The sequence below is a fragment of the Scyliorhinus canicula genome, chromosome 15, assembly GCF_902713615.1.
Source record: "Scyliorhinus canicula chromosome 15, sScyCan1.1, whole genome shotgun sequence".
Classification (NCBI taxonomy): Eukaryota; Metazoa; Chordata; class Chondrichthyes; order Carcharhiniformes; family Scyliorhinidae; genus Scyliorhinus; species Scyliorhinus canicula.
In genome coordinates, this window is record NC_052160.1 from 112086456 (window position 1) to 112147403 (window position 60948).

General features: G+C 42.6%; 2 protein-coding genes across 3 annotated transcripts; both read left to right on the forward strand.

Annotated features, from left to right (window-relative positions):
- The first annotated feature begins 580 nt into the window (after positions 1-580).
- Positions 581-16562, forward strand: LOC119978300 (green-sensitive opsin-like). Its single transcript, XM_038819825.1, is given in 6 exon segments — positions 581-753; positions 755-939; positions 2187-2355; positions 7095-7260; positions 12182-12421; positions 16434-16562. Coding segments are annotated over 6 exon segments (1062 nt in total).
- A 10096-nt stretch (positions 16563-26658) lies between these two features.
- c15h6orf89 (chromosome 15 C6orf89 homolog) lies at positions 26659-59809 on the forward strand. Of its 2 annotated transcripts, none has more exons than XM_038819912.1 (7): positions 26659-26883; positions 36778-36946; positions 48964-49109; positions 50217-50380; positions 51194-51329; positions 56521-56653; positions 59074-59809. In XM_038819912.1, exons 1-7 carry the CDS (start codon positions 26692-26694, stop codon positions 59154-59156), a joined length of 1023 nt encoding a protein of 340 aa, XP_038675840.1. In that variant the 5' UTR covers positions 26659-26691; the 3' UTR covers positions 59157-59809. The 2 variants fall into 2 exon arrangements, with proteins under 2 accessions (XP_038675840.1, XP_038675839.1); XM_038819911.1 differs by lacking the exon at positions 59074-59809 and adding an exon at positions 56865-58178.
- Positions 59810-60948: the final 1139 nt, after the last annotated feature.

The following is a 60948-nucleotide window of genomic DNA, read 5'->3' on the forward strand; positions in this document are numbered from 1 at the left end:
GCAAGTTCTCCCCGTGTCTGCGTGGGTTTCCTCTGGGTGCTCCGGTTTCCTCCCACAGTCCAAAGATGTGCAGGTTAGATGGATTGGCCATGCTAAATTGCCCTTAATGCCAAAAAGGTTAGGTGGGTTTACTGGGTTACGGGGATAGTGTGGGCTCGAGTAGGATGCTCTTTCCAAGGGCAGGTGCAGACACGATGGGCCGAATGGCCTTCTTCTCCACTGTAAAATCTATGAAATCAAACATCTGATGCTGAAAAATCTAAGCTTTAGTCACAAAACCTATCTCAATGTGTTAATTAGAACTTCACATGCACATCAATTGAAATCCACAGTGATGAAAAGTCTTAAAGAGCTTTGCAACAGGTTTTGGAAAATGACTCTATCTTCTTTAATCATGCTTAAGGTTGTCAATTCCATTAAATCTTTATGCCCTTGCCCCCAATCCTTGGCACTATTTAAAAAGCATATAAAGGGGTGAATTTGTGGAAGTGCTGAGAGTGCTGCTTTTCCCTGCCAACGCTCCCAACAACTGAGAACTTCTATAATTGTAAAAATCTTTTGTTCGTAATTTCCATTTAAGATGAACGGCACAGAAGGAGAAAATTTTTATGTCCCGCTCTCCAACAAGACTGGAGTGGTTCGCAGTCCTTACGAGTTCTCCCAGTATTACCTGGCTGTACCCTGGGAGTTCTCTGTCATCGCAGCTTACGTGTTTCTGCTGATGGTCATCGGCTTGCCCATCAATTGTTTGACTGGCGGTCACTTTCAAGCACAAGAAACTAAGGTAGCCTCTCAATTACATTTTAGTGAACCTGGCGGTGGCCAACCTGTTCATGATTCTCTTTGGGTTTGTGGTCACATTTTACACAGCCTTGCATGGCTACTTTGTCTTTGGGCCCGTCGGCTGTGCGATTGAGGGCTTCTTCGCTACTCTACGTGGTGAGTGCAATGTGGCTATGCCCAAAATTGGGATCAGATTTTAAAAATTTAATCTAAGGGATGTGGATGTCGTTGGCTAGGCTAGTATTCATTGTTCATTCCTAGTTGCTCTTGGGCAGGTGGTGGTGAGCTGCCTTCTTGAACCACTGTAATTCCTGGGTGTATGCACACACATAGTGCTGTTAGGGAGAGAGTTCCAAGATTTTGACCCAGCGACAGTGAAGAAAGGACAATATATTTCCAAGACAGTATGGTGAGTGATTTGGAAGGGAACTTCCAGGTTTTGCTGTTCCCACGTATCTGTTGCCCTTGTAATTATATATTATGACATAATTAATACGTAATTGAACACGCCCAGCATAAATTAAAAATGCTAACTTCTGGGCGGCACAGCAGCACAGTGATTAGACTGTTGCTTCATAGCACCAGGGATCTGGGTTCGATTCCTGGCTTGGGTCACAGTCTGTGCGGGGTCTGCATATTTTCCCCATGTCTGCATGGGATTCCTCCGGGTGCTCCGGTTTCCTCCCACAAATCCCGAAAGACGTGCTGTTAAGTTATTTGCACATTCTGAATTCTCCCTTTGTGCACCCGAACAGGCGCCAGAGTCTGACGACTAGGGGCTTTTCACGGTAACTTCATTGCAGTGTTAATGTAAGCCTATTTGTGACAATAAAGATTATTATTAGTATTATAACTTCAGTTACCCGGTATCCTGAAAATACAAATTAACACATGCAGGTACTGAGTCTACTGAGTTTAAATGAATTAACTGGCACCATACTTGGTGGAATTATTTTCAATTTGAGAAACTCCCTCAGGAATTCCTGGTAGCTTGACTCCAGCTGCTTGCTAATGCAATTTTTCCGGGGGGGGGGGGGGGGGGGCATTGTGGCACAGTGGTTAGCACTGCTGCCTCACAGCACCAGGGACCCGGGTTCAATTCCTGCCTTGGGTCACTGTCTGTGTGGAGTTTGTATGTTTTCCCTGTGTCTGGGTGGGTTACCTCCAGATGCTCCGGTTTCCTCCTACAGTCAAAGATGTGCAGGTTAGGTGGATATGGCCATGATAAATTACCCCTTAGTTTTCAAAACGTTAGGTGGGGGTTATTGGGTTACGGGGATAGGGTGGGTTGTGGGTTTAGGTAGGGTGTTCCTTGGGAGACGGTCAGTCCAGACTCGATGGGTCGAATGGCCTCCTTCTGCACTGTAGTGATTCTACAATTCTGCATTGCTTTTTTTCTTCAGGCGAAGTTGCTCTTTGGTCCTTGGTGATCTTGGCTATAGAACGATACACCGTGGTCTGCAAACCGATGGGGAATTTCAGGTTTGGAGTGACTCATGCCTTTATTGGAATCGACAGCACTTGGACCCTGGCTTTGGCCGCTGCCGGTCCTCCTCTGGTAGGTTGGTCCAGGTAAGAAAAAAAACTAAAATCAATCAAACAGTTTTTCACGTACAACCAGGGTTTAGGAATTAAGATCACCTCACAAGTTCCCTTCCACTGCTAAGGCTATATTGTAGCCCAAGGACCAGATGCTGGATTCTCTGATTCTGCGGCTATGACCCACGCCGGCGTGGGATTGGCCAGAAAATTTGGCGTGAAATGGCCACCGATTCCCCGTTTTGCTGGTGGCTAGCATGCCAGCAGCGTAGAGCATCCGGCTCTAGCTGCCGATATGGCTTGGAGAATTGTCGGGTCCATGGCCGCGCATGAGCACAGCAGCGGCCTGGAGCAGCCGGCGCCATGCTACATGGTGGAGGCTGCTCACGGACCCTGCCCACGTAATAGTGCCCCTGCTTTGGCTGGCTCGAGCACCCCGGACCAGCCCCCCACAGTGCTCCCAATAAAGCCCCTAATAAAGTCACTGTGACGGCGATGGACTGAGTCCGCAGCCGCCACGGCGAGTTCCCAACAGATGAGACCACACGAGACCGACGCTGTTGGGAACTCGGCCGGTCAGGGGTGGAGCATCGGAGGCAGGTCTCAGGCAAGTCCTGAGGCCATTGATGCGTGGCACGGTGTACTCGGAGAGTACGCCACTTTGGAGGGAGCGGAGAATCACGGAAGCGGCACCGCCCCCGATTTGGTCGGGAACTGTGATTCTCCGGCCGATCGCCAAACCCGATTTCGAACTTCAATTATCCTGTTATAGGAGAGAGCTGAGTGCACTTTCTAATCTTGGATTGACACCACATTCCATGGGATGTCAACACCAAGAAATACCAAATGAGCCCCTCCAGGGAACCTCATTCCACTTTATTTGAGGTCCAGTCTCGGATTCTGTATTTTCACTGTAAATGTACAATTGGAAGTAAGCAGCAATTATCCAACTGCAGTCCTACATTTGTGGTGTGGATGATCCTATATTGTTAGGAATTTGTACATTTTTCCCTGTTACAATAAGGGTGAAGCTAATGATGCTTGCGGTTTTTCATGCACAAATGGTATAGCAACTTCAGGTGTGAGACAAATGCACCTTGAAGTCAAACATCCAAAACTTACATTACCCTTCTGTGAGCTTAGTGCAAATGCTATCTCATAGGTTAGTTCATCATAGGAATGCATTGAATCACAAGTTTTTTTTGCAGTATGAACTTAACACCACTGAAGGTTAAGCATTGCTCATTCTGGTCTAAGCATTCTATTAATATGAAGTTAATTACTTGCCAAGCACTCTAGCACTGAAAATTAACTATCAAGAACGTGGAGTCTATTTCCTTCAAGTTTTAATTGCTGAAGATTTGCTTTCACTCTCTTTATCTCTCTTTCTGTACCTTGTTTAATATTGAAGTCACAAGTTAATTTACACTTCTTTCTCCATCCTCGCACTGTTACTTTCAGAATCTCTGAATCTGATTAGTTACAGAGATGCACAGTTACTTTCTCAATTCACTCATGTCCCAAATGCCCACTCTCCTTTGATGGGATGTTATCAGCTTGCATACATAGAACATAGAACATACAGTGTAGAAGGAGGCCATTTGGCCCATCGAATCTGCACCGACCCACTTAAGCCCTCACTTCCACCCTACCCACGTAACCCAATAACCCCTCTTAACCTTTTATATGGTCACTCAGGGCAAGTTATCATGGCCAATCCACCTAACCTGCACGTCTTCAGACTGTGGGAGGAAACCAGGGCACTTGGAGGAAACCCACGCATACATGGGGAGAATGTGCAGACTCCGCACAGACTGTGACCCAGCAGGGAATCGAACCTGGGACCCTGGCGCTGTGAAGCCACAGTGCTATCCACTTGTGCTACCGCGCTGCACTTTCAGTAACTTGCTGTGCAAAAACTTAAAAAATCTAAATGTGGAAAGACAGGTTTATTTAACATCAGATGTCATTCGATATCCTGTGTCACAATCCCCAACAGGGCAATTATAAACAGAAATAACCAAATTTACCAAATGACCACCAGCCCCGAATAAATTACCAACAAAATTACACTTTCTGCAACTTTTACTTTAACATGAATCCAAATTGAGATAAATTAAACCTGAATTAACAGCCAAATAGTACCTTAAATGGAAAAGTAAATTTCACTTTAAATAATTCCCACAACAAAGATGTGTCTTATGCAACCACAAACTCCCTTAACCCCCCACAAATATGAGGCACTGAATTCCGAGAATTTCAAATTCACACAGAGTAGGTGAGGAGTTTTCACCTTTGAATTTCACAGATACGATGATCGTCAGCAATGTACACTTCCATGAACCCTGTCTCCCTCAGATCACCCAGTCCTCCTGGTGTAGCTTCCCAGAGTTCTTTTTCAACCGACCGACCAGTTGTATACCAGTTCATGGTTTTGCCACTTCTTGGAAAATATCCAGCTCTTAACCATCTCTGAGCTAGTTATTCAGCTCTCCAGGTTTTAGACCTTTTTTTTTTGGACAACTCATATACTGTTTCCAAGAGCTGTCTCCTTTTCTACCAAACCGAAAAACTTCCTGAGAGTTATTTGATTCTTCACCTCACAAGAATTATCTGAGATCTGTTTCTGTCTGTGTCTGTTTTCTCATTGTGTCTGCATCTGTGTGCTCATGGCCTTCACTCTCCAGCTCCTCTGCTTGTAGCTCTCCCTGTGTGTCTGCAACTCCCCTTTGTGTCTGGCCACAAAATATCTGTATCTTAACTTCCTTCCTGTTGGTACTGTTTCTTAATCAAGGTTCACCAGGTCATATGGACCAGTATTTCTTATTATCTAAGAAAGGTGGAGTTGATCCCTTCACAATTAATGCAAATTCTTAAGTTCTTTCCTGACATTCTTAAAAATTATTACTGATTCCACTGGTATTTTAAAGAAAATACAAATTTTCCTCAGTGCACTGCTACCAGATCAAAGATCCTCAAACCCTACTGGAGGTAAATATGGCCTAACATTGATTCTGCAGACTGAAATTTCCTCATGGGTATAATAAGGAAATCAGATTTAAACATATATCTGTTCCCATTCCCAATTACCAAGATGCAATCAAATTTCCTGTGAATCTCATTAGAAGGGGGAGGCAATAGCCTAGTCGTATTGTTACCAGACCAGTAGTGCAGAGCCCCAGGTAATGCTCTGGGGACCCGAATCCCACCAAGGCAAATGGTGACATTTGAATTCAGAATCAAAAGCTGGAATGATGACCTAATGATGACCATGAAAGCATTGACCATGATGCCCACCAGGTTCACTCATGTCATTTCAGGAAGGAAATCTGCCATCCTTACCAGGTCTGGCCTACATGTACTCCAGATCCATTGCAATGGTTGACTCTTAACTGCCTCTGAAATGCCAAGCAAGTTGCTCAGTTCAAGTGCAATTAGAGGAATTAGTGCAATAAATCCTGGCCTATCCAACAATGCCCATATCCCATGATGAATAAAACAAATGTATACATTAATATAAACAATTGGGATCCAAAGACAGTGCTTGATTTACATCATCCTTTTTTTCATTTAACAATCATTTGTGCACATTAGATACAAACTCTGCAATTGAGAAAAGCTTTAATATGACTTGAACCAATGAATCAAAAAGTGCATGGCAGGTCTCCTTGTAGAAAATGTTTTAAAATGTTCAAACTATTACAACAAAACAATATAAAAATGATTTTGTTTCCTCCTGTGTCTGAAAATATGGTTGTAATTTAAAGAGATCCTCTGAGCTAGCGCAATTGCTAGAAGCTCATATATGAGAATCTTGGGGTGAGGCCCATTATGGATGGAGTTGCATTGGGACAGAGGGATTGATCGATATTCCTAAAAGAATAAGGATATGTAAGGCACGATTCTACCACCTCATTGAGCCCAGTGCGGATCCGGACATGACGTGTGCATCACCAGATAGGTCCAAATTGAGCTTCACGCCAGGTGCAAAATCTCGTTAGAGTCACCCGACTCGCGGCATCTGGTGTGATCTGGATCAGTCCCTCGCTGGACGTGATCCAATGTGTGGTCATCTTCATGCCATATTCACATGGCGCCTGGGAGTCAGCAGCCGCACCAAAAAGGCCTCAACCGAGCGCCAATTAGTACTGGTCTCGACAAGCAGAGGCCAGTTGTGACCCTCAGGGGTCTTGGATGCCTGAAGCCTCCCCGGTGGTCAGGGACTGGGCAGGGCAGTACCTTGGCACTCCCCCGGGGAACTGGGCACCCTGGCAGTGCCAACCTGACACTGCCAGGGTGCCCAGTTGGCATCGCCAGGGTGCCAGGCCTACAGTGCGATTGGTGCAATTCCAGTGCATTTTTGGTGTGCCGGAGTTTAAACTGCCACAATGATCTGCCTCCACTCTGGACAATTTTCAGGGGTCATCGTAATTTAGATACCATTGGTAGGCCTCTAGCAGCATCTCTAATCAGAGAGGAAGGGTCATTAATGTGACAGGTCTTAGGCACCTGCCACAGAGTGCCTGGAATAGCTGATAATCTGCAATTTTGTAAAGTTAATAGTTTGTGGAGCTACGGAACTAATATAACATCAGATGAAAATATTGCCCACCGCATTTCTTTCTACTCCTAAGCAGAGGAAAATGGGCCCCCTAAAAATTGACTAATGTACAAGAAATCTAAGAGAGCTAGAAGATAGGGAAAGATTAATGTTCTGGCTTCAATTAGATATGGTTTGCAATTTCAATATTTGTTATTTTTTTAAATTTCAGGTACATACCAGAAGGCTATCAGTGCTCATGTGGTCCGGATTACTACACCATGAATCCACGTTACAACAATAAGTCTTATGTCATATATTTGTTTGTCTTTTACTTTCTGATTCCAGTTGCCCTCATATTCTTTTCGTACGGAAGATTGATATGTAAAGTACAAGAGGCAAGTGTAACATTTCTACATGCTGTAAAATTTACTTGAGTTTATTTATCGCATACCAGGAAGCAGGTTTGAAAAAGCACCTAATAATATATGTAAATTGGTAAAATCTCAGGCATATCTATTGAACAGCAAATATGCAAGTATAATGCATGAAATTAGTAAAATGGTCAGTACATTTCTGTACAGGGTACATCCAAGCATGGATGGAATTTACCGAGCAATCTGCCAAGGCGGGATCTTCTGGTCTCTGCGTTGTCAATAGGGTTTCCTGTTGAATGCATTCTTTGCCACTGGGAAACCCATGATGGATGAATGGCCGGCAAATCATGCACCAAATGTCCAAACATTTTCCCCAGCAGCACTGTGGGTGTACTTACAACACATGGACTGCAGCAGTTCAAGAACGCAGTGCACCACCTTCTCAAGAGCAGTTAAGGATGGGCAATAAATACTGGCCTAGCCAGCACACCCATATCCTAAAAAATTAAATTTTGAAAAATAGATAAAGTGAAGCCAGGCAAAGAAATAAAATATGGGTGACAAGTATTTGTTTATGTTAAATATTTGAGAGTGTTTATCACAGTCACAGAATTGTTACAACACAGAAGGAGGCCATTCAATACATCTTGTCAGCACCGGTTTTCCAAATGGCAATTTGATGCCATTCCCTCTGCCTTCTCCCCATAGGCCTGCACATTCTTCCTTTTCAGATAATAATCCAATTTCCTTCTGAATGCTTCAACTGAACCTGCCTCCACATCATCATCAAGCAGTGCACTCCATTCATAACCACTTGCTGTGTGAAAAACCTACTCCTCATGTCTCCACTGCTTATTTTGACAATTACTTTCAATCTGTGCCCACTTGTTCTTGATCCTGCCACCATATAATCCCTGCAGTGCAGAAGGAGGCCACTAGGCTCTTTGAGTCTGCACCGATCCCCAAAAGAGAATTGAACCTAAGACCATTCCCCACCCTATCCCCATAAACCCACACATTGATCAATGCCAATCCACCTAACATGCACATCTTTGGACACTAAGAGGCAATTTAGCATGGCCAATCCACCTAATCTGCATATCCTTGGACTGTGGGAGGAAACCGGAGTACCTGGAGCAAACCCACACAGACACAGGGAGAACATGCATGCTCCACACAGACAGTCACCCAAGGCCGGAATCAAACCCGAGTGCCTGGTGTGGTGAGGCAGCAGTGCTAACCACTGTGCCACCGTGCCGCCAGTGAGAAGAAGGTTTTCCTGTCTAATCTGTCGAGACCTCTCATTATTTTGATCACCTCCATCAAATCTCTGGTCAACCTTCTCCAAGGAATACAGTCCCAACCTCTCTAATCTATCTCTGTAGCTCATGGTCCTCACCGTGGAACCATTCTCATGAATCTTTTCTTTACATTCTCTCATGCCTTCTCATCTTTCCTAAAGTGACACCCAGAATTGGAAGCAATAAATCAGATGAGGCCGAACCAGTGTTTAATAAAAGTTTAACACAACTTCCTTGCTCCTAAATCTTATGGGCTGGATTTTTGTGGATTTGGAGAGTCAAGAACCTTGAGAAGTGGTGGGCAGGACCAAATTCTTGAATTCCTGGCCCCATTACTGATGCCCCCAATTCTCCTTTTTTAAAATTTAGAGTGCCCAATTTTTTTCAAACTAAGGGGCAATTTAGCGTGGCCAATTTGCATACCCTGCGCATCTTTGGGTTGTGGGGGTGAGACCCAAGCAGACAGGGGCAGAATGTGCAAACTCCACATGGACAGTGACCGGCGGTTGGGGTTGAACCCGGGTCCTCGGCACTGTGAGGCACTGTGCTGCCTTGCCCAATTCTCATCAGTGCAGAATATGGGCACAAGCTGGTGCATCTCACAAACTTGCTCACTGCATTCCTGACCTGGCCGGGTCCATTGTGGAAATAGGCATCTCGTAGTTCCCCAACATTTTCATGGGGGCAGGGCATCTTCTCATTGTCCTGTGGCTTATGACCCCTCTGAGTTGTCATGAACCACAGTATGGATGAGGGAACCTGTTGGAATGTAAGTTCAAAAGGTCTTACCCGTGGCCCACATGCCACCCACATGCTCCGACACTCACCCCAATGGCCCCTGATACATTCTATGCCAAATTAAACCCCTCCACTCCCTCAGTGGTCCCTCATATCCTCCATGCTAACCCATGGCTGCTCCATGCCCATTCACCCAGTATACACTCAGTACAGAACCAATGAACTCTAAAATAACAATGGGATGTGTGGAAAAGCTTTTAAGAAACTATCATTCATAACTTTCTTTAAAATATATGCTTTTATGATAGTCCTGTGAAAGTGTCAATCATCCAGACCTTTAAAGTATCAATAGCAAAACTGCAAGCACTTACTGCCTAGGAACAGGATTAGAACTATTCATCCCTTCAAGCTTGCCCCTCCATTCAATTAAATCATGGTTGATCAGTGGCTTAAGTCTATAGACCTGCTTTTGCCCATATTCCTTAATACCTTTGCTTACCAAAAAATTATCTATCACAGATTTAGCATTAATTATGTTTTGTAAATAAACATTGTACATTTGACAAAATAGATCTAAGAGATAAATCTATCAATCAAGCAGTATTTTCCTTTGTTATAGCTGTTTCAACAGACTAATAGATGTCTGGGCTCTCAGCCAAGCTTCATCGTGCATTCTTGGCTGCAAGCCCAGACAATCATCAGCCTGTTCGAACAGCTGCACCCTTAAGCCTAGGATACTCTGGGCGAAATTCTCCCAAAACGGGAAAAATCGTCAAACCGCCGTAAAACCCGGGCGGGTTTTACGGCATCGCGCCCCTTCCCGACGGGGGACCGATTCTGGTCCCCCGTCGGGGCTAGCAGCCCGACGTCGGAGGCTCCGACAAGTCGGGCTTAACGAAAATCGTTAAACCCGCTTGTCGGACTTAGCGCCGGCTGACGCGTCATATGACGTCAGCCGCGCATGCGCAGGTGGGAAGACGCCACCCGCGCATGCGCGGGTGACGTCACCGCGTTTTTGCGCGAAACCCGCGCATGCGCGGTCCGGGTTGCCCCTCAGCCGCCCCGCGTATTGATACTGCGGGGCGGCGGAAGGACAAATAGTGCGCGGGCATCGGGCCCGCTGCCCGTGATCGGTGGGCACCGATCGCGGGCCCATGGCACCCTTGGCACGGCCGTGGTACTGCCGTGCCAATCGGTGCCATGGTTATTTTTTTCCAGGTAGTCACGACGTTTTTACGAACGGCAGGACCAGGTGTGTTTGCCGTTCGTAAAAAGGTCGTAAAGGGCTGGGACTTCGGCCCTTCTAACAGCTGTGAATCGCTGCCGGCCGTAAAAAAACGGCGGCAGCGATTCGTGTCGGGATTTCGGCGGGGGGGTGGGAGAATAGCGGGAGGGCGTCAAAAAAGTCGGGAAGGCCCTCCCGCTATTCTCCCACCCGTCGTGGGGGGCGGAGAATTTCGCCCTCTATGCTTGAAGAACAACTCTTTCAACCTGCCCTACCATCTTCAGTGACTTTTTCACATTTACACCCAGGTCCCACTGCTCCTGCATTCTCTTTGGAATTGTATCCTTTATTCAATACTGTATCAATACTGTATCTTCATGTTCCCTCCATTTATAGCATAATGCTGCATATTTCAACATAATTTATTGCAAAGTGCAATAACCTAGAACATAGATTTTCTCTGGTTTGCAGTTCCTTTTGGGCTGTCAATTCATTTGTTCAATGCAGACAACATAGTATAATGTTTTTTTAGGTGCAGGCAAGAATCAACTAAGAATCAAGAATCAGTACATTATTTAAGCAGCAATTTACATGACTCAATTCAGAATTATCATACAATCCCTACAGTGCAGAAGGAGATCATTCAACCCATCAAGTCTGCACTGATCCTCTCAATCATAGAATCCCTACAGTGTAGTAGTAGGAGGCCATTAGGCCCACCGAGTCTGCACCAAACCTCTGAAAGAGCACCCTACCCACACCCCTATCGTATCCCAGCTTAACATTTTGGACACTAAAGGGCAATTTAGCATGGCAAATCCACCTAGCCTGCAGAGGAAAGTACCCGGAGGAAACCAACGCAGACATGGGGCGCAAGTGCAAACTCCACACAAACAGTCACCCGAGGCCGGAATTGAATCCAGGTCCCTATGAGGCAGCAGTGCCAACCACTGTGCCACCATGCCAACCTAAATTATATTAATTATATTAGCTAATTTTCCTTAACCAGAGGTTATGACTTAATTTCACACCAATTTAACAGTTAAATCCTTTATCTTGAGAGACTTAAGTACCTGAATAATTCCCCAAAATGGGAAATTGGGAAAATTCATTCAATTACGTTTACTCCAATATTTTCTCATTCTACCCAAACATACATGTCCAGACCCAGATAATGTCTTATCACCCCTTATCTCTGTTTTACATTTTAGTGCAAAACCTCTTTATTCTTGGGGTTAATTTCTCATACTGTAGACCTTGAAAATAATAACAATTCCAGCAGGAAAGAAATTTTAGTGTAAGTATCATTTTCTTTATGAATTACAATAAAGGAATAAATGTAACCCTAATTCCAGAAAACTTAACAGTAAAATGCATTCTAGCAAAGCTTAGTATTAAAAATGATTAAAAGGAATTATAATTTGATAACTCATAAGAGCTTTTTTTAATACGCAAGACTACAGCTAGGGAATGAATAACAAGATGGCCAGTTTTATATCTCAAGGTTCCTTCTTTGGTTTGCAACAACCAGTTCCTCTGCTCCAGACATTAGTCTAAAAAAATTAAGCAGTTCAATAGCTTAAATAACTATCTCTCCAAAGCTTAGTTACTTTACCCTGGCAAGACTAGATTCCCCTCAGTTCCCTTCTAACGCTTCTAAACCTATATTTTCTCATAGGCTGCAGCTCAGCAACAGGAGTCTGCTACCAGACAGAAGGCTGAAAAGGAAGTCACCCGCATGGTAATTTTAATGGCCATTGGATTTTTGACTGCTTGGTTACCATATGCCACTGTTGCACTTTGGATTTTCATGAATCAAGGAGCAGAATTTTCCGCTGAGTTCATGACAGTTCCTGCATTCTTCTCCAAAAGTTCAGCAATATATAATCCAATAATCTATGTGTTAATGAACACGCAGGTATAATTTTTAATCTGTTTACATATAAGAATGGAGCACTAACATTATTTAATCGGAGGAAAAATAACTTGAGTATTACGATCGTCTTTCTTAATGGTTCTGTCTTAGCATTCTGTTGGCATAATCCATTGTATACCTTAGCAGGAGATGGTTTAAAAGATATTCGCATTGACTGGGTTTCTGCAAAAAGTGAAAATTTTTAGTCGTTAACACAATTACATTGGAAGTTTGAATGTTGCTTTAGGATTATTTGATGGAGTTGCCATTAGACATCTGTGTATTACACTGATGCCAATCTAAGACAAGCAACTGGAGTGTAATACAGCCTCAGCCATAAAGATAGGCACCACATGCAAAAACAAAACTTGAATTCTACAATTATATTACATTTTGGAGTGGAATTGACGATTTGGGTGCACGTGGCAATTCAGATGCAAGTGATGCTCAAAACTGCGTTCGTTTTCAAAATTGAAATCTGTGCTCAATTTTCCACTCAAACCTGTTTGGATAAACCAATACAAAAAGTTGTGGCAACTCGGTTTAAACCAGGTATCAGAGATTTCAAGATTCCTTGATGTTTTGTGCTAGCTTGATCAATTTCCGGTGAGTTGCAGTGCTTCAAGGAATCTTTATGTTTAATATGTCCTGGATGGTGTTGAGTTTCTTGAGTGTTGCTTGACCTGTACTCGTCCAGGTAAGTGGACAGTCTTCCATCACACTCCTGATTTGTGCCATGCGAATAATGGAAAGGCTTTGGGGTATCAGGAGCTGAGAGACCTGCACAAAATTCCCAGCCTCTGATCTGTTCTTGCAGCCAAGATTTATTTTAATTATTTTTCTGGTCCAAGATGACCACCAGGATGTTGTTGGTGTGTGGTAATACTATTGGCTGTCAGAGGAAGGTGAAAGATTCTCTCTATTTGGAGCTGACCATTGCCTGACACCTGTGTGTCATGAATATTACTTGCCAATTATCAGCCCAAGCTTGAATGTTGTCCAAATCTTTCTGCATGTGTTCTGTGTCATTACCTGAGGAGTTGCGAATGAAACTGAAGACTTCAGTCATCAGTGAACATTTCCACTTTTGATGGAGGGAAGGCCATTGATGAAGCAGCTGAAGATGGTTGGACCTAGGGTACTGTCCTGAGGAACTCCTGCAGTGAAACCCTGTGGCTGGATGATTAATCTTCAATAACCACAACCATCTTCCTTTGTGCTAACCACGCACCCTATCTTTCTCCCAGGCAACTGTCCGACACTGACACAGAGTACTTGCAAACATGGGGGGTGAATTTTACACCACCCACCCTCTTTCCCACTGGTATATTTAAAGTTGGGAGGGGCAGATAAAATAAAGTAGGTGGCCATCCACCACCTCACATACGTCCCCGACTTATATCCCACATTACAGCGACGGGTACGGCATCAGGCAGCTCTTGTTGCCTGCAGCCTACTAAGGCCCTAAATTGGCCAATTTTTGGCCACTTAAGGACCCCTTTCCACCTCTGTCGCAATAATACGTGCGGCTGGAGAAGTCAGGGAAAAGTTGAGTAGCCAAGCAGAGTTCACTTCACAAACTAAAGGTGGGCAGGAAGGGGGTATCTCCTTTGGAGGGCCACACTGTACTCATTGGGGCTCTACCCTCTGAAGTCCATACCTTGCTTTTGTGCCTCCTTTCCATGCCCCCCCCCCCCCCCCCCCACAGCATCACAGGGGTCACAAGAACATCTCTGACCGATGCCCAGACTGAGCTGACACCCGGTATTCATCTTCAGATCTTCTCTGAATTCCTTGGAGTCCCAAAAGTGGCCATTACTGTGACTACAGTGCTGCCGGCCAGTTAGATTGTCTGGTAGCTCTTGAGGGCAGGACGTCCTGTCCCTGAGGGGTGCGAGTCCCACTCTAAACTCAATAAGGCCACTCCTACCATATTATTGTTACGGGGCAGCCAGATTTAAAGTCAGTGTGGCGCCAACTAACATTTTGACCCAGGGGTACGAGGGATATATCCCCCTGTAAAATTAATTCCTCAATATCATATTTGAACCAGAGATGAACTTCCAACCACTTATCCCTGCCATCACAAGGACTGCCTATTTCTGCTTCTGTGACATTGGCTGATGCCACTCCTGCCTCAGCTCAGCTGCTGCTGAAATTCCCGTTCACGTCTTGGTTACCTCTAGATTAGCCTATCCCAATGTGCTCCTGTTCGGCCTGCCACATTCTGCCTTCTGTAAACTCGGGGTCATACAAAACTGGGTTGCCCATCTCCTAATATGCACCAAGTTCCCTTCATCCATCGCCTCTTTGCTTGTTGACCTATATTGGATCCCAGGTAAGTAACACCTCAAGTTTAAAATTCTTGTCCTTGCTTTATAATCCCTCACCCGTCCCCATCTCTGTAATATCTTTATGCCCACAAATGTCTGAGATATCTGTTACTATTTTACTATTTTAATTGCACCACCATTGGTGGTTGTGCCTTCAACCTGTGATGAATGTAGGGATTTTGAGTATATATATGTATATATATATGTATTTGGTGCAGTAAGGGTTAAAAGCCTGGGTTAGAGGGCAGCACAGTGGCGCAGTGGGTTAGCCCTGTTGCCTCATGGCGCCGAGGTCCCAGGTTCGATTCCAGCTCTGGGTCACTGTCCGTGTGAGTTTGCACATTTTCCCCGTGTTTGCGTGGGTTTCGCCCCCACAACCCAAAGATGTGCAGGATAGGTGGATTGGCCTCGATCAATTGTCCCTTAATTGGAAAAAATGAATTGGGTACTCTTAAATTTATTTTTTTTTAAAGCCTGGGTTAGGAGTGTTTTTAAAGAATCCTGGTTTAGTAAGGAGACGGGGAGTCCACAATGAGTAAAATAAAGAAACATAGTTTTATTTACAACACGATATATACACTGCCCGGCAGATCCCTATCGAGTTCCTGTTCTGCTCGGTGCCATACAGGCTGACCTTTTATATAAAGGTTAATAGAGATCTCCCTCCCCGAGCGGGAGAGCTCGTACTCAGCAAGGACAACAGGGAAGATAATCATTCCCACCCCATTGGCCCCATGCGGATATTACACCTGGGTTGAAAGAATTTGGGAGCCAGGGGTGCAAATAAAGCACCGCAAAAAGCTTGGGCTAGTGGAATGTTGTTTAGATTAAGGGGATTCCCTGTGGAGTTAATTACATTTCAGCTTGGTAAGATGATGTCATTACTGGGAAGAGCCAAGGTATCAGGCATTTAGCATAAGGGCAGTGTTAGTTGAATGTTAGTTGGAGATGTGAGCAGAAGTCAAGCGTGTGAGCAGAAGTCAAGCATCTCAGTTCAGTAAAAAGATATGTCTCTAATAATTGGGTAGCACTGTTGCTTCACAGATCCAGAGTCCCAGGTTCGATTCCCGGCTTGGGTCACTGTTTGTGTGGTGTCTGCACGTTCACCCTGTGTCTGTGTGGGTTTCCTCCGGGTGCTCCGGTTTCCTCCCACAAGTCCCGAAAGGCGTGCTGTTAGGTTAGGTAATTTGGACAATCTGAATTCACCCTCCGTGTACCCGAACAGGCACTGGAATGTGACAAATAGGGGCTTTTCACAGTAACTTAATTGCAGTGTTAATGTAAGCCTACTGGTGACATTAAAGATTATTATTATTTCAAAAAGCTTTCTCTCTATTGGTCAGAGTTCACGTGCTCCCACGCGATTGGTCCTTAGCTGGTCATGTGGAACGCAAAGCCCGCCCCTTTAGAAGGCCCGCACTACCACAGTAGCCGACCATTTTGCTCCAGTTTTGACTCTATAACCGCCTCCTACCAAGCGTGCACAGAATCAGGAAAAATCAGTTTTGTTACAGGCTCCCCATTTCATTACTCCACTCTCAGGCTTTCCCTTTTCACTGTGCTAATTTGCTTCATAAATGTAGTTTATTTGCATTTAAAGTTTATTCAATTAAAATTAATCCATTATAGATATTTAGATATATAACTAAACAAACTAATTTCTTTTGAAACTTTGTTTCTAGTTCCGGAATTGTATGATTACCACCTTATGCTGTGGAAAGAATCCACTTGGAGATGATGAATCTTCTCTCACACCGCAGAGCAAGACAGAGATTTCTTCAGTGCCATCTAATCAGGTTTCCCCCGCATAGAGACTTAATGAGTCATGTTAAAATGACAACCTTTAATATGTTGACAACTGCCAGTATTCATACTCAAAAAAAACAAAGAACAAAGAACAATGCAGCACAGGAACAGGCCCTTCGGCCCTCCAAGCCTGTACCGGTCATGATACCAACCTTGGCCAAAACCCTCAGCACTTCCTTGTGCCGTGTCCCTCTAAAGAACATTTTGTGCTTTGGTTTCCTTGAACCAGTTAAATGAATTGAAGCAGGAGATGAACTTCATGAGGCTACTGGATCTGGAACCCAACAAGATGTAAAATTGAATTCAATAAATTGAATAACCTGCAAGCTGCACAAGAAAGATGACCATGGAAATGGACGATTATTGGCTAAAACCCAACAAGTTTATTGACATCTCCGGGAAGGAAATCTGCCACCTTTACTGGTCTGGCCTACCTGTCCTGAGTCTTAAACTATGCGGTTGAGTCTTCTGGCCCGAATTTAACAAGTGATAGGTTTTTGAATGTTCAAAGCTTGTTCCTGAATTAACGTCCTCTAAAGTGATCTCGGAAGGCAATCATTTCTTAAATAAGCATTCTTATCAACGAGACCCACCACTAATAATTGCACCTGTGACAAAGTCAACCATGTTCCAAGAACAAATAAAGCATTACTGAATTTGAATGAATTTTCGTGCTCATTACTCACCCAACATTTTGCAATAGGAACTTCTGAGATTTTAATAACTCACAAAAAATTATAGTAAATCAAATTTTATATTTTATCAAATAAATTCTGTCCAATGATTTTTGCCTTTACTATTTCTACTGTAATGAAAAGGGAACAATACCCAGCAATACCCAGGGTGGCGTGGTAGCACAGTGATTAGCACTGTTGCTTCAAAGCGCTAGGGACCTGGGTTTGATTCCCGGCTTGGGTCACTGTCCGTGCCGAGTCTGCACGTTCTCCCGTGTCGGTGTGGGTTTCCTCCCACAGTACAAAGTCCAAAGATGTGTGGGTTAGGTGGATTGGTCATGCTAAATTGCCCTGTAGTGTCCAAAAGTTGGTGGGGTTGCTGGGTTACGGGGATAGGGTGGAGGTGTGGGCTTAGGTAGAGTGCTCTTTCAAGGGCCGGTGTAGACTTGATGGGCCGATGGCCTCCTGTACTATAAATTCTATGACATTATCATGGAGCACAATGGATTTTGGAGAACAATTGCACAATGTATATCCAAGAACAAGAACCTGAAACAATTGAACAAGCCTTTTGGTTGTGAAAGTGTCTATCATGTGGATTGTATGTACCTCCTCTTACTACCATATAGCAATAGACTTTCCAGTTTGGAAGTTATGCAGCCCTGTTTTCACCTTTTCAACATTTATGCAAATATGTCAGTGATTTAAAACATGCCTTACATGTGCATGGCATGATCACTGGCATATACAATGTGAAAAGGGATTGTATGGTGAACTAGCATCAGAAATAAACATAAGCATCACTTGTTTACATGCTCCATAATTTGTTATATCTATGCATAATTTTGAAGATTTGATCCCACTCTTTAATTTCAAAAAATAGTATTTTTCCTTTCAACACTGCATACATCTCTTTCATACTCCTGTAAATATTGAAGGGTTGGAAGTTACCACTCAAAAATGAATTTGCTTGTACTAATTAAAATGAAGTGAGAGGGTGGAAGAGGGATATGAGATGCATCCAACAAAGCCAACAGCTGACAAAACATCTCACCTCTATATTTATGTGTTGTGGTGCCAGCTGACACTTGACCTTGCAACCTTAACATTATGATGTAAGCATCATCATGACAGTAGTTAAAGAATTAGATTGAAACTATCATTTGTTTTTAATGCTCACTCCAATTAATTTCATAAATTCACATTGGATCAAGTCAAAATGCAAAGCATGGTGCCCCAGATGTTTTGTGTGTACCACTTCTGTTTTTTTTCTTATAAATTTAGAGTACCCAATTCATTTTTCCAATTAAGGGGCCATTTTAGCGTGGCCAATCCAACTACCCTGCACATCTTTGGCTTGTGGGGGGGCGAATGTGCAAACTTCACACAGTCAGTGACCCAGAGCTGGGATCGAACCTGGGACCTTGGCGCCGTGAGGCTGCACTGCTACCCACTGCGCCTCCATGCTGCCTTGCGTTGCCCACTTCTGTGAGGTGAATATGGTTGATGTCAACCCTGAAACCCTACCACCACCACCATATGATAAAGTGGCAGTATCTAACTGGCGTATTATTCCCACAATTTCCATAAGTGGTTAACTGTTTGAACTGTCAGTGAGACTGGAGGATGTGTATGTTTTGGGTTTAGTAGGTTCCTCATTGAACTAAAACTAGGAACAGGAGTAAGCCTTTTAATCTATTGAGCCTGCTCCATCATTCTGTAAGATAATGGCTGATCTTCTACTTCAATTCCACACCCCATCCTATTCACATACCCTTTCATTCCTTTACTTTTTCAATCATTTGATCCTTCCAGTACTCCCAATTGTTTATCTCATCCAGTCCATGGAGATGTGAGTGCTATCTCCAAAAAGACCAGCTGACCACTTCTGAGCAAACAAATTGACAGCCCCTTAAAGGACACTGTAATTAAAGGCAAAAACCTCAACAGAAACTTATTCAAACTAAATTAAAACTACAATTTTGGTGGCTGATGATGCCCTGTGGCATTCACCAGTCACAGAAGGTGCTGACCACCTATGTTACCACCCACCCTCCAGACACTTTACTGTAAAGATTTCTTATTGAATGATTAGAATGCCATTTTACCTTAATTTGCCACTTGGACTAACGAGAGCTGGTATGTAAAAATGAATAATGAACCACTGGAGAAACTAATCCGGCCTGAAATTATTGATGGACAAAAAAGAAAATGAAATAATTCAGAAAATAATCAAGTGTGATCAGTTGCTTGGTTATTTCTCCTAGAGCTTCACTCCACCTCAAAAAGGGAATTCATAGCTCTTAATATCCCATTGAAAATCAAGAAGGTTTGTAAAAAATAGGTATTTTGGGACAGCATTTGTTTGCTGGGTGCTTTCCATTATATTAGGTGAATACAGTCTCATGACAGTTTCTTACTCCATTTCATAGAATCAGAAATGTAACAATAGGAGAATAATGGAGAGAGAAATTGTCTTCCTGCCCAATAATATATTTTCATATTCGGCTCAGATATGTTGGAAAGCCAGAAGGCACTCCTCAGATGTGGGAGCAGTGTTCAAGTCTTTAGCCAGCTTGGCAGCTAGCTGGGGGATGAGGGTGGAGAGGCATATTTCACATGAAACTGAGTCTGGAGGTAATGTTAACAATGGATATGTGAGTGTTCTATTTGAGGTCAGGATGTTTAGTGACGCCAAGAATATCAACAGATGAAGCATTGATGTTGGAGCTGGCAAAGCTAGGAGATGGGAGCTGTGAACAGCACGAAAAGACTCCTGCCCTTGATAAATTGATAAGACTATTTTCACTAACCTACTGACGGGTAGGAAAAAGGCTTAGTTGGACACCATAATCGGACTTGTAGTTGTAAGTGAGCAGTAAGTGAAGAAAGGTAAGTAAATTGTTCGGCCTGAATGACAGGTATAACCTGTGTTATATATTTCTCTACCGTTTTAAGACCAAACACTAACAAAGCAGAAAATACCTTTCCCAACTGGATAATTACTTGGTCATTGCTGACATTAAATATATCACGGTGGTCTCCCACCGCCCTAACCTTTTCCACCCCCCCAACCTCTCCCCCCCCCCCCCTCCCATCTTCCCCCCCCTCCCATCTCTCCCCCCCACCCCCACCCCCATCTTAACCTCCGCTGCAACCTGGTCACCTACCGACCCCCACACACAAAGCATCCAATTGGTTCTAAAATTGTGGGGATTTCACTGATCATTTTTCAAGCAAGGACACTCTCCTGATAGTTGATATGCTGCTTTTGACCGTCAGGCAGCTTTGTGGTATGGTGGCAGACTTTAAAAACAAAATTTGAACCACAAAGCTGTCCAAAGGTTGGAAGAGGCAGCGCTGCAACTCAGGGATATTGGCACTGACAGACTGGCTTTAAAAAGATCGGAACCCTCAGCCTGATAATTCTGATTATTTTTAAAAGCCGATCTGTCAGGTCTGCAGCTCACAAAACCTAACCACACCCCCAAGTCACTATGTTAGGCACCATCTGCATCTCCTCTTCTGGACCGTGTCTGCCTCCCTCTTGTTCTACGTATTCTTTCTTCTTTTCTTGTCTTGATGGGTTGGTCTAGTTTGTCTCATTTCCACCCATGTTGCATTCAGATAGTTTTTATGGAATCATTTGTGCTGAGCCATTATTTCCTCACTAAATCCATTACCATTCCCTTCAGCTGTTGCTCAATGATGCAGATGCTGCCTGACCTGCTGAGTTTTTCCAGCACTTTCTGTTCTTGTTTTAGATTTCCAGCATCCGCAGTATTTTGCTTTTTCATATTTGTCCATTCGAAGTTGATACCATATTGAAAAAGAGCATTGCAGTCACAGTTGTGGACTTTGAGTTTAAATCTGAAGACTGTGGCCCCTGCAAACCTGGCTATGTTTTTGATTCAACCCCATCTTAGTTTAGCAATGTTAAGAAAATCAGGAAAATACATTCCTTGCTGCTTGAACTTGTAGTTTCACCAGTTGGGACTGCACTGGGTGCCAACATTGACTCTTACAGTAAAAAGTGTTGCCAAGCCAGAAGAACAAGGGGTTTTGATGATGAAGTAGCTTATTATCCTTCTCCGTGCATGAGCATTTCAGCCCAAATAAAGTAAATTCCACAATAATTCATCATTGTAGATTCAATGGTACAAGGAGTTCTGAATGGAAAAAAACCTCTAGCCGCAATGTACTGTTTAGTTTAATTCTGGGGGTCATTTCATAAACAAAATTGCATCTCTACTCTAAAGATGTTCCATTCTGTTATATTGAAATGAATCTTTGGATTGGTTTTGCAGCCTCATGGATGATTCCATAAGAATTCCCTTCATTGATAATTAAATGGCAATGGCAGTAATGCAAGGACCATTACACACTGCCATTATTGTTATAATATGTTTTTGTGCCAGCTGAATATTCGATCACTATTGTCACACACTTAGAAGCAACGACAGTTGTGTATTCACAGGGAGATAAGATTTTTTAAAATGCAAAACAATAATTGTTGAATCAAACTGTATTTGCCACAATGAAATAAGGACATGATTTTCTAAACATTGTGACAAATCCACGATAGCACAGTGGTTAGCACTGTTGCTTCACAGCGCTAGGGTCCCAGGTTCGATTCCTGGCTTTGGTCACTGTCTGTGCAAAATCTGCACATTCTCCCTGCGTCTGTTTGGGTTTCCTCCGGTTTCCCCCCACAAGTCCCGAAAGACGTGCTGTTCGGTGGATTGGACATTCTGAATTCTCCCTCAGTGTACCCAAACAGGTGCCGGAGTGTGGCGACTAGTGGATTTTCATAGTAACTTCATTGCAGTGTTGATGAAAGCCTGCTTGTGACACTAATAAAGATTATTATTATAATCCCGAATGCCAGGGGAAAAATAACAATGAACTCAGGGGCAACTCCCACATAGAGGCTGCAGAAGAATGCAGCCTTTTAGATGAAGATTGGTTTCTGCTTTTCTGAAACTTTGATGCTGAGGTTTTTAGATATAGTTGTGGGTGATTTCCTTGTATTTCAGACTTGGTATTGTTTCCTGGTGTACTTAATCCTTGTAGTCACAATTTTTGTTGTATTTAGTGATGTCCGTTCACTGTAGTCGTGTGTTGATATAATTTTGTGGTGTTATTTTCAGGCTGTCGTAGTGAATGAATTAATTAGTGATGCTTCTCTGCAGCCCCAGTGTATACACAGTGCTATTTGGGGATGTTATTTTCCTTCTGTCCCAGTGTTATTATTTGTTGTTATTTCTCTGCAGTCCTAAGACAAAGGCAGAATTTATTGACAGCATAGGAATCCTTGTGGCATGGTGGTAGTGTCTCTACTGCTGGACTGGAAGCTTCAGGTTTGAGCCCAACGCCAGGACTTGTTAGCCACAGAAAGAGCATTCAATAGGCTGATAATGAGCTCAGGAATCCTCCCCCCACGACTCCACAAAGGGTAACAAACAGCATAGGTATGAGGTACACTAAAAGAAATGGGCAACACGAACACTAGATGGCGCACTACCCACACATGTGCAAATACAGTATCATTCCCTGGAAGGTCATAGTCAGCAATGTCTCAGACTGCTGACTCGAATAAAAATGGTGCTCTTCAATCACACACAGAGAAACAAAGAACAAAGAACAAAGAGAAGTACTGCACAAGAAAAGGCCCTTCGGCCCTCCAAGCCTGTGCCGACCATGCTGCCCGTCCAAACTAAAATCTTCTACACTTCCGGGGTCCGTATCCCTTTATTCCCATCCTATTCATGTCTTTGTCAAGATGCCCCTTAAACATATAAACTCTGCAATGACAAATTCCACTTGTGCGTATAGTATTCTGAAAGTCAGTCCAAAAAGCACAATCATCCCTCCCCTGCTGTTTCCTGGCTGGACTTGTCGCTTCTCCCCTGCTCAATAATAATTTTTCAACTATTCCCTGCTCCGTTCCGCTGCCCCCACTTCCTTCCTCCACCCCTGGGCTCACCATTTCTCAACTAGCCCATTCTCCCCTTGAGGTGCACCTTAATCAATGGGAAGCAGGGAGGTTCCATCTGTTAAGAATGTGGAAAGTTAATGAGATTAATAGTGAATTTGGGATGAAAATAAAATAGCAGACAAGTAACAAGACTAGCAGGCATAAAGGAATAATAAGATGCAATTTGCCCAGTAACAAGATTAGCAGGAGTCTAGAGACATTGAGGTGCAAATGGCCACATTAGAAACATTGTTCACCAGAGATCAGTGGGGCTATACAAATGATAACTTCTAAACGTAAGGCATTTGAATGAGGTAGGCAGCAGAATCCACAGAGGGAAATATTAGAGAGATTTAACAAGATAACGATGGGCCATTAATTGGGGAAGCAGGCTCGTTCCCATCGAAGGGCCAAACATGCGAGTTCCATCTGTAATCCGAGCCATGGAGGCCTGTTCCAGTTAAAATGTAGAGCCACAGCAGATTGCAGATATTCTCCTCCAAAAGATGCAGTTTCGTGCCTTCGTTGAACCAGGAAGAGACGTTCCCCAGACTTGATCACCTAAGCAGTATGGTGTGATAACTATTAACTAGGATTTAACCTATAGAGTTACTAAAATTGGATGTTGTTTAGAAAAGTGGTGTTCTCAATTGGGTTTAGGGAACGTGGGCATATTTTGGGGAAAAGGTAACTCCAGATAAATCGGGGTGTTTACTTTTTCATATACTTCAGTGTCATAGTGTATATTAGTCTTTTGTTGGGTGTTTTTTCTCTTCTTTTATTTTAATAAATATTCTTTATTAATTGTTTACACAACTGGACTGGTTTCTCACTGGGTTATACATGGTCCCTCACATTGATTCCAAACAAATATGCACCACTAAGAACCATTATCTCAGGTCATCATAGAATCCCTACAGTGTAGGAGGCATTCTGCCCATTGAGTTTGCACGACCCTGAAAGAGCATCCACCCAGGCCCTAGTCCTGTAATTTCACCTAACATCCCTGGACACTAAAGAGCAATTTTAGCATTGTTTTTTCCACCTGCACATCTTTGGACTTATCCTTTGGGGTTTTCAGACACTCTCGCAGGTAACATCAGCAGGGTTCCCAACATATCTCACACTGAGAGGTCAGTAAAGCTGAAGTCTGACACACTTGAGGGTTCTTCTCAAGGCACTCCAAGTTCTGTCAGGATCTCCACAGCCACTCAAACTCCTTCAGTAGCAGGAGCCATATAAAAGGCTCTTGCACTGACATAGCAGACCATTAGTTTCCCTTATCCATCCTGGCCTGTGGCTGCCTGTCATGCTCATCAAAGGCTACAGGATAAGGAGAACAACAGCCTGCCCCCACCACATCTGCAGGTTCTGGGGATGCACACATGCAGTACTGGAAATGTTTCAAAAATGCCACGTTGACACACAACGGGGTTGCATTGGTGCTTATATCAGTGTGGATCTGGGAAGTGCATTAATCTCACATTAATAATAATCTTTATTGTCACAAGTAGGCTTGCACTGCAATGAAGTTACTGTGAAAAGCCCCCAATCACGACATTCCGGCGCCTGTTCGGATGCACAGAGGGAGAATTCAGAATGTCCAAATTACCCAATAGCACGTCTTTCGGGACTTGTGGGAGGAAACCGGAACACCCAGAGGAAACTCACACAGACACGGGGAGAAGGTGCAGACTCCGCGCAGTGTCCCAAGCAGGGAATTCAACCGGAGACCCTGGTGCTGTGAAGCTATAGTGCTAACCACTAACGGTGCTGCATTAAACTGCTGTTAGACTTTAATTGGTATGTAATCAGGCGGAAAAGGGACATTGATAGTTTTCTCGTCAATTGTGATGTGGGCATCAATGCAATGGGGAGACGAGAACTAAGGGACAGTTTAAAAATAAAATGTTTCCCTTTTAAGATAGAGATGAGGGCATTTTCTTTCTCTGAGCGTTGGCAGTGTGTGGAATTCTCTTCCCCAGAAAACAGTGGAGGCTGGTTCATTGAATTTATTAAAGGCAGAGTTAGAGATATGGTCAAGGAAGTCAAAGATTATGAGGGACAGACAGGAACATGAAGTTGAGACCACAGCCAAATCAACCATGATGTTGTCCAATGGTGCAGCAGACTTGAAGGATCAAATGGTCTATTCCTGCTCCTAAGTCCTATGGCAATGGAATGATGTGAGGCTTTTATTACAAGCATGTGCATTCCATGGCCATACAGTAAGGCTGGTGAATGCATGACCCTTATTGCTGATGAAGTCTTTGGGAGTTGGTCAGGATGAGGTGTTCCCTTGCCTCCATTGCATCCACCTCGAGATATGGCATTGGCAACTGCAGATGCTGTGGTCCCCTTTCAATTGCAATCTTAACATTCATGTTCTCTTGATTAGATTAGGTTTGTGCCTCTTCCGCTGGGCTGATGTTCTACCCTGTCTACATAGCAACATGTAATGCATAGCACGCCATGACTATCTGGGACACTCTCACTGGGACATGCTGCAGGACACGCCAGAATGGAAGCACATATTCAGAAGACCAATAGTTTGCTCTATTATGACCCTCAATGTGCCGTGACTAGCAATATCCCTCTCTTCTGCCTCACTGCAACGGTTTCTGATGGGCATTATCAGCTAGGTCTGAAGAGGCTATCTCATGTCACTGAGTATCCATCCATGTCTTGGCTCAAACAGGTGCAGCACATAGGCATTGTGACTGCTGACTGGATATTGTCCACAAATCTGCATTATTTGCTTTCTCTGATCACAGACCACCAGAACATTGTGCAAGTAGAAGCCCCTTTCTGTTGATGAATGTCACCAGCTACTCTGAGAGTTCCTTGATGGCGACATGGGTGCAGCATGGTAGCATAGTGGTTAGCACAGTTGCTTCACAGCTCCAGCATCCCAGGTTCGATTCCTGCCTTGGGTCACTGTCTGTGCGGAGTCTGCACGTTCTCCGGTATCTGCGTGGGTTTTCTCCGGGTGCTCCGGTTTCCTCCCACAGTCCAAAGACGTGCAGGTTAGGTGGATTGGCCATGCTAAATTTCCCTTCGTGTCCAAAAAGATTAAGCGGGGTTACAGGGATAGGGTGGAGGTGTGGGCTTCGGTAGGGTGCTCTTTCCAAGGGCCAGTGTGGATTCGATGGGCTCGATGGGCCGGATGGCGTCCTTCAGCACTGAAATTCTATGATTCATTCTATTACCCCCTGAAACCATGGCCATGGCTGCGAACGCCATTATCCTGACAGCCTAGCTGCCCTCGGCCGTTCTGAATCTTATGTACCCTGACATAATACAAGGCAGCGCAGGCGCAGTGATGATGCCCGGCAGCGCAGGCGCAGTGATGATGCCCGGCAGCGCAGGCGCAGTGATGATGCCCGGCAGCGCAGGCGCAGTGGTGATGTCAGGCAGCGCAGGCGCAGTGATGATGCCCGGTAGCGCAGGCGCGGTTCCCTCCGTGGGCTCCAGTGATGGCGGATGATGGGGGCCGCCCTCAGTGAGCCGTGTATCTATGAGAAGCTGGCCGACAGCGTGGAGGTGCTGCGGCAGTCCGGGGAGCGCTATGGCATGTCCGAGCGCGACATCGAGAGGTTCATCGCCCAAATCCTGGAGACCAACGAACCCCAGAGGGAAGCGGTCAGACACCCGCGGCTCCTGACGGCGGCTAAGGTGAGGGAGAAGGGGTTGGTGCCCGGCCAGTCAGTCGGGCATCATCGGTCCCGGTCGGTGCCAGCAACCCGGGGCCTTAGGCAGAGAGGCCCGGGATTCGCAGGCCGTCCACGACAGTTCACGCAGTTTCCCCCCTGGTCTGGGATTTCTGGTTTTGCTTCTCATTTCCTCTTTGCTGCTGACTCAGTCTGTCCCGGACCTGCCCCCACATTGAGCAATTCATCCAAAAATAGGAAGTTGGTGCAAAGTAACCCGCTGGGTGGGTCACTGGCTGCAGGGGCCGCTCTGTTTCCCCGACTTACTGTTTCCTGACTTTGCAGCCATGAGCAACTGATCTCTCTCGGGACTTGGTTGACCCAAGGGGAAGTGTCACCAAGTTACTAAGTGCATTTTCCCTCGCACCTGATTCGGTCGATGGATTTTCAACAGGTTAGGAAAAGATGCATAGCAGAGGATCTGACCACAATCTTTAAATCCTTCCTAGATTTTAAAATAGTGCTGGAGGACTGAAAGCTTGCTGATGTAACACTCGAGTGTACACTAAACGGGGTAACTCTGGGGCAGCCAGTCAATATTTCGAAATGGCTGTCTGGTCATCAGAGTCATGCAGCAAATTAGTTTTTTGAAGAGCTGACTGGATAAATGCAATGCAGTAGGTGTTGAATTGGGGAGGGGCTGGATGAAGTGTAAGGTACCTAATGGAGGCCACTATATGTGACTGTGTATGATATATTTGATTTACATTTGGTCATCTGAGATTTGCTGACAACACAAAAATAGGAGATCTGGCCACATGATTGTAAAAGACATCAGGAGGGCACAAGGTAGGCTTGTGAAACTAGCTGACAAGATAGTATTTAGCCTTGGTAATAATTAAAAGGAATTACATTAAATGGAATAGAAAAATGCTCAAGGATGTGGCTGAACAGAGAGAAATTATGCATTGTCTAATTTCCTGAAAGCATATTTGTAAGTAGATAAAGCTATTTGAAAAAGGCCAGCATCCAGTGATCAAACGACGCAGACAAGATGGGATGAAAAGCCTCTTTCTGTGCTGTAAGACTCAATGACTGTACCACCAAGAACAATAGTAAAATAATAATGGTTAGGTTGCAGTTAGAACATCATCTGTACTTTTAGATAGCCAATTAATAGAAAAGGCATGAACGCAACAAAAACATGGCTCCTGTGTGCATTGTTGTGAAAGAAGAGCCAAGCCTTCAGATGCCACATAACCATGATATGTACTCATTTCCTTCTCTGTGAAACATAATTAATATGATCACTTGATAAATGTTCCCTGATCATGTGATGATAAATGTTTCCAATGTATCAGTCTTCAATTTGGGTGCCATCCTTCATCAACTTGTTGGAACTTGTGCATTTCACACTTTCATAACATGTGAATGCAGAGTGGTAATACTTCTTAAAATGTTTGTATTGGTTCTAAAAGCTTTAAGATTTTCTTCTGGCAGATCTATTTTGATTTTCAATAAGATTAATACTTGGAAATTTTTTTTCATAGATTATCAGAGAGGGGGCAGCATGGTGGCGCAGTGGGTAACAGTGCTGCCCACAACGCCAAGGTCCCAGGTCGATCCCGGCTCTGGGTCACTGTCCGTGTGGTTTGTACATTCTCCCCGTTTGTGTAGGTTTTACCCCCACAACCCAAAGTTGTGCAGGCTAGGTGGATTGGCCACGCTTAATTACCCCCTTCATTGGAAAAAATGAATTGTGTACTCTAAATATATAAGAAAAAGATTATCATTGAATTTACAGTGCAGAAGGAGGCCATTGGGCCCATCGAGTCTGCACCGGCCCTCGGAGAGAGCACTCTACTTATGCCCACACCTCCACCGTATCCCAGTAACCCCACCTAACCTTTTTATTTGGACACTAAGGGCAATTTCGCATGGCCAATCCACCTAAGCTGCACATCTGTGGGAGGAAACTGGCGCACCCGGAGGAAACCCACGCCGACACAGGGAGAAATGCAGACTCTGCACAGACAGTGAACCAAGCAGGAATCTAACCTGAGACCCTGGAGCTGTGCAACAACAGTGCTAACCACTGTGCTACCATGCCACCCATAAGGACATTCAATAGTTTGTATTAATATGAAACCGAGTTTCGAAGTATTGATTGATAATTGTTCATTCGGGAGGCATAGGTGGTCATAGATGAAGCTTCAGGGATGTAGTTACTCCGAAGAATGAAGATAGATGGGTGACGGTGAGAGGGGCTGGGAGGAAGCAGTCAGTACAGGGATCCTCTGTGGCCGTTCCCCTTAGTAACAAGTATACCGCTTTGGATACTGGTGGGGGGATGACTTACCAGGGGTAAGCCATGGGGTACAGATCTCTGGCACAGAGTCTGTCCCTGTTGCTCAGAAGGGAAGGGGGGAGAGGAGTAGAGCATTAGTCATTGGAGACTCCATAGTTAGAGGGATAGACAGGAGATTCTGTGGGAATGCGGTTGGTGTGTTGCCACCCAGGTTCCAGGGTACGTGATGCCTCGGGTCTTGTTTTCGGGATCCTTAAGGGGGATGGGGAGCAGCCCCAAGTCGTGGTCCACATAAGCACCAATGACATAGGCAGGAAAAGGGATAGGGATGTAAGGCAGGAATTCAGGGAGCTAGGGTGGAAACTTAGAGCTAGAACAAACACAGTTATTATCTCTGGGTTGTTACCCGTGTCACGTGCTAGCGAGACGAGGAATAGGGAGCGAGAGCAGTTGAACACGTGGCTACAGGGATGGTGCAGGAGGGAGGGTTTCAGATACCTGGATAATTGGGGCTCATTCTGGGGTAGGTGGGACCTCTACAAACAGGATGGTCTACACCTGGACCAGAGGGGTACCAATATCCTGGGGGGGGAATTTGCTAATGCTCTTCGGGAGGGTTTAAACTAATTCAGCAGGGAGTTGGGAACCTGAATTGTAGCTCCAGTATACAGGCAGGCAGACGGGAAGGTGGTTTAAAGTGTGTACTTCAATGCCAGGAGCATCCGGAATAAGGTGGGTGAACTTGCAGCATGGGTTGGGACCACAGGGCAGGAGTTACAACCTGGGGAAAGGTAATTATGATGCGATGAGGCAAGACTTGGGATGCATAAGATGGGAAGGAAACTGCAGGGGATGGGCACAATTGAAATGTGGAGCTCATTCAAGGAACAGCTACTATGTGTCCTTGATAAGTATGTACCTGTCAGGCAGGGAGGAAGTGGTCAAGCGAGGGAACCATGGTTTACTAAAGTAGTTGAATCACTTGTCAAGAGGAAGAAGGAGGCTTATGTAAAGATGAGACGTGAAGGTTCAGTTAGGACGATCGGGAGTTACAAGTTAGCTAGGAAGGTCCTAAAGAGATCTCAGAAGAGCCAGGAGGGGACATGAGAAGTCCTTGGCAGGTAGGATCAAGGATAACCCTAAAGCTTTCTGTAGGTATGTCAGGAATAAAAGATTGACGAGGGTAAGAGTAGGGCCAGTCAAGGACAATAGTGGGAAGTTGTGCGTGGAGTCTGAGGAGATGGGAGAGATACTAAATGAATATTTTTCGTCAGTATTCACGCAGGAAAAAGACAACGTTGTCGAGGAGAATACTGAGTTACAGGCTACTATACTAGAAGGGCTTGAGATTCAAAAGGAGGAGGTGTTAGCAATTCTGGAAAGTGTGAAAATAGATAAGTCCCCTGGGCCGGATGGGATTTATCCTAGGATTCTTTGGGAAACTAGGGAGGAGATTGCTGAGCCTTTGGCTTTGATCTTTATGTCGTCATTGTCTACAGGAATAGTGCCAGAAGACTGGAGGATAGCAAATGTTGTCCCCTTGTTCAAGAAGGGGAGTAGAGACAACCCCGATAACTATAGACCAGTGAGCCTTACTTCTGTTGTGGATAAAGTCTTGGAAAGGTTTATAAGAGATAGGATTTATAATCATATATAAAGGAATAGTTTGATTAGGGATAGTCAACACGGTTTTGCAAAGGGTAAGTCATGCATCACAAACCTTATTGAGTTCTTTGAGAAGGTGACCAAACAGGTGGAAGAGAGTAAAGCAGTTGATGTGGTGTATGGATTTCAATAAAGCTTTTGATAAGGTTCCCCACGGTAGGCTATTGCAGAAAATACGGAGGCATGGGATTCAGGATGATTTAGCAGTTTGGATCAGAAATTGGCTCGCTGTAAGAAAACGGAGGTTTGTGGTTGATGGGAAATGTTCAGCTTGGAATTCAGTTACTAGTGGTGTACCACAAGGATCTGTTTTGGGGCCACTGCTGTTTGTCATTTTTATAAATGACCTGGAGGAGGGCGTAGATGGATGGGTGAGTAAATTTGCAGATGACACTAAGGTCGGTGGAGTTGTGGACAGTGCGGAAGGATGTTGCAGGTTAGAGAGGGACATAGATAAGCTGCAGAGCTGGGCTGACAGGTGGCAAATGGAGTTTAATGCAGAAAAGTGTGAGGTGATTAATTTTGGAAGGAGTAACAGGAAGATAGAGTACTGGGCTAATGGTAAGATTCTTGGTAGTGTGGATGAGCAGAGAGATCTCGGTGTCCATGTACATAGATCCCTGAAAGTTTCCACCCAGGTTGATAGGGTTGTTCAGAAAGCGCAAGGGGTGTTCGCTTTTATTGGTAGAGGGATTGAGTTTCGGAGACATGAGTTAAATGTTGCAGCTATACAAAACTCTGGTGCGGCCGCATTTGGAGTATTGCGTGCTGTTCTGGTCACCGCATTATAGGAAGGATGTGGAAGCATTGAAAAGGGTGCAGAGGAGATTTACCAGGATGTTGCCTGGTATGGAGGGAAGATCTTATGAGGAAAGGCTGAGGGACTTGAGGCTGTTTTCATTAGAGAGAAGAAGGTTAAGAGGTGACTTCATTGAGGCATAAAAGATGATCAGAGGATTAGATAGCGTGGACAATGAGAGCCTTTTTCCTCGGATGATGAGGCACCATAGCTTTAAATTGAGGGGAGATAGATATAGGACAGATGTCAGAGGTAGGTTCTTTACTCAGAGAGTAGTAAGGGTGTGGAATGCCCTGCCTACAACAGTAGTGGACTCGCCAACATTAAGGGCATTTAAATGGTCATTGGATAAACATATGGATGATAAGGGAATAGTGTAGATGGGCTTTAGAGTGGTTTCACAGGTCGGCGCAACATCGAGGGCCGAAGGTCCTGTACTGCGCTGTAATGTTCTATGCTCTACGTTCTTTAGCAGAGAGGGGACGGAATGGGGGGGTGCTTGGGAAGGAGGAGATGGCATGGGCGGCTCAGTAATTGAATATGTTCAGAGCAGAGTTCGTAGATTTATAGATATCATTAACATCAAGGGATACAAGGATAGTGCGGGAAGGTGGTGTGTGGTAGGAGATTAGTTGAATGCCAGAGCAGGCTCATGGGGATGAAAGGCCGACTCCTATATTCCTGTGGGAGGGAGACAATTGCATTAGATGGTGTCATGGGATGGATGGAATGGAAGGGTTGATGAGATGATGAAATTGGTTCATTATTGTAATTTGATCACAAATGTTTGTACCAGTCTTAAAAGTCACCCAGTTTTCTGAACGCCATTGTTGAAAAGGAATAAATCTGGATCGATCACCTTACATTGATCTAGACATTGGAAACGACAATGGTGTACCCTGCCCGTTCAACCCAGCAAAGCCCTCCTTAGCATCCAGGGGAAATGATCCATCTTCAGTTCTGTTGCCCTGTTTGCTTGCAGCTGGAAAATGGAGAAATCTCTCCTCCGTGATTTCGCACCAAAAGCACAGATGTACAGGGCATGTGACCTGCTCTCTGCCACCGCTTCTGGCGGGAAGATTGCATCATTCGCATTTAAAGGCCGGTTGTGACTGGCACGCTTAAAAGCTGGTCGCAGCTGTTGGGTGCTTTTCCTGCAATCGGGAATGCCGTGAACCACCTGTGGCTTGTGACCCGCAGTTTGAAAAATCCTGCCTTGAGTTATGCTGGAACAGTCATTGCTGTAGAGTAGCTTTAAAATAGCAAATAGCAAGCAAATGCAGTATTTGTTAATGAAATATAGTTAAAAAATAGGGCTGACGAATTAAGAAGCAAGTGCATTTAGCATTTTAAGTGTACTAAATGATAATTACTGCCAAATAACCGCTCTGGCCTGAAAACAATAATTTCATTCTCATTCTTTCAGAATGTAATTGGATTTGGTGATTTCAGAAGTATATTTTTTTTACTGTGCTTCTTTTAATTCAATTCAGTTCCATCTTACTTTCTTTCCCAGCCTTTATTTCATTTTCAGTGCATAGAAAAGCTAGGTTTTTGCTTCCTGTTTTCGACCCTGCCCAAGTGAGGATCTTCAATTTAGTGGAAGGTCCTCGCTGTTGGCTTGGCCTGCTTGTAGATCCCTGTAGAGGGCACAACATTGGATTAGACACACAATTACACTCTGTGGTTAAAAGCCCATGAGCATCTGTCACTGCAGCGAATGATGAGTTACTGCTGGCTGTAACATTTAGACCAGTAATCTCACAAAGAATTCCAAGAGATGAGCCAAATAAAATTACACAAGAGAGTGGTTGAAATGTGGAATTTTCTGCCGCAAACAGTGATTTGAACAGACCATAAGGCTAAGATAATTGCTTGAAGAGGAGAAATATTAAAGGTCAAAAGACATCTACTATCAGTGTCAAATGAATAGGGAGTAGGTAAATGATTGTAAGGAGTAGATAGACTTTGAAGTGGTATCCTGTTGATTTAGAACATAAGAACTAGGAGCAGGAGTAGGCCATCTGGCCCCTCGAGCCTGCTCCACCATTCAATGAGATCATGGCTGATCTTTTGTGGACTCAGCTCCACTTTCTGGCCTGAACACCATAACCCTTAATCCCTTTATTCTTCAAAAAACGATCTATCTTTACCTTAAAAACATTGAATGAAGGAGCCTCAACTGCTTCACTGGGCAAGGAATTCCATAGATTCACAACCCTTTGGGTGAAGAAGTTCCTCCTAAACTCAGTCCTAAATCTACTTCCCCTTATTTTGAGGCTATGCCCCCTGGTTCTGCTTTCACCCGCCAGTGGAAACAACCTGCCCGCATCTATCCTATCTATTCCTTCATAATTTTATGTTTCTATAAGATCCCCCCCTCATCCTTCTAAATTCCAACGAGTACAGTCCCAGTCTACTCAACCTCTCCTCGTAATCCAACCCCCTCAGCTCTAGGATTAACCTAGTGAATCTCCTCTGCACACCCTCAAGTGCCAGTACGTCCTTTCTCAAGTAAGGAGACCAAATCTGAACACAATACTCCAGGTGTGGCCTCACTAACACTGTATACAATTGCAGCATAACCTCCCTAGACTTAAACTCCATCCCTCTAGCAATGAAGGACAAAATTCCATTCGCCTTCTTAATCACCTGTTGCACCTGTAAACCAACTTTCTGTGACTCATGCACGAGCACACCCAGGTCTCTCTGCACAGCAGCATGCTTTAATATTTTATTATTTAAATAATAATCCCGTTTGCTGTTATTCCTACCAAAATGGATCACCTCACATTTGTCAACATTGTATTCCATCTGCCAGACCCTAGCCCATTCACTTAACCTATCCAAATCCCTCTGCAGACTTCCAGTATCCTCTGCATTTTTCGCTTTACCACTCATCTTAGTGTCGTCTGCAAAGTTGGACACATTGCCCTTGGTCCCCAACTCCAAATCATCTATGTAAATTGTGAACAATTGTGGGCCCAACACGGATCCCTGAGGAACACCACTAGCTACTGATTGCCAACCAGAGAAACACCCATTAACCCCACTCTTTGCTTTCTATTAATTAACCAATCCTCTATCCATGCTACTACTTTACCCTTAATGCCATGCTTCTTTATCTGATGCAGCAACCTTTTGTGTGGCACCTTGTCAAAGGCTTTCTGGAAATCCAGATATACCACACCCATTGGCTCCCCGTTATCGACTGCACTGGTAATGTCCTCAAAAAATTCCACTAAATTAGTTAGGTACGACCTGCCCTTTATGAGCCCATGCTGCGTCTGCCCAATGGGACAATTTCTATCCAGATGCCTCACTATTTCTTCCTTGGTGATAGATTCCAGCATTTGTGACATTTAAAGATTTAGTTTCATTTTGCTTTTAGACATAGTAATGTAAACAGTGCAGCATAGTAATGAATATTTGTTTTCCTGATGGGTAATTGGAGAGCACACAAAATGTTGTGTAGGAAGGTGGGGAGGCAATATATTCTAATAATGTTTCAAATTGGGGATCACATTTGATCACTATTGCCCCCCGGTGACTGTGTAGGTACTGGTTTGTGTGCAAGATGGCTGGAAACTGTTCAGGTTTCTAATACCCAACAAGGGAGGTGATTGCATAGTGATAGTGACACAGGACTAGTAATCTAGAGGCCCAGTCTAATGCTCTGGGGTTTGAATCCCACCACGGCAGATTGTGAAATTTGAATTCAATAAAAGAAAGTCTGGAATTGAAGTCTAATTATGACCACAACACTATTGTCGATTGTTGTAAAAACCCATCTAGTTCACTAATGTTCTTTAGGGAAGGAAATCTGCCACCTGTACCTGGTCTGGCTTACATGTGACTCATGGGATTGACAACTATCCTTTGAATGGCCTAACTAGTTACTCAACTCAAGGGCAATTAAGGAAAGGCAACAAATGCTGGCCTTGCTGACTCTTAAACGCCTTCTGCAACTCTGAGGAATGGGCAATAAATCGTCCAGCCAGTGATGCCCACATCCCATGAAAGAATATAAAAAAGGCCTAGGATGCTTACTTGAAAATCAGTTTCTTTTTGAAAATAGCTGACTTTGTGGTAATTTATTTTTAAAAAAACACTGCCCAGTTCCGTTTCGGAAAGTTGGTTTGAAAGTTTATTTGGTTAACTGAATATTGGCATTTTATAAATAAGACCGTTCAAAACAGATAAAAAATGTTTTACCTTGAGATTGTTTTCATCTTTCTCTCTTTATCACCGTTTCTCTCACGTCAGAAAAAAGCAACCACACCCCTCATTTTGGCTCTATAATGGATGCCGTGGCTTTTTGTGAGAACTTTCAAGCCTGACAAATATTCTTCTTAAAAAATGAATTTGTAATCGATTTCTCTTATCCGCTTTTTTAAAGTTATTTTGCAGGTGGTGGGCATCACTGCCTAGGCCAGCATTTATTGCCCATCCTTATTGCCCTTGAGGAGGTGGGGGTGATCCACTGGCTGAACTGCTGCTGTCCATGTGGTCTAGGCATACCCACAGTGCTGTTAGGAACAGCTTGGGTCTGCACGTTCTCCCCGTGTCTTCATGGGTTTCCTCCGGGTGCTCCGGCTTCCTCCCACAGTCCAAAGATGTGCAGGTTATATGGACTGGCCATGATTAATTACCCTTAGTGTCCAAAAAGGTGAGTTGGGGTTACTGGTTTACGGGTATAGGGCGGAGGTGTGGGCTTAAGTAAGGTGCTCTTTCCAAGAGCCGGTGCAGACTCAATGGGCCGAATGGCCTCCTGCACTGTAAATTCTATGATGCTGCCACTTTGTAGTTAGTGTCTCAGTGCACTAGTGGTGCATCTCAAAAACCCAACATGTTTTCTAGTTCAAAAGTTAGATTGTTTTTGAGGTGAAAAATGTAGTGAATGTGTCATTGGCATGCAGCAAGATTTGCAATGTTTATGAATATGCTTGGTGCGTGTTTACAGTTTTTAAGCATCCATGATTACAGTGCAGTACCTAATCTTGTCTATTATGGATTTATTTCAGGTTATAAATTCAATAACTGTTCACAAACAGTATCGTCTTGTTAATTTGCTCAAATTAACAAACTTTTATCTTTTAGATTTTGTTGTCATTTAATTATCTGTCTTGTTTATTTTCCCCTGACAGATGGTGGTTGCCCTGGGGCTCCTTATAATGGCAGCCTACTCCTTCATGATCCCCTATGGCAGATCCCGTTGCCAGAGTGCAGTCACAGAAGAGCTAAGCTGGAGGAGTCCACTAATTAGTCACATTCGTCTTTTTTGTCTACCAATTGCCAAAAAGTACAATCTTGAAGGTAAGGTGATAATTGAAACTTTGTTAAAGATCGCACTGAGCTTGTGCGCGGAATCATAGAATTTACAGTGCAGAAGGAGGCCATTCGGCCCATCGAGTCTGCACCGGCTCTTGCAAAGAACACCCACACCTCCACCCCATCCCCGTAACCCAGTAAACCCACCTAACCTAAGGGCAATTTAGCATGGCCAATCCAGCTAACCTGCACATCTTTGGACTGTGGGAGGAAACCAGAGCACCCGGAGCAAACCCACACAGACACATGGAGAATGTGCAGACTCCGCACAGACAGTGACTCAAGCCGGGAATCAAACCTGGGACCCTGGAGCTGTGAAGAAACTGCGCTACCGTACCGGTAAAATGTTCCAGCCCTTCCCACACCGTAAGTGACACCCCGTGACAGGTTTCCTGGGAGAGCCACACAAAACACCATAGACCTTAGTGGGTCCAAAAGACCCCACTGGCAGCCAATGGTGAGCTGCCTCCACTGCCTGAAGACATGCTGTAGGGTTAGGGGCGAGAAAATCCAAGCCTATGAATTTTGTATGGACACATAATGTTTAGATTCAAGCTAGTTAGGATCTTTAATAATATGGAATCTGCATTAAAACATTTATACTTGTGGGAACACTTTGCAATTCTAACATGGAAGAGGCATTATAGAACTGAAACATGCTTAGAAAAACATACATGCTCAGTCTTGACCTGATGCAAATATAGGGCTCGCTGTACTTTTCAACTTTCTGTCAAAAGCGGCACAGTGGTTAACACTGCTGCCTCACAGCGCCGGGGACCGAGCTTCGATTCCAACCTCGGGTGACTGTAGGGAGCCTTCCCGTGTCTGTGTGAGTTTCCTCCCACAGTCCAACGATGTGCAGATTAGGTGGATTGGCCATGCTAAATTGCCTCTAGGTGGATTTACGGGGACAGGATAGGGGATTGGGCCTAGGTAGGGTGCTCGTTCAGAGGGTCGGTGCAGACTCGATGGGCCAAATGGCCTCCTGCACTGTAAGGATTCCATGAAAAGAAAGAAGAATAACAAACATAAAACCCTGGAAGTATATTTCAAGTTAGCACATTTGTAAAACTCTAAAGTAAACTAGATAATTATAAATTTCTCACCTTTGGAGAGGAATTTTACGTTATACCAGGGAGGGTGGCTGTCAGTGCTTGAGATAGGTTAAAAGAACGAAACCCCTGGCAGCAAGCTGCTGGAATCCATAACCTTCTGCATTTTACTCGAGTGCGTTTGGTAGCATGGAAAACCTGATTGGGCAAGTGGTTGGCTGTTGGGCAGAATATACAAAAGTTTTGAGAACACACCAACAGGTTCAAAAGCAGCTTCTTCCCCGTTGTTACCAGACTCCCGAATGGCCTTCTTATAGACTGAACTGATCTCTCTACAGTTTTCTACACCTTTTCTACAGTTGTAGCACTATATTCCATATGCTTCACCTGATGTCTATGTATTTAAATTGTGTATTTAGAGTATATCCTATGTTTTTAACGTATGGAGCAATCTGCCTGGACTGCACACAGAACAATACTTTCCACTGCACCTCCAAAAGACGACTAAGTCTATTTTTAACTCTGGATTCTGTTTTTAACTACGTATAAGTGCACATGTTTCCTGGCATTTACCTGACAGAACATGGCATAAAGGATAGTGAAGATTCATTTGACAGGCTGTAAAGTCTTTTACGTACTGAGATTTGACAGCTGCAGATTCACCCAAGTGAAAGGGTTTTGCTCTCTGGACTTTTTCTCAGTGATCTATTACTGCTTTGAAATGAAATGAAAATCGCTTATTGTCACGAGTAGGCTTCAATGAAGTTACTGTGAAAAGTCCCTAGTCGCCACATTCTGGCGCCTGTTCGGGGAGGCTGGTACGGGAATCGAACTGTGTTGCTGGCCTGCTTGGTCTGCTTTAAAAGCCAGCGATTTAGCCCAGTGTGCTAAACCAGCCCCAGGCTTGGTATTGTTTGGAGGTGATTCCCAAGACTTTGAAGGTCATTTCTGCTCTTCAAAATATTTGGTTTTGCTCAGCACTTCCCATCGTCCGCTTTCGTAACAGTCTTGGTGTTGCTTATGCAACCCTACCTTGGATATTGATGCAAGAGCAGCAGCAGTTTGCTCCGCAGCCACCTGCTGCTCCACAGCTGGCTCAAGCTTCAAAATGCAAACAGTCCAACTGCTGAAATTGCAGACAATATGACCGAGAGAGAATCTAACCCTTGTCTTGAGTGTTTACTACTTGGGGCTGTCAGTTTATGTTCTTTGCTGTTTGACCTTCCAATCAAAGGGCTCAAGATTCGGCCCATCCTTAGAACTGTGAGCAGGCAATATATCCTTTTCAATTTAACTGAACTTTCAATATTGAATGTATTTATCAAAGGCCTAAGATGAATATGACTATTCCAACTTCATGGCCCCCAGTGGAGCGGGGACTTTCTGCTGATTACCCTTTCTGTAACTCAAATAAACGGCATCAATGATATCACATTTAATTTGGTAACCAATGGTGAATCAGATTCACTTAAGGTATCTGTTTTGTGATTATATATATTTTTAAATAAATTTGGAGAATCCAATTCATTTTTTCCAATTAAGGGGCAATTTAGCATGGCCAATTCACCTACCCTGCACATCTTTGGGTTGTGGGGGCGAAACCCACGCAAACACGGGAGAATGTGCAAACTCCACACGGACAGTGACCCAGAGCTGGATCGAACCTGGGACCTTGGCGCCGTGAGGCTGCAGTGCTAACCACTGCGCCACCATGCTGCCCTGTGAATTTATATTTTAACTGAACTTAACCTTAATCCCTTGGAGCGGAATGTGGAACTACAAGTCTGTTTTTCGAAAGTTTATATGCAAATGTTCATTTCTATCATAAGCTCAACAGTCTGGTATAATTTCCTTACTTTTCAATGCCATAAGTTGGCTTTCAAGTTTCAATCCTTGTGTCTGCAAATATAACATTATTTGGAGAAGACAAAGAAACAAATGAGTGTTACAATATAAATGTTATTGTGCTTAGATTTCACTTTGATACTTTAAATATTGGTCCATCACTTCCTGGCTCCCCAGTGTCGCATTTGAGGGGTACCCCAAAGATATGTTCGAGAATCCCTCTTGGAAGTTGCTTCCAAGGCTTTACCTGGACTGGCTATTGTCCAGAAGGGCTAACATCCCTTGGACAATTGCACTGAGCTGGGAACCATCCGACAAAGAGATTTAAATTACTAACTTCAGATGGTTCTCCCAGTTTTACACTTATCGTTACTCTGAGTAAGTTGGGGGGACGCACTTCTAACTTCAAAGTAACTATTTTAAACACCCAGACCAAATCCCACACGACAACTAAGACAACTAAGTACCCCATCCACACTGGAGTCCCCACCCTCCGACCTGAAAAACCCCTGACCTGCTTTGCTTCTTCAGTCTCACCCAGCGCAGGTAAATCGTAATGGAGTGGCAATCCATTGCTGATTGCCTATTATTGAACACGTTTTAGATTTTTTTAAATTACTGTTTCTCCCTAAATCATCTGAATCCTGGCTGCAGGGTCCAAAGATGCCATAAATGCCATGCATTATATAAGCCTTGAATATAATTCATACTGCACAGACTCTGTCACATTCTATGGAACTGTTAAATTACACTTAAGCATAACCAATATCATTTTAACCTAGGAAACTGCTTCAACAGCATTCGATTAGGTAATTCTTCCATGTTATTCACTCCCTAGATTTGGCCATGCCAGCTCTGAGTTCCACTTTCTTAACAATTACAACAGAGTATGGGCAACAAAATTATAAAAGAATTAAAAATAATGTAACAGTGCCAAGTTGGTGTGAATGTAGTAGTTTAAACTTTTTAAAGAATGGTTAGCCAATCAAACCATTTAATTTACAAAATCCTTTTAATACAATTTGTTTTACCACTGAAACTGTATGACTCTAAATAACTTTGGAATACAAACCATTGAACATTTTGACCCCTTATATTTTGTACCTTTTAAATATTTGAATGGTTCTCATCCAAGACCTCTGCTCTGTAATATTACAGTTGTGAATTCAATCCTCTTACAAATTATCATGGACTTCTGCTATGTGTGTTGCCTTTCTCTTTTTCATATTGTGCATACATAGCTGTTGTCATAGAAGTATATTTTTAATGTACTGGATGGCATGGTGGCACAGTGGTAAGCCCTGCTGCCTCACAGCTTCCGGGTCCGATTCAATTCCGACCTCGGGTGACTGTTTGTGTGGAGTTTGCACTTTCTTTCTGTGTCTGCTTGGTTTCCTCTGGGTGCTCCGGTTTCCTCCCAAGGTCCAAAGATGTGCAAGCTAGGTGGATTGACCATGCTAAATTGCCTCTTAGTGTTCAAAAATGGTGTTACTGAGTTTGCGGGATAGGGTGGAGGCTTGGGCTTAAGTAGGGTGCTCTTTCCAAGAGCCGGTGCAGACTCAATAGGCCGAATAGCCTTCTTCTGGACTGTAGTGATACTATCAGTCTGGTTTTTAAATTTTAGCTACAGGCTTCAGTCATGCATATGTGACCATTACCAATTGGCCTAAAATGCGCAACCTCTAAAGCAGTGTAACCTTTGACTTAAATAAAAACTGCAAATACACGGCTGGTCTGGCAGCAACTGTGCAAAGAGTTAACATTTCTGGTCAATGACCTTTCATCAGAACCTTTGAGTTTCCATGTGCAACTTCATGGAGGATTTGTTACCTTCAGACCCCTCCAAAACCCGAGTACATAATCACAACTGAGATGATGGTGTATTACAGAAGCACTTGCATTATTGGAGATTCTAGTAGTCAAATAAAACATTAACCCAAGGCGTCTTGTATTTCCTCTTGTGGATTTAAAAGATCCATGACTTTATTAGAAGAGCATATCCTCTTAAACTCCTGGCTAACATTCAAGCTTTCTTATGTATCTGTGACAATTGCATTTGTCGATAAAACAGCAAAAAAAAAATTAGTAGTATGTTCTTGACAGTGATGATGAACTTTTGCTTTTCATGTTAATGGGCGGCACAATGGTTAGCACTGCTACTTCACAGCGTCAGGGACCCGGGTTCAGTTCCGATTTTGATGATTGAATGTGAGTTTGCACATTCACTTGTGTCTGTGTGGGTTTCCTCTGGGTGCTCCGGTTTCCTACCACAGTCCAAAGATGAGCAGGTGAGGTGGATTGGACACAGAAAAAAAAAAATTGCCCCTTAGTGTCCAAAAGATGTGCAGATTAGGTGGGGTTATGGGGATAGGGCAGGGGAGTGGGCCTAGATAGGGGGTCTTTCAGAGAATCGGTGCAGACTCGATTGGCGAAATGGCCTTCAGAACTGTAGGGATTCTGGGATTTAAAAAAAAAAGTGATACACTGGTTAGAACTGCTGCCTCACAGTGCCGGGGACCTGGGTTCAATTCCGACCTTGGGTGACTGACTGTGGAATTTGCAATTTCTCCGTGTTTCTGTGTGCGTTTCCTCCGGGTGCTTTAGTTTCCTCCCAATGTCCAAAAATGTACAGGTTCGGTGAGGTTATGTGAATAGGGTGGTGGATTGGACCCAGGTAGAGTGCTCTTTCAGAGGGTCTGTGCAGACCCGATGGGCCCAATGGCCTCCTTCTGCACTGTATGAATTCTTTGGTTCTATTTAATTCAGGAAACAGTGGAATCTTAATTTTTTTAAAGTTGCATTTCATTTTAGTAGTGAATTGTGAGGCACAAGTCTGTAAATAAATTCATGACCTGTTGTTAAATGTCTCCTTGGTTTGGTTTCAGCTTTGCTCTCAAACTGAGTTATTGTTTCCACCCTTGATTATTATAACAATCCACTTTGGGTCTCCCAGGGTTTCAACACGACATCTGGAAATTAAAAATGTGATGTACCCAGTTGAAACAGTGAGTCACACATGAGTGAGACAGCAATGTGCTTCTCATTACTTTCCATTTTCAGTACAGCTGCAGGTGGTCTCCAACCTTGAAATTTGGAACGGTAGTCCGTAATGAAGTCCTTATATTAAAGAGTAAGATTGATCCTATTCAATTGAAACATAGGAGCAGGAGTCGCCCTCTTAGCCCTTTGAGCCTGTTCTGCATAATGTATGAGAATAAAGTATTGGTGATCTTCATGTAGAAGTGGAAATTGAAAGCTGGACAGGATTCTTTTTAGCTTTGTATCCACAATTTAATGAGGGTGGTGTATTGGGTCATAGTTTTGGTGATTACTTAAATTACTTCTATAGTTTATTAATATCTTTTGGTCGTATTAACTTTTCTCAGAAAACTGAAACTGTTAAAGTTTATCTTTTAACTTCTGCAACCAACTGTTCTTTATATGTAATCTTCCTTGTGAATTACTTTCTTTAGTGTGCTTGGGCACTAATCTTTGCCTCGCATTAAATGGAAATTGCAGGTTACGTTAAGCCTGAAACAGTTGTTGAGTCGCATTAAGCAGCTAACAAGTTCCTTTGGGATAATCTGTAGAGATCTTAATTTGATGACCATTTTCTACATGACAAAAGAGTAAATCAACACAGCCTTTGGGTGTAAAGCTTCCCACAAATTATTTTTTCCATTTGCAGCTTGAATTCTCAGATGCGATTATATTTTATTTCCAGTGCTGGAAGCAATTATTTGTTTGTCATTTTTATTGTTTTCTTTTTGAGGGTGTAGAGGATGGAATCTGTTCATGTCTAATATATGAAAACAATTAAATCATATTTTAAAAATAATTCTCCAATTTTTCAGTATTGGTTATGATGTCTTGGTTGCAAGATTTTATAAATAGGATCATGGAGTACAAAAGCAAAGAGGCACAAAGCTTAACTTATTCAGATAATTGGTTGTGCCATTGTTGCAATATTGTGATGAGCCTTAGGTGCCTCATGTTTGAAAGGAGAATAGAATGCAGGAGAGGGTGCAGAAGGGGTGTGGGGCGACAGGGTTGAGCAGCTTTAATAATAGGAAGACAGTAAAGAAACCCGCGCTATTTTCCTTGGAAGAAAAAGGTTGAGAGGTGATATGGAGATGTCCAAAATTGAAAGACTTTGATAGAGTAAAACAGGCGTAACTATCAACATTTGTCAGTGAGTTGATAATAACAATAATCTTTATTGTCACAAGTAGGCTTACATTAACACTGCAATGAAGTTACTGTGAAAAGCCCCTAGTTGGCACATTCCAGCACCTGTTCGGGGTACAGTGAGGGAGAATTCAGAATGTCCAAATTAACTACAGCACGTCTTTCGGGACTTGTGGGAGGAAACCGGAGCACCTGGAGGAAACCCACACAGACACGGGTAGAACGTGTAGACTCCGCATAAATTGATAAGGTGCATTCAAAATTGGCTTAGCCGTAGGAGATAAGGATGACGACAAATGGCTGCTTTAGTGACTGGAAGCTAGTGTCCAGTGGCATGCACATTTAAGGCAGTCATTTTAACAATGGTTAGGCCTTTTATTTTTCTGCATTGTTAATAGGGCATGAAATGCAGTAGCAGAATCCACTGATACAGAAAAAGCTGATTGATGGAACTGAATTTTCCATGCAATACATGTTAAACTTGTAGGTGACAATGTAATTTACCAATGTTCAGTGTCATGTAATATTAGCTCCCAAAATAATAACTAGATAAACATGTACTACCATACCAAATCTTCTGAGTAGTTTTGCAGCAAAGATTTGGCTGTAATGAGACTGATGAATGAGGACTACTTGAATTTTACATATTACAATATCAACATTCTCACTGCCTCAGTGCTTCATCCGGTGGCCTCCATGACCTCCTCACGCCCAATACAGTGTTTATTTTCACGGTCATATTTTTCACATACTGTGAATTGAAATCCCATTACTGCTCTTTTAGTGGACTAACCCCAAGATGGTGATGGTCTGCCATGCAAGACCATAGTAATGCCATTGGTATTCTGATTTTGTATTTTGAGGCCCCACTCCCAGCTGAGATAAGATCCTTTGTTCCCCACTGATACAATCATCTTGTAGGTTGATTGCTTGCTGAACTGACCCTCATTCTATTTATTGCACCCCCACTATTGTAACCAAGTGATGTGCCCAGACTCAATTCTCTGTCTCCTTTCTCACTGCCACCTCCTTCCCAAGATGAAAATTCTCGACCTTTCCAAAAGAGAACAATCAAAAAGATTACTACATTTTGTCTTAAATTTTAAAAGGGATTTTTGCCCACCAGTTTTCTTTCATAATTTTTCTTTATTTCCTTTCTGCATCCTAGTATATTTTACAGTTTTCTCCTATATTATCCTCTATAGAACCAAAGTATATATCAAAATGACATTTGATCTTTTTTAGCAGAATACTTATCTGGCTGTACAGAAATATTGGTCAAGGATTGTGTCAGCAAACAAGAATTTAAAATGGAGCCAGTTCTCGCTGTACTAGCAAAAATGATGTCCCACAGGAAGGTTTTTTTATTGCCACACATGTGGCAAGTGAAAGGGTGTTGCCTGTTTTCATTGCTAATATTTAACAATTGTATTCCAAAAAATCCTACTGCAGTGCACTGCAGCACATTTTAAACAATCTCAATTTTATTTTTGAATGTTGATTGATTTGCCATGGGGCAGAAAAAATGTTAATAGTTGCTTTATTTACTTCTCACTCTGATTTATTTACAGTATATTTACACAAACTTGCAAACCCTCCGTATGTCTCTTGCCTTTATTTACCATGCACATTCTTTCTCTTTGATGCATTCATTATTTCTCATGCAGAACCACACTCTCAACTGATCAAAATATTAGTGGTGAGGGATATTCAAGTACAATTCAAACACATTCTAACTATTTGTAAAAGGGGTGCATCAAAGGCATAAGGATAAATAAAGAGAATGGAGTAAACATAGATGTTGAAAGTAGACATAACTCTGTAAATTCTAAAAGTTATAGAAAGGAAGTAGAGCGACTATTGAATAAAACAAATGACCAACATACATGGAAAGGCACAAGCTTTTATACGTAACTATAAGTAAAATCAGTAAATAATGGTTAGTACTTTTTATTCTTCTGTGGAATGTGGAAATCGCTGGACATGCTAACTTTTGTTGCCGTCTCTAATTGTCCTTGTGAAGCTGGCCTTTTGAGCTGCTGAAGTTCATCTTGTATGGGTACACCGAGTACTATTTGAAAGGGAGTTCCAGGATTTTGATAAAGTGGAGATGCATAGTTCCACGTTAGGATGCTGTGTAACTTGGAGAGGGACGCGTTCCCATGCATCTGGCGCACATGTCCTTCTAGGTGGCAGGGGTTACTGGTTTGAGAAGAGCATAGAGAGGGACGCGTTCCCATGCATCTGGTGCATATGTCCTAGGTAGCAGAGGTTACTGGTTTGAGAAGAGCAGAGTTGCTGCAGTGCACCTTGTATGTAGCAGCACACCCAGCTGCCACTGTGCGTTGATGGCGGTAGTAAACTTTTAAGTTGGTGGATTGGGTGCCAATTAAGTGGACTGCATTGTCCTGTGTGTTGTCAAGTTTCTGGTGTTGTTAGAGGTGCAACTAACCAGGTAAGTGGATATTCTGCTGAATTGTGCTCTCTTTCCCCCCCCTCGCCCGGGATTTAGCGATGATAATGTCATGGGAAATGATTAAATTTTCCCTTGTTCAAAATGGTTGTTGCCTAACACTGGTGTGGTGCAACTGTTGCTTGCCACTTTTCAGCCCAAGCTGGAATGTAGTTCAGGTCTTGTTTGTTACACACATGGACATAACACCATGGAGGATATGTCCAGTAAAGAATGCTAGTGAAGACAGGACTTTGTATTCACTATGACTGTGGTGATCATTCCTCTCTATATTGTCACGGGCAGATGCACCTGGGATATGTAGATTAGAGAAGAGCAGATCTAATAGGATTTTCCCTCTTGTTGGTTCCATCATCACTTTGCCACCTTCAGTGCTTCTTCTGAGTGATTTTCAATACTATACGGAGAACTACTGATGCTTTAGCTGAAGGAGGACACTACATAGCAACAAATAGGTTTCCTTGCAGATATTTGACCTGTTGCCATGAGACTTCCTGGAGTCCAAGATCAAGATTCAGCTTCCGCAGGAGAACTTCCTCCTGACTGCATACCACTGTGCCACGGCCTCTACTGTGTATAGTAATTGTGGTGTCTGGGACATTGATTGTAAGATATGATTTGCTGACTATGGCTATGCAAGGCTGTTGCTTGACTTATCTATGGGACAGCTCTCCCAATTTAGGTGCAAAATGTTAGTAAGGGCGTGTCATTATCATTTTTGGTGCCTAAGTCAACGGCAGGTGGTCCATCTGATTGTATTGCTTTTTGACTTGCCTGTAGCAGTTTGATACAGCTAAGTGGCTTGCTAGGCTATTTCAGAGGGCAGTTCAGAGTCAAATCACATTGCTATGAATCTGGTACAGGTGACGGGGTTTCCTTCCCTAAAGGACTTTAGTGAACCAGGTTGTTCCTTACAATGGTTAAAAGTCTCACTGCACCATTACTACTTTAAAAAAAATATATTCAGAGTATCCAATTCATTTTTTCCAATTAAGGGGCAATTTAGCATGGCCAATCCACCTATCTTGCACATCTTTGGGTTGTGGGGACGAAACCCACGCAAACGCGGGGAGAATATGCAAACTCCACACGGACAGTGACCCAGAGCCGGGATCGAACCTGGGACCTCGGCGCCGTGAGGCAGCAATGCTAACAACGGTGCCACCGTGCTGACCCACCATTACTGAGACTAGCTTCTAATCTTATTTTTTATTAAATAATTGATTTTTTTTTTACTAATTGAATTTAATTTCCACTAATTGCAATGGTAGAATTTTAATCCATGTTTCCAGGGCATTAACCACAGTCTCTGGGACACTAGCCCCGTGATGTTGCCACTGCACCACCATTCAGCCATGAGTATTGATGAGGGAAGGCTGTCTTGTTTTGGGGACAAAGGGATGACATTGTTGTTTAAATATTTTGTATCCGCTTCTACAGAGGCAGTCAAAAGTACAAATATTATAGTGTTATGGAGATTTGGAAGAGAGTTGATAAGTGTTCAACCTCACATGATATTTGGTAAGACTAAAAAGAGAAAAGCTGTCTTTAAGTCCAAATGCCATGCATCCCAGAAACACTGAAGGAGAATGGGGATGTGATATCATAGACACCAACTATAATTATTACCCCCCCACAAAAAAAAAGGAATGGGAGTTGTTCTTGATGAACTGGAAGATGGCTTGTTCACATGTCTATTCAAGAAAGGGGAAAGTAATAAGTCAGGTAATTCTAAGTTGGTTCATCTTGAAAATTTGGAAAAGCATGTATTTGTCAAACATTTTTATGGGTTCCTTTTGTCATGCATTTGTGTTGTTGGGTCATACTTGACTCATGAAATGAAATCTTTTTGACAATCATAGTAATTCAATAAAGGCAGAATGGATATTATAGAAATATTATAGAAATTGATTATTTTTGCAAAGTGAAGGTAAGGTGCCACCTTAAGCAATTTGTTAGAAAAATGGGTCATGATAAAGAGAATGTAGCCGCAAGGATAGTTGGTATTCTGGGAGACAACAGAATGGTGGAAAATGGATAGTTTTCAGCTTGGCTAGATGTAGCTTACAGCTGGTGCTCTAAGGATCTGGACTGGCGACTCTGGTTTCCTTATAATAAATGATATGGGCATAATTGCAAGAGGAATTAGGGAGAATGAGAAGGAAAAATGCAAATGATTACAGGAGGACAGATTAACAGAATGAACAAATTATTTTGCTCAATGAAGGGAAAAGGAACAGTGAAAGGAAGTATACCCAAGGCACTGAGATTCTTGAGTGGAAAAACAAGGATAAAACAAGCATCAAATTTTGCTGAAGATTGATAATCAACAATATAGATGGATGGTGAAGTGCAATTATTTTGTGTGCAGTCACATCTTGGTCCTACATATTTAACAAGCATGACATACATTGTTTTGTTACAATTAAAGTTATTTCTTGCAGCTTTTCATGAGTGGGAATGTTCTGGGTGTGAGCGGCTAATACCCAACTGCACTGAATGTGCTGCCTTAACCACTGTTGGAACAGTGAGCGACATGAAACATATTTCCAAGTATAATCATCGAATCGTGCAACCAGTTGTAATAAAGGTGAGGAGTTATGTTAAGCTGGAACGTTAATCTTTTTATTTTGGTTTCAGTTGTACACCATCTTTATTATCTGTTGGATTTTTAAAAAATTGGTGTTCTTGCTAGATTTGTTTCTGAAGAAATATTTACTGAAATATAGAAAAAGCTGTTTCAGGGAAAACTGCAGTCATTTTGTGATGCTCAAATTTCTGTAAAAATAGTTTTACTGTAAAATGGTTATTGGAAAATATATAGCAGCTCAGGCTAACTAGTGTCACAGTTACTGAAACCTGGAAATGACTCTGAAATTCCCTGTATATACCTGCTAAGCTACCTGGAAAAGCCACTAATAGAGTCCTCCTCAAAACAATACAAAAACAAATGCAATCTGGCAGTGCAAACCATATCACCTCATACTTACAATGATCACAGTGTGGGCCTAGGTTACCCATTCTCTATCCTACTCACATTGCACACCTAGTTTCATCACCACATCACTTTCTCCTCGTGCAAAGTTTAAAATTTTCCACAATAGGTTAGGTAGGGGAATATCCGTGAGGATTCTGTTTTTGATTACTATCTTGGTTCCTAGAAGTGCACAGTCTATAGTGGACAAGGACTAGATTGGGCACAGCTGTCATGATCTTTGTGGTCAAATAGCCTTTTGATAGCTTAAAATAAAAGGTACATTGCAACCTTAGCACTATTAGTTAATGAGTTAATGTTGGCCAAAAAAAGAGAAAATTGACCAGTAAAAGGTGAATCAAATGTATTTATTAAGGTATCCATAAAAACGATGATTCTTTATATCGGACGATGCAGGTATCAAAAATTTGAGCAGCTTGTTTAAATAGAAAACTTGGTAAACTTAATTGAACATGATTATCGGGTATGCACATACTTTGCGAACTGCACTGTTTTATGTTATGTTGCCCATAATTTTAATCTCGAACTGTTATAAATTGTACGAACATGAAACTGTACAGTAAGTTTAGGATTCCCTTGTGCCATTGCCTATTCCAGTTGATTACACTTGGCTGTGTGTGTGTATTCTATTAATAACTGCATAATATTTGTAAATGTGTTACAGGTACCAAATTTTGATTTTTTTTCATTCTCTTCCTGTAGAGTGGATCTACTGTGTCATTGTCATATGAGGATTTGAAACGCTTGTATTCAGAATACAAGGAAGCCATGGATGTATATGCTGAGATTGAAGGTGACACTGAAAACGAAGTCAATAAAAACTCTTATCTGTTTCCAGAAGAAGAATCAAACCTAATTGTTTACTGGTGAGATTAAATATAGTGAATCCAGTTATTGTCATTTTTTCTTTGGAAAGTAGGTAGAAAAATTGAAATAGTATAAGAGTAGGCACTGAAGCTAGATAAAACACCGTCTGTGAATAGAAATATTTGCTATGAAATTAGTTGAATAGAAAGCCACTGAAATACCTGGCCATTCCACGTAGCATTTTATTGGCATGCAAATTCCCCATTCTTCATCACGATACTAGCAAGGATAGTTGCTCCCAAGTCATGTTAATCGAGACATTAAATTTTAGCATTAGATCGCTGACTTCACCAACATGGAAATTATATTTCAGGTCAGATAGGCTTCAGATGGTTTCACAGGTCGGCGCAACATCGAGGGCCGAAGGGCCCGTACTGCGCTGTAGTGTTCTATGTTCTATATATACAGAAATCATGCAATTCAATTTTTAAGTGTTAATTTTGTTGAATACCTATTTCCTGTATGTCAAATCATAGCACTGGGCAAAGTGTGAACTCTGATACCACACTAGGGGGGAGATGTATGAATCAGATTTGAGTGTTGTGAAATTATGGGTTTTCAAACATGAGTGAAAACATAATGAGTGCTTGAGGCTATGATTTTGAGGTGCAAAATATCTTTCTCTGGCTTTAAATGCCATCTGCAATTCTAAATTCTAACTGGTCATTATTGAAAACGGTTATTACTAATTTTGTTCTTTGCTAAGCACTTGAACCATTTTTTATTATGCACAGATAAAACAATAATTAGATATATAATCCTATATATATATGAGCAATAACCAAATATAATCTTTTCTCCAAAATAATCAGGCGAAAGCAACATATAAATGGGATGCATATTCTTCGAACACTTTTTCCCAATTCAAGTATGTTGCCTTTTGAGAATAAAGTATCCCTGAAGAAATGTTTAATAGCACCTAGTCGTGGTTCTCCATTCCAACTCCTGGTAAGGAATCATTGTGGCATAAAATGAAGAAAAAAATTCAATTATCTATTCCTGTAAAACAGTTACTTGAAACATTCTTGATTTATAATATTCGAGCAAAAATCATTTTTGCCTACTCATCTTCTCCAACTAAGACGAAATAATGATTTTGTGTGAGTAATTAATGTTTTTGTCAGTCTTGTGAACAGCAAGCATAATAGATTAAGGGTGAAGGGAGAGTCACAAACCAAGGCTTTTAATAAAAGTAAAGTAAACTTCGGCCTCATAGGCACTGCTGCCTCACGGCGCCAAGGACCCGGGTTCAATTCCGGCCTTGGGTGATTGTGTGAATTTTATTCTCCCTCTGGGTGCGCTGGTTTTCTCCCACAGTCCAAAGATTTGCAAATTAAGTGGATTTGCTATGCTAAAAATTGTCCGTTCATGCCCAAAGATATGCAGATTAGGTGTGGTTACGGGGATAGTGTGGGCCTAGGTAGGGTGCTCTTCAGCGGGTCAGTACATAGTCGATGGGATTTGTATAGACTTCAAAGGGAATATAAATAAATTGACAGCAGTAATTGTCAATGTGTAAACCTCCGAACAAAGGTGGAAAATAACAAGTATTTGGTACAATACAAAACTAGTATATGTCTCTAAATGACAAAAGCGCCCCTTGCACAATAAGCCAACAGATGAGATAAGAGACCATATCAGAAAAGGCTTGCATGAAGTGGAAATTCAGTACACTGGCAGAACTATAAAATATTAAGAGATGAAAAAAAGAGTACAAAGAATATTTCAAGGGATAACAAAGTTAAAACTGAAGCATTTTAGAAATATATCAGAATACAGAGAATGCATTCTGGTTGGATATGGTTAGTGATCAGTACCAAAGCTTCGAGCAATTAGTGTTCTACAGCCAAGTTTGAAGAGGACAGCATGTTAGGAAGCACAGTAATTTATATAGATGGGAGCAGGAAGTTACATAGGAACATACACAGATTCTGGGTAGAGAAAAACTGGTATATGGAGCTTAGTGTGGGATCATTCACTTTTCACCCCAAAATGTTAAATTAATATATTTTCTAAATAGCAACAATGGGGGGGGACAAAATGCACCCAGAAAGACTATTGGAATGTCAGCCTACAACCCAAATATATAGAAGAGTATATTTCTGTACAGAAGTCTGTACAGAAGAGAAAACAATATCTCAGTTGAACAGTGTGTTGAGCAGATCCCCATCTGAAGTATTACATTCAGTTTTGGAAGTATATATTGACTTTGGAACAGTTATGATTCTGGGACATGAAAGGGCTAAGTTATGAGCACAGGTTGCACAAACTTGACTTGCATTTCTCTGAGATGAGAAAGACAACAAGTGATTGATCCAGGTGTTTGAGATTAGATACTGAAAATGTTTTCTCTCTGATAATGGAATACAGAACAAGGAGACAAGATCTCAAACTTAATGCTCAACCATTTAGGAATGAAATTGGGTAGAGCTTTTCCACACGGGGTGATATTGGCTCTACGATGCTCAAGATTGAGAATAATTGTTAGGTAACGGGCATCAAGATATGGAGAAAACTAGATAAATGGAATTGAGGTACAAATCCACCGTAATCTAACTGAATGGCAGAATGGGCTCGAAGGACTGAATAGTGTATTCCTATTTCTATATTTCAGCCTCTTCCAATTCCTTAACCACAGACTAGAGTTTTTTTTTAAATTAATAAATAAAATCCTATTCTCTAAAACAAAATGTGCAATTTCAAAATTTGCAGAATAAACAAAACTTGAAAGCATTGTAAAGTGAAGAGGACAGTGTAGAACTTCAAAAGAACAAAGACATGTTGATGGAATACCCAGATGAAGTTCACTGCAGAGAAATGTGAAGTGATTGGTTCTCCATTTACTTCCAAAATCAATGTAAAATAAAGGGCTGCAGGATCAGGGACTTGGGTGTATATGTGCATAAGTCATTGAAGGTGCAAGACAGGTTGAGAGAGCAGTTAATAAATATACTGTATATTAGGTTTATTAATAGGAGAATAGAGTACAAGAGCAAGGCTGGGGGGTTACATTGAACTTGTATAAGGCACTATTTCAGCCTTAGAACTGGATGCAATATATCAGCTGGGCACCGTACTTTAGAAAGGATGTGAAGGCATTGGAGAGAATGAGGACAAAATTCACGAGAATGTTTTACAGGGATGAGGAACTTCAGTTACAAAGTATATTGGTGAAGTTAGGACTGTTTTTCTTGGAGAAGGCTAAGAGGAGATTTAATAGAGGTATTCAAATGTATTCAAAAAATCATGAGGGTTCTAGACAGAGTAGATATGGGGAAGTTGTTCCCACTCTTCAAGGGATCTCAAATGAGGGGGAACAGATGGTAAAGGAATTGACAAGTGGGTGGCACACTGGTTAGCACTGAAAGTAATTGACAAAAGCAACAAAGATGACCTGAGAGGAACCTTTTTCACACAATTGGTGGTATAGGGCCAGAATGCACTGCCTGAGTGGTGGAGGCAGATCCAATAGATGCATTCAAAAGGGAATCATATTTTTACCTGAAAGGAAGAATGTGCACGATTATGGGGAGAAGGCTGGGGAATGGCCCTAGCTGAGTTACTCATTCAGTGAGTCAGTGAAGAGAGGATGGGTTGACTGGTTTCCTTCTGTGCTGTAACAATTCTGTGATTCCATTTGTCTAGCCAGACTTAGAATTCGGTCTTTGAATTTTGTATGCAAGGAAGGTGCTTGCAGTATTGGTTTGTTGATGATGCAGTTAAGTTAATTTTAAAGAAATTGCTGATTACTGGAGGCATTCTTGCTAATGAAAGCAAAACAAAAATTCCAATTGTTTTTGTTTGTGCTTCAGTAAATGCAATGTAACGGAATTAGTGAAACTGATCAGCATTACATAATGAAATGTAATTTAAAACCTGTCTCCTGCCAACACCATATGGCTGTCTCTGCATGCACATGTCACACTGCTGCATCCAACTGCTTCTGTGCCCAGAAGGCCTTTAAATGAAAATATGTTTATTTAATACAAAAATAAATATTGCCTGGGCCTTTCTGTGGCAACATCCCACTTTGTTATACAGCACAAGGGACGGAAAAAAGAGAGGGGGGGTCAGTGAGAGACAGAGCGACTTAGTGCCATATGACACAGACAGTCAAAGTATTGGTTCCAGAGAACTTTGAAATCTGATTTTACTGTTATTGTATCAGAGACAAGCACTATTAATCTCTCACTTGGGTAGGAGGGGACACCAGCAGGTGATTTCCTCACTTGCCTGTTGTAATATCTGCAGATTTCATTTGGAAATGTTTTGAATCTGTCGACGTGATAGACGAACTGTGCACGCACAACAAACACAGCCAATTTAAAAACTACTGAAATAGAGGTACAAAGCACTGTGGAAGCTGATGTTTCATAAAAGTTTTACACGTCAGCATTATGAAACGGGGCTGGGTTGGGTGTGGAGATTGAGACAGAGCTCACACATTCCTGCGAAGGCCACTTTCCCATAGTACGTTCAGTAGCCTTCACTTTGTGTTTATAGCTTTACTTTCACCAAGATAAGGAAACAGATTGAAAAACAAGATTTTAAACTATATATTCAGTTTCCAGCAGTATTTGCCCTTTGCTCATCCCTTAGCACACGGTAGCATAGTGGTTAGCACAATCGCTTCACAGCTCCAGGGTCCCAGGTTCGATTCCCGGCTGGGTCACTGCCTGTGCGGAGTCTGCACGTTCTCCCTGTGTCTGTGTGGGTTTCCTCCGGGTGCTCCGGTTTCCTCCCACAGTCCAAAGATGTGCCGGTTAGGTGGATTGGCCACGCTAAATTGCCCTTAGCGCCCTCAAAGGTTAAGTGGGGGTTGCTGGGTTACGGGGCTAGGATAGATACGTGGGCTTGAGTAGGGTGATCTTTGTATTGCGCCACGCCGGTCGGCGGGACCCCCCGGCGATTCTCCGGCCCGCGATGGTCCAATGTCCCACCGCTGACAGGCCTTTCCCGCCGGCGTGGTTTAAACCACCTCTGGTACCGGCAGGATTGGCGGTGCGGGCGGGCTCCGGGGTCCTGGGGAGGGCACGGGACGATCTGACCCCGGGGGGTGCCCCCACGGTGGCCTGGCCCGCGATCGGGGCCCACCGATCGGCGGGCGGGCCTGTGCCGTGGGGGCATTGTTTTTCTTCCGCCCCCGCCATGGGGTGGAAGAGACCCCCTTCCCTGCGCATGCAGCCGCTGACGCTCCGGCGCATGCGCGGAGCCGGCGAAGGCCTTTCGGCCCCGGCTGGCGGGGCGCGCCAAAGGCCGTTCGCACCCGTCGGCGGAGAGGGAACCACTCTGGCGCGGGCCTAGCCCCTAAAGGTACGGAGAATTCCGCACATTTGGGGAGGCCTGACGCCGGAGTGGTTCCCGCCGGGACCCCCCGCCCCGCCGGGTAGGGAAGAATCCCTGCCCAGGAATTTAACTGCATTTATACCAGTTCTAAATTCAGTTCATAATTCTGGCATTTGCATTTTTTTTCCTCTGAGATGTACACTTTTTTTTCTTGATCTTGGATTACATTTTTACAACACCTGAACAAGTCTCATTAAAGATTGAAACGCTTCCATGATTGCATTTTCTGTAACAAATGAGGTTGTAAATGTACATAAGGGGTGATTTGATAGCTTCAAACCTTCAATTTAGTTTTCATACTTAAAACAATGAATGCCATGCAAGTACAATCTTTCCTCGGTTCTGATTGCTTAGACTGTTTTATGCTGGTTTTTAAGTTGTCGCGTATGCTACTAGATTCTCAGGAAGTAGCATAAGTTGCCTGCAGCAAGATCAGTGTACATTCCTGCTTGCCATTTACACCGTACGAGGACATTCCAGGCCAGTTAGAACTAAAGGCTTACATACAGGTTGTGTGTAGATTTGTTGGGATACAAGCCAAACAGGACTGAATTCTTTGTGGCTTCCAAGTTTTAACAATTCAGCAGAGAAAGACCACCATAAAAGACCAGTTTCAACTAACCCCTTGAACAAAGCAGGATTAGAGTTTTGGTGTTTGTTTAACGGAAATGCCTGCTTTAGGGAATTAAAGTAACTCATCTAAAGGTGATTCCCTTAAGAAAGATGTACATGGCTTGCATTGATGTTACGTTATACCATCTGATCTTAATGCCCCTCTTCTATTCCGTTCTAGTCTCACCAGCTCCAGGTTGGCCACAGCTGGCTGTTTGTAGGTGGAGGAAATCTGAAACTTCATATTAATGCCTCTGAGAAATGTGCAGAGCAGTGTGGCTCCTTTTTAGTCCTGCTCAGAGAAGGAGATATTGGTATGTAATCAAATTTACATTTTGTGCTCTTTAATTGTTCATATGCTGTATCAGATGACAAATTATCTTAAGCAGGTCTTAAGTTCACCTAGTTCGCAGGTAACAGGAAGAAAATGGTAATAGAAATTCAGTTTATAAGACACCCTTTAACAAATCCTACAAACTTTTAAATTTTAAATAATTCTATTCTAGTTTGTTTTTGATTCTTTAGCTGTAAATAATGCCAGGGGAGATGACTCCCAGCTTTCCCGGACCTGTGCATCCCAGAACTCGATAGGGTGCACCTGTGACACAGTGATTTCTGCCTTTCCTGGTGGTGCTTTACTGATCCAGATCTACATTTTGCACCAGTATGGGAATGGAGTGCTGATGGGGCAGATCTCAAGGGCTTCGCACAGTTGGATAAACAGATGGTTGAGAATTGGCTATATCAAAACTTTGTTCTGCCTAAATATTTTTGCATTTCACTAATGTATCCGCGCACAGCTACACTTGGAGTGCAGTTGCAAAAATTCCAAGTCCATTTTTGCCTCTGAACCCTCCATGCTGATCCCTAAATACTAAGCACCTGGTCTTTACAAGTGGCCACATATCCAACATTCAAAATGTGCATGTGGTACATGTGGCAAAAGTGGGATTTCCCTCTTTTGGCACCCAGTCAGCAAGTATCCAATGACATTAATAGGTGTTGCTGCCTCAGGTGAGACAAAGTACCAGAAATCCACCAAAACATCAGCAAGGAGCAATGGAATGCGATTACAGAATCCTACATTGTGAGTAGCTGAAATGAGGTATACGGTTGAAATGACCAGATAACTGAAAAACTTTGAATTCATGACTATCTCCCGGCCTGCTTTCCTGATGTACTCCTGAGCATTTACTGTTGAGATGAAACATTAATAACCATTAATATAACATAGATGAATGAATTTTGGTGAGCTGATTCTGCTTTTCTCATACTTACCATTTATTTTTATAGGAGCTAAAAAGAAACACAAAATTGTTAATCAGAATTGTTTTCAGCTATACTTTAATGTTACAATCCTGTGTGCGTTAAAGACAGATAAATATTTATTTTTGTTCACCCCCAAAAAGTAAGTTTTCAAAGCCATGATTTGAAAGCATTGAGATGTGAAATAGCTTTCTCTTTGACGGAGAATCAGTTTAATTTTAAATAGCAGTACTTTTTTTTGTCGTTTACACTCTGCAAAAACCGTGCACAATGGCAAGTATCCCAGGATGGCATACAGGTACACCTTGAGATGTATTTGAAATATTTGGAGTTGTACCAGCACAATTTCTAATCCTTCATTGTTGAATAATGTTTGGCTGTAGGCACTACTATACACACAGATACAAACAGAAAACTTGCCATGTAAATATAATTTATTTCATTAAATCATTTTTCTTCTTGCTGCTGATAGATGTAATAATCTTTATTGTCACAAGTAGGCTTACATTAACACTGCAATGAAGTTACTGTGAAAGGCCCCTAGTCGCCACATTCTGTTGCCTGTTTCGGTACACAGGGAGAATTCAGAATATCCAAATTACCTAACAGCACGTCTTTCAGGCCTGGTGGGAGGAAACCGGAGCACTCGGAGGAAACCCATGCAGACACCGGGAGAACATGCAGACTTTACATAGAGAGTAACGCAAGCCGGGAATTGAACCTGGGACCCTGGTGCTGTGAAGCAACAGTGTTAATCTTTGGTTCAAACCTCCACAGTAGGATGCCTTGTGTTATGTCCTATGTAACCTAGTAAAATGATTGCATACCTGCATAGCATTTACAGCACAGAAGTAGGCCAGCTGGTTCAACAGGTTTAAACTCCATATGAGCCTCCTCTTCTCTTTGCTTCGTTACACCCAATCAACATTTCCTTTTTTTTCTCAAATATATTCCTCCGCCAATGCATCTAAGCCTTAATTAGACCATATGGCAGCATGTCCCACAACCCAACACCTGAGTACAGTCCCAAAGAAGAGTCAAAGTCAATTTGAGACGTTAACTCTGTTTATCTCACGGGCAGCACGGTGGCACAGTGGGTTAGCACTGCAGCCTCATGGCGCCGAGGTCCCAGGTTTGATCCCGGCTCTGGGTCACTGTCTGTGTGGAGTTTGCACATTCTCCCCGTGTTTGCGTGGGTTTCGCCCGCACGACCCAAAAATGTGGAAGCTAGGTGGATTGGCCATGCTAAATTGCCCCTTAATTGGAAAAAATGAATTGGGTACTCTAAATTAAAAGAAAACTCTATTTATCTCTCCATAGATCCTGCCAGACCTACTGAGCAGTTCCAGCACTTTGTTTTTATTTCAGATTTATAACAGCTGCAATATTTTTCATTTATATTACTGAATAAGGCTGTTTGTGATAAACTTTGTATTAATTGTAATTGTTTGAATCTCTTAAAATACAGTTTATGCAAATTCACATTATTGGCGGATGACCATTTTACCAGCTGGAGAGCAAACAGTCATTACCTGTGTCGGATCCATCTAACTGAGGATGTTCGGTGTTGCCAGATGAATGTGTGGATTGAGTGCAAATATTCAATATTTAGTCAGATTAAAAGTTGTTATTTGAATGCATGTCTGTGGACAGCTCAACATTCCAAAATGTGGTTTATGTTGTACTGTTATACTACACTTTGACTAATTTATGTTGGCAATACTGCACAACGATTCAGTGTAATTTAAAAACATTCACTTCTGAATAAGTCCCAATATAGCTTTCCTGAATTCCAGGTTATTTTCATTTTCTTTTGATCCTCTTTGGCTGCACCTAATACATACGTTAGTTCAGAAAATGTTAAATATTTTTGAAATGAAAGCTATCTAAATTTGACTTTTTGATTGTTTACTGTCGCTGTTAACTAATGATGCAGGATAAATTATCATTCATGTTTTCAGGGAGAAATGACTACTAATTACCATTTTCATTTAGTCTATAAGCAAAAGATAATTTAAAAGAATGAGCTGAAGAGTGTAAAAATTTTGGGGAAGAGGTGACAAAGTATTCTCAAAAAAGAAAATAATGGTAGAGTACTAATTGCTTTGCTTGAAGCATGGTTTATCTATTTGTGTTTATTTTAATTAAGTTATTAAATAATAGTATTGTGCATGAAATATGGTGGCTTGGAAAACTGGCAATAATTTTAAAAGAGCCTCACCATGTACATAGTTTCAAAACAACTTTGTAAAATTTTGCTTTGTGTATATATACATATAAACATATATATATATATATATATATAAATATATTTGTATATGTGTAAAGGTAAGGAATCCTTAAAATATGTTGCCTTTGATTTTTTTTTGATAAAACAAAAATTTGAATCAAAAAGTAATTGTTACATTTAAGTAGCTTAGTGTTTTGTTCAAATTAAAAAAAAATTCCCAAGTGTGATTCCAACCTTTCATTTTCAATATTGCAAGTATGTATGGGGCGTGTTTGAAATTTCCTTGATAGCTATGTTCAGATAATATGAATGTGATGGAAATACTGCACCAGCTGAGAACTCTTGTTATAGGTGTACATGATGCAATCATGCATGCAGTGGTCTGCTTCCAATTGATATTAATGTCATAACACCCTGGGTTAGTGCGGGTCAATTCCAACCCCACTTCACCCAGAGTTGCATCACAGATGAAATTAGATTTTATTTTAAATACCCAAAGTCCTCGGTTGAGCCCAATAAACTACAGTCACCAGGTTTATAACTTTAAAACACAATTAACCTTATATTATGCAGAGTATTATAATTAAATGGACAGAAAATGTAACACACACACAAACAACACAAAGGGGAACGGGTGATAAAATGAAATATTAATAAAAATGAAAGGATAAGGATCTTTGATGCACTGGGATGATTTAGAGTCAATCTCTGAAATTCAGGCTTTCATTTTGGTACTTCCTTCTCGGCTTGAGAAGATTTTCTCTAGCAACGTTGTCTACTTTCTCGGCAGACTGAATATCATTTCAGGTTTATAGTAAAGGATGTGCCAGGCTCACTGCTTTCAAAACAGTAGAGCAGTTCTTTCACTTCAACAATCAGGGGAGAGAGAATCCTTTAACTTCCAAGGTCTAAACCTGCTATGTTCTCTCAGAAGGCATCATACAGGAACAAATCACTGATTGTTGTCAGGCAGAACACTGTCCCTGGCCAGCCCACCGGTTGCCAGTTAACCAATCGAACCGAGTCACTGGTTCCTTAGATCTACCCGGTACTGAGGATTCTGGTTTCTCCTCTCCAAAATGCAAAACCTGGGAACTATTTCCTGGCGAGAAA

What these genes read in the sequence shown, in the direction of transcription:
- c15h6orf89 (XM_038819911.1), top strand. Translation starts at nt 26,692, where the DNA reads ATGATGGGGGCCGCCCTCAGTGAGCCGTGTATCTATGAGAAGCTGGCC. An exon ending in GTTCTCCATTCCAACTCCTG is followed by an intron (nt 51,330 to 56,520) that starts GTAAGGAATCAT and finishes ATTCCGTTCTAG; the next exon opens with TCTCACCAGCTCCAGGTTGG. An exon ending in GCTCAGAGAAGGAGATATTG is followed by an intron (nt 56,654 to 56,864) that starts GTATGTAATCAA and finishes TTGATTCTTTAG; the next exon opens with CTGTAAATAATGCCAGGGGA.